The sequence below is a fragment of the Neoarius graeffei genome, chromosome 25 (genome assembly GCF_027579695.1).
Source record: "Neoarius graeffei isolate fNeoGra1 chromosome 25, fNeoGra1.pri, whole genome shotgun sequence".
Taxonomy (NCBI): domain Eukaryota; kingdom Metazoa; phylum Chordata; class Actinopteri; order Siluriformes; family Ariidae; genus Neoarius; species Neoarius graeffei.
The window spans coordinates 39,744,590-39,816,678 of NC_083593.1; the positions used below are offsets into that span (position 1 = coordinate 39,744,590).

General features: G+C 44.3%; 1 protein-coding gene across 1 annotated transcript; it reads right to left on the reverse strand.

Annotated features, from left to right (window-relative positions):
* Window positions 1–645: 645 nt before the first annotated feature.
* Window positions 646–43,340, reverse strand: ankrd55 (ankyrin repeat domain 55). Its single transcript, XM_060909550.1, has 11 exons — window positions 43,301–43,340; window positions 41,047–41,166; window positions 40,646–40,776; window positions 30,550–30,659; window positions 28,284–28,344; window positions 22,048–22,176; window positions 18,678–18,862; window positions 16,665–16,832; window positions 2,925–3,559; window positions 2,754–2,846; window positions 646–1,043 (listed from the first exon to the last, which is right to left on the reverse strand). Exons 1-11 carry the CDS (start codon window positions 43,338–43,340, stop codon window positions 757–759), a joined length of 1,959 nt encoding a protein of 652 aa, XP_060765533.1. The 3' UTR covers window positions 646–756.
* Between the last annotated feature and the right edge of the window lie 28,749 nt (window positions 43,341–72,089).

The window sequence follows — 72,089 nt, forward strand, 5'->3', positions numbered from 1 at the left end:
ACTACAGAAATATCCCACAGCCAATTCTTATCAGATGTTGTTGATTAGTTTTCTATAAAATATAAGAATTCAGATGAGAAGGTAGGAGAACGTTAAATAAACAATACCATCATGACAATGGCATATAACAACCACAAATATTTGATGGCTGCCACCTTCTAAACCACATTCTCCGTCATTTGAATATTTAGAAAAGCACTATCCAAAATATCTGCACCTGTCCGATCCTTTGCTGTTTTGGTTCAGAGTGGCTCTTCTTCATTGTAAAGCAAAGCAAATCCTGCAAACATGATTCTTAGTAAAAGATGGTTCATTGATTTTAAAAGATAAGCATCACTTATTTTATTTTTAAAAAAAGAAAGAATTGTGATATCCAAAAAAGTACATGCCCATTTATTAATATTAATTATTTAAAACATTTAAGTTAAATAAATAAATTGCAGGTATATTTGTATAATATATAGGCAAACCAGAAATCAGATTGTACACAGTGCATGCCATAGACAAGAGTCTATTATTTTGTAAAAATGTGTGAAAAAATAGGCTGATAACTTCATAAACATTATCAAACATTTTAACAATGCATTACAGTGAACCTCTTCCTTCTCAAGTCATGAAAATATATGCTGACAGTCCAAACAATCCAATAAACCCTGAAGATCATAGTATTTTCAAGTTTACAGACAGAAACCAATTTTAATGTGGCTGAGAAAAGGTCAGCCCTTTTGTTTTTGTCACTAGTATACTGAAAGTGCATCAGGTTCTTTTGTTGGTGTTATTCTCGGTCATCTTCGGGAGCTTCGGAGGTGAGGGGCTTCGTTTTCTTTGGGGTGGGATAGCAGGAAGAACTTGCATGTTTCGTAGTGGCTCAGTGCTCAGAGGAGCAGGAAAGGAACACAAAGACTGGCTCTGATGGATGTCTGGTCTATGACTCTTAGAAGTTACAGGAGGTGGGAGTCCTGCTGGACTGCGTCCCAGAGAGCTGAGGGGCAGAGATTTGGACTTCCTTACTCCTTGAGAGACTTGGTCAGGAGGCAAAGAGACTGAACAAGAAGAAAAGCAATTGGTAAATTCCATACAATAATGTAACTTTGATTATTATATTTAAAGCAAATTCCTAAAGGCACATTTCTTAAACCTTCACAACTGAGTTGCAAACAAAGAAACATCCATCACTTCCATTAATACATATTTTTTAAATATTCCTCAATATCAATACTGATACAGAAATGAGTAACCTACTTAATATTAAGTAATCAAGGACATCATGGAACGTGATTTAACTCTGTTTATGTTGGTTGCTGTCATGTGCTGGTAGCAATGAACTCTGCAGTTTAATCTTTAAGATGTTATGGCATTTAAACAGTATGTTTAACACAGAATGTGAGGGCAGCCAACCTGAGCGAGCAGAGCATTTCAGTGAGTACAGACATTACACTGTCTAATCTAACGTCTGTCTAACCTTCATCCCACATTCATCTAATGTCTGTCTAATGTTCATCCAACATTCGTCTAACATCTTTCATCCAACACTCATCTAACGTCTGTCTAACGTTCATCCAACATTCATCTAACGTCTGTCTAACATTCATCTAATATCTGTCTAACATTCATCCAATATTCATCTAACATCTGTCTAACATTCATCCAACATTCATCTAATGTCTGTCTAACGTTCATCCAACATTCATCTAACGTCTGTCTAACATTCATCCAATATTCATCTAACGTCTGTCTAACATTCAGCCAACATTTATCTAACGTCTGTCTAACGTTCATCCGACATTCATCTAACGTCTGTCTAATGTTCATCCACTGTTCATCTAACGTCTGTCAATGTTCATCCAACATTCATCTAACGTCTGTCTATCGTTCATTTAATGCTCATGTAACATCCAATATTCATCTAACACCCATCTAATGTTTATCTAACATTCCTCTACTGCTTATCTAACACTGATCTAATGCAGATCTTGCATTCATCTAACTTTCATCTAACACACATCTAGCATTTACCTGATGCCCAGAAAACACCTTTTTCATTGAACTATGAATGACTGAGAGAAAGAAAGACAAATGGCTCAGTAGACACAACATCCAAATATTCAAACTAACTTATCCAAGAAAAATTTCAATATGCAAATATACAAGTTCAATCTGCCCAGGTAATGCAAATTCAGGAGACAGACACAGATTGTGGAAGAAAGAAAAATGACCAGTTTGTCTTTATAGCTTTATTTTCTCTGTTTTATTTTTGTCATTTGTGTGTTCAGTATAACCCGTCTTTTGTGTTTGTACAGTACATTAAATATGAGTACAAGGTGCCATGAGTTGCACATTGACACTTGGTGTCTCGGTGTTCACAGAACTGAAGTGCACTCTCGTACATGCAACAGTTTCTTTAGCACACTGACTTCCCTGCTCCACACTTTCTCTGTGACATGAGGTCAAACTCCCTCATTCTTTCAATTAAAGAAACTGTTTAGACGCAATCAAAATGTTTTAGCAGGTTACTTGTATAGTAGGAAGATTCTGTAGTACTGCCTCGTGATATTGAGCTCAGTTTGCAGACTGCTTTGCTTAGATTGTTATGATCACTATAATTTTGTGTCATCTGTTTGGCAACATACACTTGGCTGCGTCACACAGTGCCACTGGATATAAGTATTAGGGCATTTTTAAAAGTTTGAGTAAATGAGTATGGTATTGGACCAATCAGTATCGATGCATCCCAACCTTGATAAATAGCTTACATCTGTGAGTGCAGTGGTCACGAATAGGAGCCAAGCTGTTTCGCATCAAGGCCGAGTCTCTCATTCGCAATGGTACCAGATGAGTATTTGCAACTGTTCAAATGGAAAAACAGGCATCACATGCATGCTGTTGAAATAGGTTTAGCAATAGATGTGAGTTTTGTAGCTCACCTTGGTCATTTCTCTGGATATAGGGTGTGTGGTTGGAGCAAAGCATATCTATAGGACTCTGTGTTTCGTGCAACAGTTTATCCAGCATTCTGTCAGATGGAGGTGAGACCCAAGCTTTATGGTTTAGCAACTGATTGGATTCTGTTTTCCACGGAGGACCTGTGGCTTTCTGAGCCTTCGTTCTGCTGTCAAACAGGTCATGTTCACTCTTGCTCTTCTGCGACCTGTGGGCCAAATGACTAACCATCTGCCCTGACACAGTTCTATGTGGTGCATTGTGCAAGTTGGTTAACAAAGAGTTTCCCAGAGTGATAGGTGGAAGACTCTGTGTGCGTATAGGAGGTAGGCTCCTGTGGTCCTTAAGAGTGGGGTCCTCAAGCCTTTCGGGTCCATTAAGTTGCTTTTTGCTGTCCTCCTTGGCTGGGAGATCAACAGTGCAGTCGAACATGGTGATGATGTCATCCACTTCAGAGGTCTCTTCTTGCAGGTGGCGCTCTCGGCTCAGCTCCCTTTGCTGTGTGGCATGCAGTTCTTTCTTCTTTTTACATGAGAAGATGTGGTTCAGTACACGAAATTTGCCCTCTTTTCTGATAGGGTCACTGTTCTGGGAAAGTAGCTGCCGGGTTGATTCAGGCCTGCAGACAAGTAAGATCACAAAATGATAATAACGTGTGATAGTCTGGGAAAACCCCTCAGATGTTGCAGTTTAAACAGACAGGCAAAGACTAAAAATCATGGGGTTTTCATATCTACACCATACTTATGACATGCTATGACACCTCAACTATAATTATATTAAACTAAAAATAGTGTGGAAGCATTTTTACTATCTATTATCTATTTTAGCCATCTTTCTGCTATGATTATTTGAGGGAAGGAGACAGGTAAGTGTGAAAGTCCTCACACAATGAATGCCACAGTTACATGCCTTAGTGAAATGGACATCAAATCAAGTCAGTTTGTAAATCATATACCAGCTGTCAAAGTGTCAGTGTTGCTTCTGCACTGCAGTCAAACTGGGAAGTTTTCTGATTTTAACACATGCAAAAGAGCAACATATTTCAGTTCAGGAAATCCTGTAGTTGCCAGAACTATACATAGATGAAAATGTCAGAATTTCCCTTTGTGAAGAGTTTTCAGGCTGCCACATACATACAATATTAAGTAACTGAAGGTTTGATAAGGAAAGTTTTAAACTATTTTAAATGCTCGGAAAGGTTTTATTGCTTCTATGGAGAGTCAGAACAGTCCTGAGATTAAAATAGGTTAGATCACTGTGTTGCAGGTTAAAGCTAAACCTTGGCTTGACTTGAAAATGAAAAAAAAAAAAAAAAAAAACAGTATCAGTCAAAAGTTTAGACACACTTTCTAATGCAATGCTTTTTCTTTATTTTTATTAATTAATAGACAGTTTGTATCTTAAAGTAATGATGGATGTCGTTTCTTTTTACTTAGTTGAGCGGTTCTTGACCTAATGTGGATTACTGCAGCTGTGGAATAGGGCTATTTACTGTATTTTGATTATTTACTATTTACTGTTTGATCTCAGGGTGACACAGTGGTGTAGTGGTTAGCACTGTCGCCTCACAGCAAGAAGGTTCTGGGTTCGAGTCCAGTGGCCGACAGCAACCTTTCTGTGTGGAGTTTACATGTTCTGCCCGTGTTTGTGTGAGTTTCCTCTGGGTGCTCTGGTTTTCCCCACAGTCCAAAGACATGCAGATTAGGTTAATTGGTGGCTCTAAATTGACCGTAGGTGTGAAATGGTTGCGTGTCTCGACAGCCCCTTTTCCACCAAAGCAGTTCCAGGGCTGGTTCGGGGCCAGTGCTTAGTTTGGAACCGGGTTTTCTGTTTCCACTGACAAATAACTGGCTCTGGGGCCAGAAAAACCGGTTCCAGGCTAGCACCAACTCTCTGCTGGGCCAGAGGAAAGAACCGCTTATGTCAGCGGGGGGGGGCAGAGTTGTTAAGACCAACAACAATAACAAGACTGTGAAAGATCGCCATTTTTAAGCGACGAGAAGCAGCAGCTGTACAAACGCGAAGTCATCCATTATTATTGTTGTTGTTGTTGTTGCTGCTTCTTCCGTGTTGTTTTTGCTTCAATATTCGCGCCAAGGTTTATGCAAACGCAGCGACATAACTGACGTATACAACGACGTAACTGACGTATACAGCGACGTAATGACGTGGCTTCCCTTAGCACCGCGAGCTATGGAAAAGCAAACTGGTTCTCAGCTGGCTCACAAGTTGAACGAGTTGTGAACCAGCACCAGCACTGGCCCCGAACCAGCCCTGGAACTGATTTGGTGGAAAAGGGGTATATGTGTCAGCCCTGCGACGATCTGGCGACTTGTCCAGGGTGTACCCTGCCTCTCACCATAGTTAGCTGGGATAGGCTCCAGCCTGTCCGTGACCCTGTACAGGATAAGTGGTTACGGATAATGGATGGATGTTTAATCTCAAACGCATTAAGAAGGCAAGAAATTGCACTAATTAATTTTTGACAAGGCTCACATATTAATCGAAAAGCATTCCAGGTGACTGCCTCATGAAGCTGGTTAAGATAATGTCAATAGTGTGCAAAGCATCATCAAGGTAAATGGTGACTACTTTGAAGAATCAAAAATATGAAACATATTTTGTTTTTTAAAATGCTTTTTCATTTACCACATAATTCCATATATGTTTCATATGTTATGTAAAAAAGATTTTACATCGCAAAGTCTCATGTCTGATATGGTTTCCGTCAGTAACCCACTGCCACAGCTGAATAAGCACACTTTGCATTTTGTCTGTGGAAACGCAGTCTAGTTCCAGCTTCTGCTTCCTTTTTAGCATCATTGTGGCATTTATATACTACACAATAAGGCATACTTATTTAAAAACTGATAAATTTGGTAAAAATACTTGTGAAACTAGCAAAGCTATAATGTAAACAGAGAATATAAACAGCTGAGTTGCTCCAAGCAACCACTACCTGACGTCATCACATACGCCACTGCCATAGGAAGCCCATCCGGTATTTTCTCATCTCATCTCATTATCTCTAGCCGCTTTATCCTGTTCTGCAGGGTCGCAGGCAAGCTGGAGCCTATCCCAGCTGACTACGGGCGAAAGGCGGGGTACACCCTGGACAAGTCGCCAGGTCATCACAGGGCTGACACATAGACACAGACAACCAGTCACACTCACATTCACACCTACGGTCAATTTAGAGTCACCAGTTAACCTAACCTGCATGTCTTTGGACTGTGGGGGAAACCGGAGCACCCGGAGGAAACCCACGCGGGGAATGCGTGGAGAACACGCGGAGAACATGCAAACTCCGCACAGAAAGGCCCTCGCCGGCCACGGGGCTCGAACCTGGACCTTCTTGCTGTGAGGCGACAGCACTAACCACTACACCACCGTGCCGCCCGGTCTGATGAATCGAAATTTGAAATTATTTTTGGAAATCATGGACACCATGTCCTCTGCACTGAACAGGAGAGGGACCATCTGGCTTGTTCTCAGTGCACAGTTCAAAACCCAGCATCTGTGATGGTGTGAGGGTGCATTAGTGCACATGACATGGGTAGCTTGTACATCTGGGAAGCCATCATTAATATTGAATGATATATACAGGTTTTGGAGCAACATGCTGCCATCCAGATGACATCTTTTTTTCAGGGAAGGCATTGTCTATTTCAGCAAGGCAATGCCAAACCGCTTTCTGCACAAATTACAACTCCAGTGTTCTGTAGTAAAAGAGTGCTGGTGCTAAACTGATCTGACTGCAGTCCAGACCTGTCTCCCATGGAAAACATTTGGTGCATTTTATGAAGGGCAAAATACAAAAAAGGAGACCCTGAACTGCTGAGCAACTGAAATTGTATATCAGGCAAGAATGGATCAACATTCACTTCAAAACTACATTAGTTGGTCTCCTCAGTTCCCAAACATTTACAGAGTGTTGTTAAAAGTGGAGGTGATGAAACACAGTGGTAAACATGCCCCTGTCCCAACTTTTTTGAAACATGTTGCTGGCATCAAATTCAAAATGAGCATATTTTTTTCCCCTACAACAATAACATTTCTCAGTTTGAACATCTGATATGTTGTCTTTGTGCTATTTTCAATTAAATATAGGGTTTCCATTATTTGCAAATCACCACATTATGTTTTTATTTACATTTTAAATATAATTGTAGCAAGTGTTCTAGGTGGGTGGAGCACAGAAGCACGGCAGGCCAGAACTGAGTTCTCAAAACTCGTTTATTGTACAACCCCAATTCCAAAAAAGTTGGGACAAAGTACAAATTATGAATAAAAACGGAATGCAATAATTTGCAAATCTCAAAAACTGATATTGTATTCACAATAGAACATAGACAACATATCAAATGTCAAAAGTGAGACATTTTGAAATTTCATGCCAAATATTGGCTCATTTGAAATTTCATGACAGCAACACATCTCAAAAAAGTTGGGACAGGGGCAATAAGAGGCTGGAAAAGTTAAAGGGACAAAAAAGGAACAGCTGGAGGACCAAATTGCAACTCATTAGGTCAACTGGCAATAGGTCATTAACATGACTGGGTATAAAAAGAGCATCTTGGAGTGGCAGCGGCTCTCAGAAGTAAAGATGGGAATAGGATCACCAATCCCCCTAATTCTGCGCTGACAAATAGTGGAGCAATATCAGAAAGGAGTTCGACGGTGTAAAATTGCAAAGAGTTTGAACATATCATCATCTCCAGTGCATAATATCATCAAAAGATTCAGAGAATCTGGAAGAATCTCTGTGCGTAAGGGTCAAGGCCGGAAAACCATACTGGGTGCCCGTGATCTTCGGGCCCTTAGACGGCACTGCATCACATACAGGCATGTTTCTGTATTGGAAATCACAAAATGGGCTCAGGAATATTTCCAGAGAACATTATCTGTGAACACAATTCACCGTGCCATCCGCCGTTGCCAACTAAAACTCTGTAATTCAAAGAAGAAGCCATATCTAAACATGATCCAGAAGCGCAGACGTCTTCTCTGGGCCAAGGCTCATTTAAAATGGACTGTGGCAAAGTGGAAAACTGTTCTGTGGTCAGACGAATCAAAATTTGAAGTTCTTTATGGAAATCAGGGACGCCGTGTCATTAGGACTAAAGAGGAGAAGGACGACCCAAGTTGTTATCAGCACTCAGTTCAAAAGCCTGCATCTCTGATGGTATGGGGTTGCATTAGTGCGTGTGACATGGGCAGCTTACACATCTGGAAAGACACCATCAATGCTGAAAGGTATATCCAGGTTCTAGAGCAACATATGCTCCCATCCAGACGACGTCTCTTTCAGGGAAGACCTTGCATTTTCCAACATGACAAGGCCAAACCACATACTGCATCAATTACAGCATCATGGCTGCGTAGAAGAAGGGTCTGGGTACTGAACTGGCCAGCCTGCAGTCCAGATCTTTCACCCATAGAAAACATTTGGCGCATCATAAAACGGAAGATATGACAAAAAAGACCTAAGACAGATGAGCAACTAGAATCCTACATTAGACAAGAATGGATTAACATTCCTATCCCTAAACTTGAGCAACTTGTCTCCTCAGTCCCCAGATGTTTACAGACTGTTGTAAAGAGAAAAGGGGATGTCTCACAGTGGTAAACATGGCCTTGTCCCAACTTTTTTGAGATGTGTTGTTGTCATCTCATCTCATCTCATCTCATTATCTCTAGCCGCTTTATCCTTCTACAGGGTCGCAGGCAAGCTGGAGCCTATCCCAGCTGACTTCGGGCGAAAGGCGGGGTACACCCTGGACAAGTCGCCAGGTCATCACAGGGCTACTTCCACATCATTGCATTCCATTTTTATTTACAATTTGTACTTTGTCCCAACTTTTTTGGAATCGGGTTTGTAGCTTTTCAGCTTTTAACTATACATGCATGCGCACGCACACACACACACACACACACACACACACACACACACACACACACAGGTATCCAGGTCAGGAGTAGCCCCCTCCCTCCGCACTCCCTCTCCTCTTATAGGGCACGGTCACTGGGGAAGACCGTGATTCCCGTCAGGTGCAGTGATTCCGCCACTTACCTTCCCTGACTCCGCCCTCCTGTCACAGACCGACGCTTGACCACGCCCCCACTGCCACATACCCCCACCGCCCGACTCAGGCCGGGCAGCTGTCCGGCCTGCAGCCAACCCCCCCCCCCCAACGGGAGAGGAAGTCCGCCACAACCATCTGCGCCCCTGGCCTGTGGACCACCTTGAACTTAAACGGCTGGAGTGCCAGATACCAACGGGTGATCTGCACGTTGGCATCCTTCATGCGGTGGAGCCACTGCAGGGGTGTGTGGTCCGACCAGAGGATGAAAGGGCGCCCCAGCAGATAGTAGCGGAGGGCGAGAACCACCCACTTGATGGCGAGGCATTCCTTCTCTATGGTGCTGTACCTGCCCTCGCGCACCGACAGCTTGCGGCTGATGTACAGCACTGGAAGGTCCTCCCCCTCCACCTCCTGGGACAGAACAGCCCCCAGCCCTCTGTCTGATGCGTCAGTCTGTAAAACAAAGGGGAGAGAAAAGTCAGGGGAGTGTAACAGTGGCCCCCCACACAGTGCAGCCTTTACCTTAGAGAAAGCCTTCTGGCATTGCTCCGTCCACTGGACCGGATCTGGTGCCCCCTTTTTAGTGAGATCAGTCAGCGGGCTGGTGACGTCCGAATAATTAGGTATAAACCTACGATAATAGCCAGCCAGCCCCAGGAACTGCCTCACCCCCTTTTTGGTCTTGGGCCTCGGGCACGCCGCAATCACTGCTGTCTTATTGATTTGGGGATGCACCTGCCCATTGCCCAAGTGGAAGCCCAGATACCGTACTTCCACCTGCCCAATCGCACACTTCTTCGGGCTGGCTGTGAGCCCCGCTCGTCTCAGCGACCCCAGGACGGCCCTCAGGTGTTTTAGGTGCCGCGGCCAGTCATTACTATAAATAATAATGTCATCCAAGTATGCGGCCACATAGGTGGTGTGGGGGCGGAGGACCCTATCCATAAGCCGCTGGAACGTAGCGGGCGCCCCAAACGGAAGTGTGACGAACTGGTGTAAGCCAAACGGTGTGGAAAAGGCCGTTTTCTCTCGGGATAGTGGAGTCAAGGGGATCTGCCAATATCCCTTTGTCAAATCCAGTGTCGGACCACGCGCCCCTGCAGTGGCTCCACTGCATGAAGGATGCCAACGTGCGGATCACCCGTTGGTATCTGGCACTCCAGCCGTTTAAGTTCGAGGTGGTCCACAGGCCAGGGGTGCAGATGGTTGTGGCGGACTTCCTCTCTCGTCAAGGGGGGGGAGTCGGCTGCTGGCCGGACGGCTGCCCGGCCTGAGTTGGGTGGTGGGGGTATGTGGCAGCGGGGGCGTGGTCAAGCGTCGGTCTGTGAATGGAGGGTGGAGTCAGGGAAGGTAAGTGGCAGAATCACTGCACCTGATGGGAATTAACCTGTGGTTGTGTGTCTTCCCCAGTGACCGTGCCCTATAAGAGGAGAGGGAGCGCGTAGGGAGGGGGCTACTCCCGACCTGGATACCTGTGTGTGTGTGTGTGCGTGCGTGTATAGTTAAAAGCTGAAAAGCTACAATAAACGAGCCATTTATCCCAGTTACGTGCGTCCTCGCTTACAAATTTTTTAATTATGTTTTTGAGCTTGCGATTAAACCGTTCGACTAAGCCGTCCATTTGTGGGTGATAGATGCTGGTGCGGATCAGCTTGATTCCCAATAACCCATACAGTTCGCGCAGTGTGCGTGACATGAACGTAGTGCCTTGATCAGTCAGAATCTCTTTGGGGATTCCGACTTGGGAGATAACGTGGAAGAGCACTTCCGCAATACTACGTGCGGAGATATTGCGGAGCGGCACCGCTTCCGGATATCGCGTTGCATAGTCCACCAGAACTAAAATAAAGCAATACCCTCGTGTTGACCGATCTAATGGCCCGACGAGATCCATCCCAATTCTTTCGAACGGGGTCTCGATTAATGGTAGAGGGCGCAAAGGCGCTTTTGGGATGGCCGCTGGATTTACTAACTGGCATTCGCGGCATGCCGTACACCACCTATGGACATCGCCGCGAATCCCTGGCCAATAGAACCAGGCCATTATTCGGGCTAGTGTCTTATCCTGCCCTAAGTGTCCAGCCATGGGATTAAAGTGAGCCGCCTGGAATACCAATTCCCGGCGGCTCTTTGGGATCAAAAGTTGGGTTATTTGTTCCTGAGTTTGAGTGTCCTGCGTCACTTGGTATAACCTATCCTTAATAATGGAAAAATAGGGGAAGGACGGGGTGGCGTTTGGCTGGAGCGTTTGACCATCAATTACTCTCACTTAGTCAAACGCATGCCGTAGAGACTCGTCACGCGATTACTCTAACGGAAAATCCGCGAGGGATTCCCCGAGAGAGGGAGGAGGAGCCTGCTGCTCCTCACTCTGACGTGGTGATGATGTAGATGGCTCTGTGACAGCTGCTCCCACCAACGCCACTCCGGGACCTCCCCCCGCTAAACTACGGCAGGACCCACTCTTCACTAAGTGCGTCAGTAAATCCCAAAATCCCGGCCAATCAGTTCCCAAAATTATAGAGTGGGTGAGGTGAGGATTAACCGCCAACTGAACTCTAAATTTCTCCCCTCGAAACAGAATGTGGACCGACACTAAAGGATAGTTGTGAACATCTCCGTGCACACACAACACCTTCACCAATTGTGCTCTCCCCAATACCTCGTTTTGCTAGCCTGGGCCCGCCCATCCTAAGTATGACGCAACACGAGGGCCTGTTACGAGCTTAGTCTGGCAAGGCAAGCTATCTACAGCTCTTCCAAGCTCCCGAAAAATCGGGAGCCAATCAACTTTGAGCATCTCCAACGGCCCTGGGTAGAGGCGTGTTCAAGGCACTGACGTAGTAGAACTGCGACTGGAAGCCATAGATTGTTTACAGAATCTATGCCGGAAGTGCTTCATTCACTAGAAACATTACGAACATGGAGCAGCGGCAAGCCTTTGACACAGTGGTAGATGCTGTATTGAAAGCATTGAACGGGAAGTTCTCATTGAAAATGGAGCAAAGAGCAGCCCTGGAGGTATTTATTGAAAGGAAGGACGTTTTCGCCTTGCTCCCGACCGGCTTCAGTAAGAGTTTAATCTACCAGTTAGCCCCGTCGCATCACATACGTCAGAGGAAAGAGTGATATGATTGGTTTAAGCTTCGTCACAGCCTTTTCTGGCTTCGACCAGTAGCAAACTGAGGCATTTCAGGGAGGCGGGTCAACCACGCACTTTGGGAAACGGTTGGGCTTAATATCTTTACCAGACCAAATGCTCGCAGAGCTTTGAAGTCGCGTTAGCCAGACTATCGTTTTGCATCAGGCTTTGGTGGATTGAGGTCTGATTACAGGCGGAATCCATCAAAGCCTGATATGTATCCCCTTGGATACTCACCGGTATGCGATACGCTCCGGCCTGATCAAGGGTGGTTCCTGGTGCGTCGGAGATCCGGACCACCATGCCCACCTCCATCGCCGAGCACTGATGCTGGAGGTGCCCCGGCTCCCTGCAGCGCCAGCACACCGGCCTGGGCTCTCTCTCTACACCGGTGTTCCGGATATCACTCACCTTAGGGGGGGAATACACAGACACAGAAGTAGGAAACGGTAGGACACCGCGGGTGCGGCAGGCCGGCTGGGGTGGAGCCGGCCCCCGCCTCTGCAGTGGGGGAATGGGGCGAGGGAGAGGAACAGAAGAGGAGAGAGAGGGAGAGGGGAGCGGAGAAGGGGAGACACGCTGTCCTGCCCTTGGAACGGCCGCCATATGGTCCTCCGCCAGCTCAATGGCCTGATCCAGCGATGCCGGGCGATGGCACTGGACCCACTCCGCGGTTCCTTCTGGAAGTCGAGCGACGAATTGCTCCAGCGCCACCAGATCGATGATCTCCTCAGTGTCGCAGTTGTCGGCCCTCAGCCACCGGCGGCAGGCGTCCCGGTGTTGCTGGCCAAACGCGAACGGCCGGCCGACCTCCTCCAGGCGCAGCACGTGGAAGTGCTGCCGCTGCTGCTCCGGAGTGCAACCCACGCGCTGGAGGACGGCCCTGCGGAGGTCCGCGTAGACCAGCCGGCTGTCAGCGGGGAGCTGTAGCGCGGCCAGCTGTGCCTCGCCCGTGAGCAGGGGGAGGAGGCGTGCCGCGCGTTGTTCCACTGGCCAACCCCACGCCTTTGCTGCCTGCTCAAAGAGAGCAAGGAAGGCCTCGGGGTCATCATGCGGGCCCATCTTCGTCAGGGTGAGGTGGGAAGGGCCCGTGGAGGTGGTGGACCCCGCCGACGCGAGTAGGTGCCAGAACGCCTGGCGATCTTCCCGCTGCACCAGCACCAGGGCCTCGAACCTTTGCTCCTGTTCTTCCTGGAGGGTGACCAGCGCCTGGTGCTGGCTCTGTTGGGCCGTGGCGAGGGCATGGATCAGGTCCCTGAAGGGGGAGGACTCCATGGGGCTGTTCTCTCCTGCGCTCCGTCCCGGGTTTCGGCACCACTGTAGCAAGTGTTCTAGGTGGGTGGAGCACAGAAGCACGGCAGGCCAGAACTGAGTTCTCAAAACTCGTTTATTGTAGCTTTTCAGCTTTTAACTATACACACACACACACACACACACACAGGTATCCAGGTCGGGAGTAGGGCTGCACAATATATCGAAAAAGTATCGATATCGCGATATCATAGTTTGCGATACACATACCGCATAAATTACTTAAATTTCGATAAAAGGCACATTTTTCTGTGCCGTCCAATCACATTTGAATGTCAACAAGTGCCGCGGGATAACTCCGCCCCCTATTGCAAAACAAGTAAAAGCCTCGTGGTGATGGCGGAAGCAAGTGTGGTGAGACAAACTTGTGTGAGGAGGAACTGGTTTCCAAAAAAAAAAAAAAAATGCACGTCTGCTATTTGGAAGTACTTTGGATTCAGGAGGGGTGATGTACTGCAAACTCAGGTACTTTGCACTTTGCAAGACATGTACCTGTAAAACAGTGGTGGGGCGGCTCACTGGGACAAACACTGCTGTACAGAAGCATAAAAACATAAAACCGCACTCTCTCTCACTCTCTCACACACACACTACCTCTCACTCTCTCACACACACTACCGCTCGCTCACTCGCACACACTACCACTCTCACTCTCTCTCACACACACACACACACACACACACTACCGCTCGCTCACTCTCACACACTACCGCTCTCTCTCTCTCTCTCTCTCTCTCACACACACACACACCACTGCTCTCTCACCTGCATGTGTTATTAACAGATTGTGTTTGAGTTTATGGTGAATCTGTGTCGCTCACCTTCATCTCCCGGGAGCCGCTGAAATTGCCATTTTGAATGCTTTATGTTAATGTAATGTAGTTTTCAGTTTTTTGTTTACTTCAACTTAAGACATTTTCTGCTGCGCTCACAAAAATTAAGAGATTTAAAGATGATTGATGGACACCATTGCAGGTGTAGCCATGTTTTTCCAATAAAAAAATAATGTTGGAATGGAAGCGATGCATTGGGTGTTTTTTTTTTAAATGCTAGATACAGGGCAGAACGGCGAGTAGAGGTAAGAAAAACATTAATTATCGTGATACATATCGATATCAAGATATTCAGTCATGTTATCGAATATCGCATATTTTTCTGATATCGTGCAGCCCTAGTCGGGAGTAGCCCCCTCCCTCCGCGCTCCCTCTCCTCTTATAGGGCATGGTCACTGGGGAAGACACACAAACAAACACAGGTTAATTCCCGTCAGGTGCAGTGATTCCGCCACTTACCTTCCCTGACTCCGCCCTCCATCCACAGACCGACGCTTGACCACGCCCTCGCTGCCACAATAATGTACCAACTTTTTTGGAAATGGGGTTGTACTTAGTTTTATCCAAACTGGCTTAAAATTGAAACTGGATACAACTAAGCAATTAAAGGTTAAATGTCTTGCTCAAGGGTCCAACGGTGAGCAGCCCAGTAACCCAAAGCTTTAATTACTGCCACTGCAAGCACAGTTGAGGCTTACGAACATTGCAGGTTATAAAACTTTTACAAGCAATGTATCACCAAGACACCATCACTGTCAGTTAACTCAAAACTGTTTAAGTTTCTTTTTCTGGATGTAAAACATATATGAATGTAATACAAAAAGAGCCACCCTCATCATTTCAGTTTATCATAGCTATCTGTCTCACTGCTATGCAGCCCAGTGGTACTTTCCACATCATGTGCATTTTATTTTCACTTCACCACTTTTTGGGTGGTGTGCCTTTGTTCCACTTTGTGAGTGGAGCAGCTGTGTTTCCCTTTTTGAACAGGGCAAATGTAATTCTGCCTGGCCATCACTAGCTCTTAAACCACTCAACATGCTGCAAAATACTAAACAAATTTACTCGAACTGGCATGATTGAAGTTATAGATAATTATAGAAATTATACAATTAATGCATTTATAGTGAACACATGAACTACTGATCATGCATTAAAGGTGACATTATAACCCCTTTCCACAAGTTCACACAGTTCCCTGAGGTCTTAATGAAATGTCTGTGACATGTTTTGGTCAAATTACCACAAGCATAAAGCACCACAGCTCCCTTCTCCCCCTGTCTAAACAGCCCTGTTCAAAATGGCTGATTTGAGCGCCTGTTCCTTTAAATGATAATGAACCACTGCTCACCCCACCCCCTTTTCTGCTAGCCAAAAAGGTAGCACTTTCTATATGAATATTCATTCACAAAGGCAGTTCTCAAGCTATGAGTGGAGATACACAGATGAGGGGCGGCGTAATGCTAATGACAGAGTTTGTGGGTTGGTAGACACTCCAGATACCCAAATGTATGTGCACAAGCACTGAAAAAGTGAGTTTTCCATAATATGTCCCCTTTAAAGGAACAGTCCACCGTATTTCCATAATGAAATATGCTCTTATCTGAATTGAGACGAGCTGCTCCGTACCTATCCGAGCTTTGCGCGACCTCCCAGTCAGTCAGACGCAGTCAGATGCGCTGTCACTCCTGTTAGCAATGTAGCTAGGCTCAGTATGGCCAACGGTATTTTTTGGGGCTGTAGTTAGATGCGACCAAACTCTTCCACGTTTTTCCTGTTTACATAGGTTTATATGACCAGTGATATGAAACAAGTTCAGTTACACAAATTGAAACGTAGCGATTTTCTATGCTATGGAAAGTCCGCACTATAATGACAGGCGTACTAACACCTTCTGCGCGCTTCGGCAGCGCACTGATATCTGAGCTCCGTATCAATGCGCTGCCGAAGCGCGCAGAAGGTGTTAGTACGCCTGTCATTATAGTGCGGACTTTCCATAGCATAGAAAATTGCTACGTTTCAATTTGTGTAACTGAACTTGTTTCATATCACTGGTCATATAAACCTATGTAAACAGGAAAAACGCGGAAGAGTTTGGTCGCATCTAACTACAGCCCCAAAAAATACCGTTGGCCATACTGAGCCTAGCTACATTGCTAACAGGAGTGACAGCGCGTCTGACTGCGTCTGACTGACTGGGAGGTCGCGCAAAGCTCGGATAGGTACGGAGCAGCTCGTCTCAATTCAGATAAGAGCATATTTCATTATGGAAATACGGTGGACTGTTCCTTTAAGGTACTTATTTTTGGAAGGTCATTTGACGTGTACCTTTTAAATAGATACTCTAACCTGCTGTCAGCTGAAAGCAGTTTGATGCAGGCAGTGTGGCCGCAGTACATGGCGTAGGTCAGTGGCGTGTTTTCATTGATGTCTCTTGGCCCAGGCTCTACACCCAGCTGTAACAAAGCTTGCACACACTCCTCCTTTCCTGCTGCAGCTGCCCAGTGCAGAGGCGTCCTAATACAGGTTTTGCAGAAAGAGCAATAAATAAAATAAACATTTATGTGAGCCACTAATTATGTTATATTCACACATTACCTTGTAATAAATTACCAATTTTACTTGCTTGAATCTATTTTGGGAATCCACTCTTTTTAGGACATAATTCGCCAATCCTTTTTCAAGACATTTTCCATGACTTGGAAACATAAGAGCTGTTGATCATGGACTGACTCACATCTGCTGACATTCTATATACAGGATACAGTCTTAACTGACTATGAAAGACCAGTGGCTGGCTGGGTTGAAATGAATGGTTGTTAGGTTTATATAAGTATTGTTCTTGACCCAGAAGGCAGTAATTTATTAAAATGGTGACAAAATTAAGGATTAACTTAAGGTTCAGTTAAACTTAAGGTTCAGTTAAAAATGACCTTCTGTCTCGGCTGGACATTGTTTGGGAACATTTTGTTTATTTTTTTATATGAATGTGTGTTCATTCATGTCAAAAAATAAACAAAATGTTTATTTTTTCATTCAGAGAGGTGTCTGAAAGATTCACCAAGGTCTGTTTTGGTGTCAGATCGACCCACACACACTCTGAAATGGTAGAATTAAGGTTCATGTTTATGTTAATTCATGTTTAATTGAAACTTAGGTTTATAGCTTCTTAAAAGCTTGAAATATACTATGGTAGTGATTTGGATCCCGTAATTAATGAATGCATTCCGTGATTAATGTTAGTTTTATAGTTTTAGATTAGGTTCATAATGACATTATAATTATAGTTAAGATCTTATGATTCTAAGGATTTTTAGTTTAAAAGCATTAACCTAATTTAGTTATGAGTTTAATCCTGTTAGTTGTTTAATTGTTCTCTCTCTTTCAGACATATTCTCATTGTTCTTATGTTTAAGTTGTTCTTATTTTTTATGTTTATTTTCTTATAACATTCTTTGTTTTAGCATTATTAAAGACATATTATTTGTTATTTTGCTTATGTTGATGAAATCAAGATGTAATTTACTGACTTAACACACATTCATGTGTTAAGAAATTATGTAAAATTATTAGATCCTTTCTGTGCAAACTAATGTCTTTGACCTTCTCTGAATAGACTCCGTAGACTAGACATTCTGTGTTTAGACATTCCATGCTCTAACCATAATATTGACCATAAGCCGAGACTCTGATGTCTATCTGTACCTTACTGTCATCAGAAATATGTTTTTATATTATGATTGATTCAAGATAATTACCCACTTCTACACCCATTACACACACACACACACATGAAGACAAAACATAAACACAGAGATACTATAAGATGTTTCCAAGAATGTTTCCATTTTGACGAAGTGACTGTGCGAATAAACTGGCATGTGAACTCTCTGGTGTTCCCTTGTCTGTTTCTCTCGACCTGATCATTCGTCCTCAGATCCGAGGGGGGCCCACGAAGGAATCGGGGTCTCTTGCTGGGTTGAACCCCAACAATGGTTATGTTTAAATTAAGCCAAATGAAATCAGAAAAAAACCTAATAAATTGCAAGAAAACAATCCAAGAATAGTTGTTGTGTTTTTGTTAAAAATAATTATTTCTTAATGAGGGATTTGTTTTTCTCTGAATAAATTTATTTCAATTAAAGGTTATATTTTTCTAATTTTTTCAGTGTGAGATGAAGCTGCTTCACCAGAAGGTGGATTTTTTTCTATCCCTTTTTACTAATCTTTACAGGTGCCAATAATCATGGAGGGCACTGTATATTATGGATTTTGGAGGAAGTTGAGAAAGACAAAGGAAGTCATAAGACATATTGAGCAGTTGAGGTAAAGTGAACACATGAAAATGTACCACTGTCTTACCGCTCATCCACATCTAGAGCCTGTAGATTGGTTTCAGGGACACGTGCAAGCTCGTAGATGATGTCACTGTAACCTGCTGCAGCGGCAATGTGAACGCAGGTTTTACCATTCTCGTCATCGTAGTTTATGACGGTGGAACCAAGGTGATGGTCAAGAATAAGTGAGCACATAAATCTGCTACCACTCTGCCAAAAGGGTAAACAAAAAAAAAAAACCTCATTTTACTTTTTGTAGCCAAATGAAGTTGGTTTTTTTTAACCCTCTGGAGTCTAAGGCCTTTCAGAGACTTTGAGGCTGTTTGCAACACCCTGACATTTTCAAGTATTTCAACTAACTGTAAACATCTATGCAAAAGTGGCACATATGGTTGTATTCTGAAAAGCCTAACAAAAAATAATATGAAAGTAAAGTGAATGTAATACAAACACGTTTTATTTAAACTGAGTGTAAACACAACTGTACAAAAAACAGGTTTTAGAGGTCTTCAAACAGTGCAAGAAAACACACAATAAATATATCTAGCCAAGACTTTTGAAGTTTGAACCTTGTAAACAAAAGTGTTGGCTGCATAAAAGTAAAAAGAGCATTTAGAAATGTTTTGTTGTTTCCATACAAAATGTAAAAAAGTAATTGTATGTCAAGCCAGTGTCTCTGTTAGTTGAATACTAATTAGATGGGCGTGAAACACCTCTGATGGCCCCCACCCCCCTGTCACTTTCCATGTGCTCTGGCAGGACATTGCCTTTGCCTTCTGGCTGAATGGGGCGTGCTCTCACCTCTGAATAGCCACTCAAGCACCGGGTACTTTACATGTGAATAGCGATAGGCGTGGCCTCGGGGGCTGCTGCAGTCAGACAGTACAGAAAATCCAAAGATTTCTTTTCACTCTCTTTAAAAAGGGCCAGCTATATAATTTATTTCATATATATATATATATATATATATATATATATATATATATATTTGAAAACTAGAAGTTTCAAGGTTTTTAATGGTGTCACTTATATGTTTGAATGACAAAAACTCACAGGGTTACAGATGTGTTTTTGGAGAAGTGTTAAATTGCCCACCGGCGGGCACTAATGGCCCTTTTCCACTACCCTTTTTCAGCTCACTTCAGCCCGACACGGCTCGCGTTTCGACTATCTCAAAACAGCACGACTCAGCTCGCTTCAGCCCTGCTTAGCACCCAAAACTCGCACGGTTTTGGAGTGGGGCTGAAGCGAGCCAAACCGAGCTGAGTGAGGCTGGGGGCGTGAGCAGACACTCCCCTGTGCACTGATTGGTGAGGAGGAGTATCCTCACATGCCCACACACGCCCCGCGAGCACGCTGGGATCTGTAAACACCGTAAACCCGGAAGAAGAATAATTACGAATTACGAGAATTTCTGAAGCCTTATGCGCCTCGCCTCATCTATACGCTCTTGCCAGTATCTGTTGGCGTTGTCGGTGACAACAAGCCACAGCACCAAGACCAGCAACACTAACGACTCCATGTCCTCCATGTTTATTGTTTACTATCCGGGTCGTGAGACTACCGCTTAAAAGATCACTGATCTCACTGTTTGCACCGCTTAACGACATCACGTGACGTCCACCCACTTTCGCTAACTCCACCCAATGTGTCCACCCACTTCCAGCCAGCACGGTTCAGCGCGGTGGTAGTCGAAATGCAACTCCAATAGCCCCGCTCAGCTCGACTCAGCCCAACTCAGCACGGCACGGCTCAGCCCGACTCAGCCCCGTTGGTAGTGGAAAAGCGGCATTAGACTCCAGAGGGTTAATATGACACCAGCTTTATTAGCTGATATTGGAATCTCAGGTTATTGGTTGAGTGGGAGGGGGGTTTTGTGTTAAATTAATGATGGTCTGTTGGAGATTAACACGAAGTCTGTGTGCCTCATAAATCCACAGTGCAGCCCTGACATGGGCCCCAGTAGGGTAGCACACGCGCGCGCACACACACACACACACACACACACACACACACACACACAGATTTTTAAATGAATACAATTTACAACATGGAAAGCCCTGAGATTCAAATAATTCTAAAATAATGGCATATTTTAGGCATAAAGGGCCTTTAAATGATTTAACTAGTGATGGGCAATATTTAACAATTATTCCATGAAATTGAGTCGTACAAGCTGATAGCCAATGAGGCGCATAGTACCGAGTTGGATATAAGCCATGTACAATGAGACTGAGTGGAATAATTGTTTTATTCTATCCACATTCACTGGATTTTGAGAAACAGAGCATTTTTATTTTTATTTTTTGCAAATTTGATAAATAAAAACTTTATGCAAAACATCCAGCAAAATAATTTCTGCTTAAAATGGAATCAAACCAGCAAAATGACAGGAGCAATTTGTGAAAAATGCTATAATAATAATAATTATTATTATTATTAGTATTATTAGTATTATTATTGAAAAGTAAAAAAAGATACGTTCTTACCATGAAATACTTTTGTTCCATATTTTATTGCTTTTTTTTTATTTTTGGGGGTTTTGTTTTCAAGTAGCATTTTTATTTCATCCTTGGTTGGTTCAGCAACATGCTCCGCCATTTTGTTTTTCTCTACCCAAAGTATATGAGCTGATATTCTAGTAGTAGAGTCGCCAATCAGAGGCGCAATTGCTCATATCAAGTGAATGTGGACAGAATAAACTCTGATATTACTCACGTTAACTAAGTAGCTGACTGGATAGTTATAGCAATTGTTTTATTTTTCTAACTTTTCTTGTTCATGTAACTGCTTACAGGTTCTTTCCTGAAAGTCCTTATTTGTAACATAGCTGAGTACAAAAGACTCAAGTCAGAAAATTGTACGGACAGTTGATGTGAAAATGAAACTGAACATGACTGGGTGTGATTCACAGTACGTGATCATTCATGATGTTTTCTGTTGAAGTGCTTTGTCTTGTGCAAGGGAAAAGAGGGAATGTCACTAAATTTTCTCTGTAATACCTTTTTTTGGATTCATGCCTTGCTTTGTCTACACTGTAAAACATTTTAAATTGGTTTAACTTGGAAATGCAAGTTCACCTGCTGCCTTGAAAATGCAGGTTAACTAAATTTGACGATTATCTTTGCTTCAACTCAGAAAAAGTCTTAATTAGTCAAGACAGCTAAGTAATTCAAGTCTAACCTTTGAAAACTTGCACAGATTAGTTCAAATTAAAACACTTTTCAGAGCTCATTGAGTTAAAGAGAAAAAGTAAGTGGACATAACTAAACAAAGCTGAAATGTTTTACAGTGGTTAGTAGAAGAGCAAGTTTGGCTATGTTTTAGGTACACACTGGCGCATGAGTCAACAGTTCATACAGTTATCTGACAGGAAATCAGTGTAACTTTCCTACCTGCACAGCCCAGTGAAGTGCAGTTTTAAAGTCTTTATCAACCAGTGTCGGATCTGCCCCTTTTTGAAGCAGGGCCTGTACATGCTCCGGGCGGTTATGGAAGGATGCCCAGTGAAGCGCTGTCATGCCCTATCAGGACAAAAGCAGTAATGTATTTTTTAATACGCTCATGATAAACTGTAAAGCAACTCAGGTACTCAATATAAGACAGTGCATGGAAACAGTTAGAAAATCTGCCAGATTGTTAAAGACACAACACAAGTGTAATGCATTCAATGTGTTTCCATTTGAGTTTTATCAAGTTAATGTCTTGATGCTCTGTAGATATTGTTTTTTAAGACATGATCTGTTAATGCATAAAAATCTCTTTATTGTCCTACTCCAAGAGAGATTTAGTACTTGGCGTATCCTCTCTGGTGTTCTCTGTGTGTAAAACTATGCCCTTGGCGCTCAGCGAACATAAAATACACACTACAGTTACATGGAACTGAGAGACTGAGAGCGTGCCACTCTATTTTTTTCAGTGGCATCTAAACGTCTCTGTGTGTGAAACCAGAACCAACGGTGAGTCATGTCTGGGATTTTAGCAGAGGACTTAAATGTTGTTAAGTTGTGAGCATGAATCACACTCACATTCAGTCTTTGTCGTGTGAATGAGTAAGAGTAATGAGATGAATGCTAACAGAAGACAAGGTCTTTTTTTTAGCTTGACTCTATCTATATATAGTGCCACTCAAAAGTTTGTGAGCCCTTTACGATTTTCTGGATTTCTGCATAAATTTGACCTGAAAGGTGATAAGATCTTCATCTCAAACTAGGTAAAAAGAACCAAATGAAGCAAATGATCAAAACATTATAGTTTTTACATTTGATTATTGAGCAAAAGTGATTCAATGTTAAATATCTTTGTTAGAAAAAATATGTGAAACTTTGCTTTCAGTAACTGGTGTGACTCCCTTTAGCAGCCATAATGTCCACCAAATGTTTCTGGTAAATGATCAGTCCTACACAACATGTTGGAGGAATTTTCTCTTTAATGGCCCTTTTCCACTACCCTTTTTCAGCTCACTTCAGCTCACTTCAGCCCGACACGGCTCGCGTTTCGACTACCTCAGAGCAGCACGACTCAGCTCGCTTCAGCCCTGCTTAGCACCCAAAACTTGCACGGTTTTGGAGTGGGGCTGAAGCGAGCCAAACCGAGCTGAGTGAGGCTGGGGGCGTGAGCAGACACTCCCCTGTGCACTGATTGGTGAGGAGGAGTGTCCTCACATGCCCACACACGCCCCGCGAGCACGCTGGGATCTGTAAACACCGTAAACCCGGAAGAAGAATAATTACGAATTACGAGAATTTCTGAAGCCTTATGCGCCTCGCCTCATCTATATGCTCTTGCCAGTATCTGTTGGCGTTGTCGGTGACAACAAGCCACAGCACCAAGACCAGCAACACTAACGACTCCATGTCCTCCATGTTTATTGTTTACTATCCGGGTCGTGAGATTACCGCTTAAAAGATCACTGATGTCACTGTTTGCGCCGCTTAACGACATCACGTGACGTCCACCCACTTTCGCTAACTCCACCCAATGCGTCCACCCACTTCCAGCCAGCACGGTTCAGTGCGGTTGTAGTCGAAATGCAACTCCAATAGCCCCGCTCAGCTCGACTCAGCCCAAATCAGCACGGCACAGCTCAGCCTGACTCAGCCGCGCTTGTAGTGGAAAAGCGGCATAAGTGATTTTCATTGTCTGGCCATTCCTCGGGAGAGTAACAGTGGTAATGAATTTCCTCCCTTTGTATATCACCTGCCTCATGATGGACTGGTGGAGGCCAAATGTAAGCATCAATAACTTTTTCTGAGGTCCTCAAGAATCTCTGTTGATTGAGGCATGGCACACTTCTATAAACCTGCGTGGTGAAGACCAGACTTTGATAATGAAGTGCCAGGAAAGCATAGTGTGTCATGTCTGCACCTGCTTGCACTCAGGACTACATTTCCCAGAATTCAAAGCAGCCTTCAAATATGACTGCCACAGACTACAACACCCATCATGCACCACTCTGTTCACAATCCCCTGAGTTGTGTTCACACACCTGTTATTGATCACAGCTACAATCACAGCTCAACTATTTAAGTTCACACATTCATTGTGAAGTAAATGCTCCGTTCTGTGTGTCTGACTTTGCCAAGCCTTTTGATTATTGTGCTGTGTTTCTGGTTTGACTTTGTTTTGTACTTTTATTCCCTGTCCTGACAAGTTCTTAGGTAACATATTGGTGTGCAAGGGATATCTGCTGCAATGCTTCCTTTTCTTGGCATTTTCCCAACATAATGACATATCAACTGTTTAATTTCCTCATGTTGAGTGTGTGAACAGGCTAAAGTGCCCCAGGTGCTGACATACCTGACACACTGAAGGTGGATGCAAATGCAATTTTGAGTTCATTGCACGCAGGCAAGCAAAATCCAAAATGTGAAGCAAAAATGTAATCCAAAAAAAAAAAAAAAACAAGCAAGGGTCAGGTGATTAGCAAACAATATAAACTCGGCAAAATTCAAGAATTCAGAAAACAGCAACTAAGCAATGTCAAAAACCAGAATAGCATTACGGGAAACTAAGGCTTGTTAATCATAATGATGTCACAGCCATCTATGGCCAGGAGCTCAAGAGAGCAAAATTGACCTGTGTGCTCAGGGAGGGAGAGGTGGCATACTCGCTCTCCCCTGTCAACACTAGCTAATCAGGGGCATCTGTCAGCTCATGTATTTGGACGTGGGTGGACAGGACTTTCCTTTGAGTGTGTTATGCTGCCCCTGGCATTGCATGAGCAGCAGATCGAAAAGATGCAATCAGCCAGCTTCATTTGTCTTGGAGGAAGTACGTCATCACTACCAACCAGGGAGGGTGAAAACAGTCGTGTGATGGGGAGACCTATCTATTGGGTGGCCATGACAAAAAAAGGGAGAAAATCAGGGAAAGATTCTTGAAGATGTTTCACCTCTCATCCGAAAGGCTTCTGCAGTTCTGTCTACTCCCTATTAGTCAGACAGAACTGAAGAAGCCTTTCGGATGAAAGGTGAAACGTCTTCAAGAATCTTCAAGCAAGTCCAGTTGCTCTCTTTTACCACCCACAGTTTGCTATGACCTGGAGAATCTTCACAGACAAGGTTCACAAACTTTTTCTAACGGCACTGTATATACTGTATCTTTATATCACAGCGCTGGTAAATTCTTGAATAGGATTGCCCAGAAGGTGCCGAATTATTTTTTGTAACAGCAGCTCTGATATTAATGCTGGCTGCAAGACTAAGCACAGTTTATTATATTAATAACCTGATTCTAATACAGGATTGTTTTTATAGGAACAGCTTCTATAGGGTCTTGCATGGTGGAGGCTCCACATAAAAACTGTATTCTTGGGTTTCAGTCATGTGACTTTTCTTAGCGATTTCACTTCCGGTAAAACAGCTGGTGGTCTAGCAAACCAAAACAGCCACCGTAGTGCAAACAACTAGCGATAATTTATCAGCGTATGCTCATAATCTAGAAGCCACTGCTCGCTTTAGATATATTCAGAAGATTGCTATGTGCAATGGAATCGACCCCTACAGTCTGGGAAAGAAGGATTTGTCATACGATCTCAAAAACTACCCTTCAGTCGAGTTCCCCGACATCTTGAACTATCTGGTGTTGCAGACGTCCTTCTACACCGCAAAACGGATGAAAGCGTGGAAGAGTATGGAGGCTTACAACTTTTTTGTATGTGGCTGGGTAAAGGACCTCGGTATCAAGTTGCTGCCGAATGAATCCTTTATAGACTGGTACCAAAATTCAAAAAAGTGCTTATTTAAGGAGTTAAAGGCATTTTTGAGACAAAGTCAGCAAACAGTCTTATTTTGTCAATTTGGGTGTGCCGAATTCAAATCTGCAATATGCCGAGCTCTATCTGACCTCTGTTGACCTCTAGAGGTCATTGAACTTTGGGCCTGTAAACGTTTCAGCTGAACCCAGTTTCTCAGCTTTCTAAGGAATGAAATGTACTAAAATGATTAATGAAGTTAGCAAATGGCCTTGTTTGTTAAATGTTTGGGTGCTGAATTCATTTTTCATTTGTAAAACGACATATGACCTCTGATGACCTCAAGGTCATTAAGCTTGGCCTATAGGCCTATGCATTTAACGGCATTTTTAAACTGACTTTACTCCCCCAAAAAGAATATGAACAGACAAAAAACAAATAGAAAGGAACAAATACAACATTAAATGCCAGTCCATGTACATGTGACTTACTTTTCACAATGAGAATGCCTAGGCGATCACCTTACATAACATTGCATTAGATTTAGCGGTTATTGTTTATACAAAGCTACTGAAAAAAGGACAGATTCAGCAGCATACAAAATATGGGGGCATACAGGGTATACAGGTTAATCAGGGTTAGTATATATGAGAGGTTTTTTTCTTTGTTGTTTGTTTTTTGTAAAGGCTTTACCCCGTTTAAAACAAAACAAACAACAAACAACAAAGAAAAAAACTCTCATATATACTAACCCTGATTAACCTGTATACCCTGTATGCCCCCACATTTTGTATGCTGCTGAATCTGTCCTTTTTTCAGTAGCTTTGTATAAACAATAACCGTTAAATGTAATGCAATGTTATGTAAGGTGATCGCCTAGGCATTCTCATTATGAAAAGTAAGTCACATGTACATGGACTGGCATTTAATGTTGTATTTGTTCCTTTCTATTTGTTTTTTGTCTGTTCATATTCTTTTTGGGGGAGTAAAGTCAGTTTAAAAATGCCGTTAAATGCATAGGTCTATAGGCCAAGCTTAATGACCTTGAGGTTATCAGAGGTCATATGTCGTTTTACAAATGAAAAATGAATTCAGCACCCAAACATTTAACAAACAAGGCCATTTGCTAACTTCATTAATCATTTTAGTACATTTCATTCCTTAGAAAGCTGAGAAACTGGGTTCAGCTGAGACGTTTACAGGCCCAAAGTTCAATGACCTCTAGAGGTCAACAGAGGTCAGATAGAGCTCGGCATATTGCAGATTTGAATTCGGCACACCCAAATTGACAAAATAAGACTGTTTGCCGACTTTGTCTCAAAAATGCCTTTGGGTGTCACAATTCTGGATTTTGGTACCAGTCTATTATTGTTTTTGCCCATGTAAGTATGTTGTTTTTTTAAGCTTTTCATTCGCGTCTTTACAATGAAGCGCTGCAAGTTGAAGTGTAAACAAACAACAGTTTGCTTGATTCGCACTTGTGTTGGCTCTTATCTCTCAGGTAAATCATTCACAAAGATCATCAGAAACCTCTTTAAAGACCTGGATCTTAGTTAAACAAGATGGAGAAGTGATCATGGCGCATTGTAACTGTATGGCTGGGTAAGAATTTTGTTGTGATCTTCATGCATATGGACTTTGTGAGGAGTAAACAAAGAAACAGCTGGGGACTTTAGCGCTTCGTGACTTAAAAAAAGTCCTGTAAAACAACAACACATAGCAAGAAAAGTACTTGGGAAACACTAAGGACGTAGCTGAGAGGGACACATAAACCTTTCACCAAGTGATCACTGCAAACTCGAGCATGCTTCGACTTGGCTCCCTTCAATTTCAGTGAGAGGTTCAAAAGCCACCTTTTTCGATGTCTTTTTGTGAAATCCTGTGTTCGTTTGCCCTTTTTTATTAGTTCACGGGGAACCCTGAAGAAACTTTTATCAGTTTCATGGTTTGATCGGTTCGAACAACCTAAAACAATGCAAGCATAAAGCATTTTTCATGCGAGCAATGCACCTTCTCTGTACAAATGCTTTGTCAACTGAGCTTTGGTAGACCACCAGCTAAAGTTCTGAATAACTAATGAGGCGGATGTGGCGTCACATGAAATCCAGCAATGTAATAGTTGATATGGTGAAGTTTTTTTCTCAGAGGACATTCACACAAACCTGTCATTTTATTATTTTCTTAGAACAGCATGCCCGATAATGTTTTATTCTTTACTTAAAACTATAGATTCTTCCACAAATGTAGATGGTGCATCCTTTAGACTAGAGGTTCAGGCAGAATATAGTCATGCAACACACTGAGTATTAAAGGAAAAAATAATTCTGTCTAATAAATACATAAATATAGCTGATGGGTGCAATTTTTCATTTATAATGACACTTTCACATATACCATACATGTGGGTAAATTAATCAATGTTTGAACTTTTCTCACCTCATTGTCTTGATGATTTATTTCACACAGTGTTGATTGTTGCAATAACACAGCCATGAGTCTATGAATGACAAAATTGCATAATACTATTAGGAACGTACAGTAGTCATACGCAATATGCACTATGTTGGCAAAAATTTGTGGAAACTTGATCATCACACCCATACATGGTTCTTCCCCATTCTTCACAATGCTGGAAGCACACAATTGTACAGAATGTCTTTGTATGCTGTAACATTTCCTTTCACTGGAACTAGGGGGCCTAAACATGCTCTAGCATGACAATGCCCCTGTGCACAAAGCAAGCTCCATAAAGACATGGTTTGCCAAGGTTGTTGTGGAAGAACTTGTGTTCTGCACAGAGCCTCAACATCAACCCCACTGAACACCTAACCTTACGAATTGACCACAGACCTCTCCACCTGACATCAGTGTCTGACCTTAATAATGTAGCTGAATGAACACAAATCCCCACAGCCATGCTCCAAAATCTACTGGAAAGCCTTCCCAGAAGAATGGATGATGATATAACAGCAAATAGGGGACTAAATTGGGAATAGATGTGATTGTCAAGTGTCCACAAACTTTTGGCCATATAGTGTATATTTACACAGTGAAAATCATATTCTTGCTGAAATTTTAAATCTATACAGCTTTTTGATTTCATAAAATCGGTGAAATTTTGTTCCCTCTGAAATTTGGTCATTGTGCTATATGTTTATTTCTGCAATATCTAAAAAAAATCCTAGGCCATTCTGTGGCTGGGAAGTTATTTTATTTGAAGGGATTCCCTAGCAAATAATGTGCATGAAATTGCTCGCTTCGCACAGTCAAGCAGACAGAGGAAGTCCATGTGTGCATGCGCAGGTTTACCTGCTTCTTCTTCTTTTGGGTTTTATGGCAGCTGGCATCCACAGTGTTGCATTACTGCCATCTACAGGTTTACCTTGACCGTGCACTGACAGTTACATAATTCTGTCGCTAAACGAACAGTTGATCACACCAAGGTGCTCGCTGACCGCCGATATTTATTCGTTTGGTCCTGCGTTTTCTTTCCTTTGCAACATAATGTCTTTTCTTCTTGCTTTCTGTTAATTTAGTCGGTCTTTCACGTTTCATTCGCACACTCGCGTCCTCCATTTTTCTCTCCTGTTTCAAATTTGTATCACACAATGCCTTGTGCGAATGGGGAAAGCCCACCACATGATGCATGATGTAGTATCTTGAATTGGGTCATGTTGAAGCAAGAAAAAAATAGCAGAGAATTTAGGGTCATGTGGCCCTAAATTCATTAATTGTTCTATTAAAAAAACTAATAAAATTGGAAATCTGTGATTCGAATTCAATAGCTTTCAGTCCATTAAACAAAAATAACTGGGTGTTGGGAAAATTATTTTTATGACCTACACTTAAAAAATCTGAAAGGTAGTCTAGCTTTAACTCTGTGTTCATATCAGGCTCACACTGAAATACGGCTAATTAGTCATATTTTTCACAGCGTTCCCAAGTTGAGAGATCTAATTGAAAATACTTCTGTTTACTCGAAATGTCTAGAGACTGCAATAAATCTGCACACACTGCTCATTATCATAATTGCTAGTACAGTGGAAACTAGCTGCCAGATGGACAGAGAGAAACAGGAAGTCTCGCTGAAGGGTTTTTTTTTTCCATTGTTGTTCTCTCACACCAACACACAAAATCAGTGCTGCAGTTTTTAAACAGAGCTCTAAAAGGCCTGTCTTTTCAATTCCTGCCATCATGGAAAAGGAAAAGTGCTTCTGGAAATGCTGCCGTGCAGAGCAAAGGTCTCAGGTTGCTATAGGGACTGTATATATGTCCTGGTGAAAGCGTTCCCATTTGAGGAAGGGAACATTCATTAAGATACACAATGAATCTTGGCCTGGTGCCGGTGATGTGCTGACCTAGCAGCTCTGACTACTGCAGCGTACTTTCTCTTCCTCTTGTGGGCTTTGTTTTCTAAATTAATCCAAGGCAGTTCCTGAAATCAATCCACACCAGTTCCTTTAAATACTTGTAATATTAAACCATATCAATATTACTCCATATTAATGTTCATGATCATGTTTGATAAACCTTTCAGTGTGCTCTTTTAGAGCTTTCCATCTCTATGTAAACCGTGTCAACAGTACAATAGCCAAAGATTATTATCAGGGCTTCCAAGAAACTTCTGAGTCAACCATATGAGTAGAACATCAATTATGAAGCTATGCTTTACTATGGAAAATCACAGCTGGAGATTGTGTACCTGAGGTCGACCTCAGCTGTAGCAGCATGAAGTGGTAAGCGACCGTTCTTATCAGGGATGTTCTGTTTTGCTCCATTTCGCAGTAAGCACACACAGCCATCTAACCAGCCCTTTTGAAAGATAATATACAAAGACGTATCAGTAAACCAGATGGAAATGTCACGCAGATGGTGTGAGCTAGCTTTTGTGTTAATTATCTTATCAGGGGAGCCAGCTGGTGTAAAATTTCAGAGCCTGTGTTAATAAGTACAAAACATACATCAACCATAATGTCGCGAATAAACTACTCAACATTTTTAAAAAATCAAATATACAAATTGAATTGCTGCTGATATTCTGTCAGTTTATGTTTCATTTATAACTAAATGGCTTAAAGGTTGAGCTTTTTATGTCCAAAACTCTTTCGAGACATGTAATAATCATATAACTGCAAAGGTACGTTAGATGTCTACTGTGATTACTAAATACTTTTTTTCGAAATACATTTCTTCATTTTGGGCTTTGTTATGACCCAGACCTTGAGAACAGCTGCTCGGTTCCACATATTTCTTTGAAAACAATTCACAAGCTTTGCATGGTTTTGACGGAGGCATAGAAACAGATGGCAGGTATTTGCAGTTCTCCTTGCAGACAGCAAAGGGCTCAAAAATTGCACACTGCTCCTTTAACTCTTTATAGCGAGTATTTTGCAACGTAAACTTCATTTTTAGCTCTAATACTATAGTTCTGTTGAATTCTCAAATCTGGTTGGTTAGATATTGATTGATTTTACTAGTAGTACTGGCTGTAATTCAAAGCACATTAATGCTGTCGTAATAGGCTATCATTTCTATAGCAACAAGTTACACAGGGACTTATCTGGCTTCAAATGTGCTTAGAAAAATGGTTCATTGTTGATCTCATGAAGCTTCATTTAAAAAGATCCTGCATACTTAAATGTGCGTTTTGAGCTGGAAACTAAATGGTATGACTGTATAGCGATGTAACATATCAATGCTGGGGTTAATCATCATCTCCTGGTTGTTCCTGTTAGGGGTCACCACAGCAAATCTGTTCTACATATTTTGATTTTGCATAGGTTTTACACCGGATGCCCTGCCTAACCAACCCTCCCCAGTCTGTCCGGGTTACAGACCGGCACTAAGTATGCACTGCCTTGTACAACCCCAGTGGCTGGGTATTTTACCTAATGTGCATGTCTAATGTTAACACCCTCCAATCAACCAACCATCTCCCCCAGCCCCCACCCTTGAGTGGGAATCTGTGAAACCACGTTCATTTGCTGATATCCAGATATTTATTAGCTGATATGCTGAGACTCATCATTCACAGGCGTTTATGCCACCTCACCCCCACCCCTTGCCCACGTTTTAGCATTTTTCAAAATAATGAAGTGGTTGGAGTTAGGCTCAGAGCTGGAGGCAACATTTTAACATTTTTAGAAAGAATCTTCAGTATTAGTGCGCTGTAACTTTTAAGCTTTCAGCAGTGGAAGAGGTTTCAGGTTTATGGAATTTATAGTTTCCAGGTCCTTGATAACCTGACAACCTGCATTTTTTTCATCTTACTAACTTGGACAGAGAGAAAAAGAGAGAGGCTTGGGGAAGAACTGTTTATCTGTTATAATGTAAATGATTGTTATATGATCTGTTATAATGTTTTGCAGATGTTCCATAACAATATGTAACTTATATATATATATATATATATATATATATATATATATATATATATATATAATCTCTAGCCGCTTTATCCTGTTCTACAGGGTCGCAGGCATGCTGGAGCCTATCCCAGCTGACTACGGGTGAAAGGCGGGGTATATATATATAATCTCCCTGTGATGACCTGGCGACTTGTTCAGGGTGTACCCCGCCTTTCGCCCATAGTCAGCTGGGATAGGCTCCAGCTTGCCTGCGACCCTAGAGAACAGGATAAAGCGGCTAGAGATAATGAGATGAGAATTTTATTTATATATATATATATATATATACACTGAGTGCAGAATTATTAGGCAAGTGAGTATTTTGACCACAACATCCTTTTAATGCATGTTGTCCCACTCCAAGCTGTTTAGGCTTGAAAGCCTACTACCAATTAAGTATATCAGGTGCTGTGCATCTGTGTAATGAGAGGGGGTGTGGTCTAATGACATCAACACCCTATATCAGGTGTGCATAATTATTAGGCAACCTCTTTTCCTCTGGCAAAATGGGTCAGAAGAGAGATCTGACAGACTTTGAAAAGTATAAAATTGTGAGATGTCTTGCAGACGGATGCAGCACTCTTGAAATTGCGAAGATGTTGAAACGTGATCACCGAACAATCAAGCGTTTCATTGCAAATAGTCAACAGGGTCGAAAGAAGCGTGTGGGGAAAAAAAGGCGCAAAATAACTGCACATGATCTGCGGAAAATCAAGCGTGAAGCTAACAAACAGCCATTAGCATCCAGTTCTGCCATATTCCAGAGTTGCAACATTCCTGGAGTGTCAAAGAGTACAAGGTGTGCAATACTGAGGGACATGGCCAAGGTAAGGAAGGCTGAAAAACAACCACCACTGAGTAAGGCACACAAGATAAAACGTCAAGACTGGGCCAAGAAATATCTTAAGACTGATTTTTCTAAGGTGCTGTGGTCTGATGAGATGAGAGTGACTCTTGATGGGCCAGATGAATGGGCCTGTGGCTGGATCAGTAATGGGCACAGAGCTCCACTCCGACTCGGACGCCAGCAAGGTGGAGGTGGAGTACTGCTATGGGCTGGTATCATCAAAGACGAGCTTGTTGGACCTTTTCGAGTTGAGGATGGACTCAAACTCAACTCCCAGACCTACTGCCAGTTCCTGGAAGAAACCTTCAAGCAGTGGTATAGGAAAAAGTCAGCATCTTTCAAGAAGAACATGATTTTCATGCAGGATAATGCTCCATCTCATGCGTCCAAATACTCCACTGCGTGGCTAGCCAGTAAAGGTCTGAAAGGTGAAAAAAATAATGACATGGCCCCCTTGTTCACCTAACCTAAACCCCATAGAGAACCTGTGGTCCATTATAAAACGTGAGGTCTACAAAGAGGGAAAACAGTACACCTCTCTGAACAGCGTCTGGGAGGCCGTGGTTGCTGCTGCACACAATGTTGGTCGTGAACAGATAAAGAAATTGACGGAATCTATGGATGGAAGGCTTTTGAGCGTCCTCATGAAGAAGGGTGGCTATACTGGTCACTGATTTTGTTTTTGTTTTGTGTTTGAATGTCAGATATGTTTATTTGCAAATCTGGAGTTGTCATATCAGTGTACCTGGTGAAAATAAATAAGTGAAATGGCTACACATTTGGTTTTTATTAAGTTGCCTAATAATTCTGCACAGTGAAAGTTACCTGAACACATACATATTCTCCTAAAATGGCCAAAACTAAAAACACCCCACTCTAACTTCCATACATATTCAGCTTTGATATTTATGAGTCTTTTTGTTTGATTGAGAACATAGTTGTTGTTCAATAATAAAACTAATCCTCAAAAATACAACTTACCTAATAATTCTGCACTCCGTGTATATATATATATATATATATATATATATATATATATATATATATATATATATATATATATATATATGTGTGTGTGTATGAGAGAGAGAGTCCACACCAGATGCTCAGATTATGGATTTTGAGTTCTACCTGCTGCATTACACTACCAAGCCTCCATATGCAGGAAATACAAACCAAAGTGAAAGTAGACCAAGTGAAGTTACTGTAAATCTGACATGAAATCATGTATGTGCAACCGAAAATGGTCCCTTTTCTTGGCAGAAAGCCTTCAAAATATATATGATGTTTCAGCTAGGTCGAAAGTGTATTTTTGGACAAGAATGACACTACTTTTACTATAGATTTGCAAAACAGCTATAGGTAATTTAATTTGATGCCTCATGGATTTGTTGGCACCATGCCAAATTCATGTTTGGCACTGTGCGACTTATATTAGAGTATTAGTCACTAATACTCTCTTTCTAACATAGGTGTCAGTAATAGTGTCAAGAGCGCCAGCTCTAAACAAACTTCTAACATGGCTTATCAGAACTACAACACCCAAGAACCACAGCGCCCTCTATCACCTGTCTATTAATTACACCTATCACTTGTTTCTTGGTTCATCAGCCCTTAAGCACCTCTCCCATTCTCACTCAACGCGAAGTATTGTTCAGTGTTCATTCCTGTTGTACCAAGCTTTTACCATCTGTCTCTTTTCTTTTGTATTTCACCCTTGTTCTTCTATTATTCTCGTCATTCTCTAGTCCTGCCTGCATTGCCCAGTTTACCGATTGACTGACCCTTGCCTGTCCTTTGACCACGATTCTCGTCTAGCATTTTGGCTTTGTTTCCAGTTTGCTTCTCCCGCTCTCCCCTGCACATACATCCGTAAGTGCCTTCACCCTGACAGTGGGACCAACTTTAACCTGTACAAAATGTTACCAACAAAGCTAGAGTTGTTGTTGATACAAGATAATCAGTCATAAAATGTGCATTTATTCTTTCTAACCTCTGAACATGCGGTGTTGAAAACATGGAGACCAGGACTCAGAATCAGTCAGTGCATGTACAATGAATGGATGCTGTCAAGTGCTGACTCACTTCCGGTTCTGGACAGTAACTACACAGTTGTCATTTAAAACAAGTCCCTGAATCAAGTCCGCTAGAACCACCCTCGGTCTAACACAGTTGTGGATGATGATAAAAGTGGTAAATGTATCCTGTAGGGGTGCTATTGAGGTGATTATTCGTTGATAGTTACTGGATCTGTCACGCTCCGCCCCGGACATCCACTCCTGAGCTTGCGGATCTTCCATGCCAGCTCCGATCCAGATCCGGGACGGGAATTCCTTCCTGCCTGCTTCCCCGTTCAGTGAGTGCTCACCTGCATTCACTTCCTGATCATCACTGCTGCCTTTTTAAATGCTGCTCTCAGCCACAGACAGTGCCAGAATATCTCGTATGTAGACTCTAGCCATTTTTTGCCTTGAGAGTTTTTTCCATGTTTTTTCCCTCAAGTGTTTTTCATGTCTTTGCCTGCCTCGTTTTTCAAGTTAAGTTTCACATTTTCTTTTTATACCTGGACTATTTTCGTTATTGTTTCTTAAGTTTTGTTTACATTTTTGCCATGCCTTTTTCTGGATTAAACCCACTATGCTTCTTGGATTACTGTCTGTGTGCGTGTTCTGCTTTTGGGTCCTAATTCACCACACCTCCAGCAACCCTAACAGTATGTTCTGGCTAGCATGGATCCAGCAGAATTCGCCCATCTGAGAACGGCCATCCAACAACAAGGGACTCTCCTCGGGACCCATCAACAAGACCTACGACAAGTCAATCAGAACCTTGCCACCTTGTCCGACTCACTCAACCTCCTCATCATGCAGATGCAGCATTATCAAGCCATGCCTACTCTTGCCCAGCTGTCTCCAACTCCAGCTCCTGCCACCGCCTTTCTCCACGAGCTGAGACTCCCAGCGCCTCAACCCTATGCTTGAGAACCAGGTACTTGCAGATCTTTCTTGTCTTAATGCTCATTAATCCTAGAGCTGCAACCTCTGGCCTTCCCCACAGAATGCTCCCGGGCATCATATACCACCACGCTCCTCACCGGCAAGGCCAGGGAGTGGGGAACAGCAGTCTGGGACACCGATGCACATTTCTGCTCCAACTTCAAAGATTTCTCCGAGGAGATGAGGTGAACTTTTGACCACTCTTTGTCCAGCCGGGAGGCAGCTAGAGAACTCATGGAGCTGTGGCAAGGGTCCCAGTCTACCTCAGACTACATCATTGAGTTCCGGACATTGGCGGCATTGTGCGGTTGGAATGAGACTGCCCAGATCGACACGTCCCTGCCCGGCTTGTCCGACGCCATTAAGGACGAGCTGGTATCATGGGAACTGCTGTCGGACCTCTCCAGCCTCATGGACCTCGCCAACTGTGTCAACGCCAGTATCCAGCAATTGAGGAGAGAGAAAACTCGCCCCAGCTTCACCTCCTCTCCATCTCCCGCCTCGTCCGTCGAACCCATGCAGGTAGACCAGGTTTGAGTGTCAGCTGAAGAACGACAGCGCCGACAGAGCACAGGGGCCTGCTTCTACTGTGGTCAGCTGGGACACATCTGCTGAGCCTGCCTGTTAAAAGGTTAAGCCCACCAGTGAATCGAGGGGCCCTGGTGGGCAACACTCAAAACCAGCCCCCCGCTGATCGACCATTACTCCCTGTCATCATCATCCTTGACAACCAGCATCACCACCTCCAGGCCCTTGTCGACTCAGGGGTGGACAGGAACCTGATCTGCTCTGCCACCACCAAACGTCTGGGAATCCCGCTACTCGCTTTCGATGTTCCTCTCACTGTCCTGACACTCAATGGCACTGGCTTGACCACCATCACCCACCTCACCACCCCGCTCACCCTGAGGATTTCTGGTAATCATTCTGAAACCATCAAACTTCACGTCATGAACAACCCCCATGTACCCATCATTCTAGGATTACCTTGGTTAATGCAGCACAACCCCCACCTAAACTGGGCTGACAACTCCATCTTAGGCTGGAGCCAGTCCTGCCTAGCTTCCTGCCTGAACTCCGTTCTGCCTTCCACCAAGCCACCGCAGCCTTCAGCCAGTGAGTTTCCCGACCTCTCTCACATGCCTCCGGAATACCTGGACCTAAAGTTTGTCTTCAGTAAGACCCGAGCAGTGTCCCTCCCTCCTCACAGACCCTATGACTGTGGAATCGACCTCCTGCCTGGGATGGTGCCACCCAAAGGACGACTCTACTCACTCCCATCGAAAGGCAAGCCATGGAGAAGTACATTTCCGAGTCCTTGGCAGCTGGTATCATCCGCCCTTCCACCTCCCCAGCAGGGGTGGGATTTTTCTTTGTGGAGAAAAAAAGACAAGTTGCTCTGCCCCTGCATTGATTATCGAGGTCTCAGTGCTATCACGGTCAAGAACCGCTACCCACTACTGCTCATGACCACGGCCTTTGAACTACTCCAGGGAGCCAAGGTATTTACCAAGCTGGATCTATGTAATGCTTACTATCTCTTCAGGATTAGGGAGGGAGATGAGTGGAAGATGGCCTTTAACACCGCCACGGGTCACTACGAGTACCTCGTAGTCCCCTTCGGCCTGACCAATGCTCCCACAGTCTTCCAGGCACTCGTGAACGACGTCTTAAGGAACTATCTCAACATCTTCGTTTTTGTGTACCTGGATGAGATCCTGATCGTCTCCCGCTCCCTGGAAGAACATCGGGGTCAGGTCTGGCAGGTCCTCCAGCGCCTGTTAGAGAATAAGCTGTTTGTCAAGGTGGAAAAAAGTGAGTTCCACCAGAACGCCATCTCGTTTCTGGGGTTCATCATCTCCCCAGCGAGGATCCAGATGGACCCCCTTAAGCTTGAGGCAGTCTCTGACTGGCCCACCCCATCCTCGCGGCGAGAGCGCCAGCATTTCCTGGGATTCGCTAATTTCTACAGGAACTTCATCCGTGACTTCAGCACGGTGGCCGGACCTCTCACGGTGTTGACCTCGATCAAGAGCCCGTTCAAGTGGGGGGAGGAATCAGAGAAAGCCTTCTCCATGCTCAAACGCAAGTTCACCACAGCACCCATCCTCACCATACCCAACCCGGCCAAGCAGTTCATTGTGGAGGTCGATGCTTCCGAGTCCAGGGTCGGAGCTGTTCTCTCCCAGAGGGCCAATGACAACAAGGTCCACCCCTGCTCCTTCTCTTGCCGGCTGTCCCCTGCTGAGCGGAACTACGACATCGGCAACAGAGAGCTGTTGGCTGTTAAGCTGGCCTCGGAAGAGTGGAGACACTGGATCGAGGGGTCAGATCTCCCCTTCATTGTCTTGTCAAAAATCTAGAATACCTCAAGTCCGCCAAACATCTCAACTCACGTCAAGCCCGATGGTCTCTCTTCTTCTCCCGGTTCACGCTCTCCTACCGCCCAGGCTCCAAGAATGGCAAACCTGATGCCCTGTCCAGGTTATTCTCTTCCCACCAGGAGGAGTCTAGAATGCCCGAAACCATCCTCCCTCCACGCTGTCTGGAGTGGGTTGTCCTACTTGAGGTAGAGACATTAGTGCAGAAGGCCCTGGAGCAGGACCCTGGGGCTGGTAACTCTAGCAATATACCACGTGACCATCTGTTTGGTCCCTGTTCTGTGTGGACCCAGGCGCTGCAGTGGGGTCATGGCTCTAAGTTGGCTTGTCACCCGGGAGCTGTTCAAATCCTGGCACTCATTCAACAATGCTTCTGGTGGCCATCGATCAAGGAAGATGTCCAGAAGTTTGTGGCAGCCTGAGACACGTGTGCCCAGAACAAGACAGCCAATCGACTCCCTGCTGGCTTGCTGAGACCCTTTCCGACTCCTCATCGACCCTGGTCACACATCGCCCTGGACTTCATCACAGGACTCCCCAACTTGGGTGGCAACACATGCATTCTCACAGTCATTGACTATTTCTCTAAGGCAGTCCACTTCATCCCTCTGCCCAAGCTTCCCACAGCGAAAGAAACCATCAAACTACTCATCTTCCGCATACACGGACTCCCCTCTGACATCTTCTCCGAGTTCTGGAGGGCCTTCTGCAAACTCATTTGGGCCACCTGTAGTCTCTCATTAGGGTTCCACCCTCAAACCAACGGCCAGGTGAAATGGGCAAATCAAGACTTGGAAGTGGCACTCGGGTGTATGGCATCCAGGGATGCTGATTCTTGGAGTAAGTACCTACCTTGGGTTGAATATGCTCACAACACTCTGACTTCATCTGCCACAGGTCTCTTGCCCTTCCAGTGCTCCCTAGACTACCAACCACCACTCTTCCCCAAACCTCAGCCCAGACCTTCATACGCCACTGCAGGAGGACGTGGGTGTTGGCCTGGAGAAGACTCCTACACTCCATCCTAGCATCCAAGAGGCAGGCTGACAAACGTCGCTCTAAGGCACCCACCTACCGGGTGGGGCAGTGAGTCATGCTCTCCACACGCCATCTGGCTCTCAGAACTGTCTCCCGTAAGCTGGCTCCCAGATATCTAGGACCCTTCCTCGTCAGTAAGGTAATCAATCCATGTTCCATTAAACTGGCATTACCACTCATCATGCGATGCATTCACCCCACGTTCCACGTATCACAGTTGAAACCTCTGGTCTCCAGTTCTTTGTTCTGACTTCCACCGGCAACACCCTGATGCTCTTCCTAAAGCGCCTGGAGGCGCTCGCTGAAGGGGGGGGGTTCTATCACGCTCCGCCCCGGACATCTGCTCCTGAGCTTGCAGATCTTCCACGCCAGCTCCGATCTGGATCCGGGACGGGAATTACCATCTTGCCTGCTTCCCTGTTCAGTGAGCGCTCACCTGCATTCACTTCCTGATCATCACCACTGCCTTTTTAAACGCCGTTCTCAGCCACAGACAGTGCCAGAACGTCTCATATGTAGACTCTAGCCGTTTTTTTGCCTCGAGAGTTTTTTTTCATGTTTTTTCCCTCAAGTGTTTTTCATGTCTTTGCCTGCCTCATTTTTCAAGTCAAGTTTCACATTTTCTTTTTATACCTGGACTATTTTTGTTATTGTTTCTTAATCAAGTTTTGTTTACATTTTTGCCACGCCTTTTTCTGGATTAAACCCACTACACTTCTTGGATTACTGTCTGTGTGCGTGTTCTGCTTTTGGGTCCTAATTCACCACACCTCCGGCAACCCTAACAGGATCAGCCAGTGAAAACGGTGCAAAACATCACATGCTTTGCAATGGTGTATCTACGCATTCTGTAAGCACAGCATCTAGTACAAAAATCCCGAATCCTGCGGCGTCTCACACACACACACATATATATATATATATATATATATTTTCCTTTAATTAATTTACAAATTTTTGGTCAAATTTCTGTATGTACTGTTATTAGAAAATAATCAAATTTCGGTGACTCCAGTTCTAACACCACACTGTTGTTGATTATTTTCCAATAGCAGCACACCCTCTCACATTTTACTCCTTACATGGAAAGTCCAATCCCACAGTGCATCCCCCAAGCTCTGGCTAGTACCAGGTATGTTGCGAGGGAAAGTGAAGTCCTGCCACAGGCGTCCTGAGTGTTAATCGATGCACCCATTTTCAGCAGCAGCTTAACTGTATCCACCTGTCTTCCAGAGACGGCATGCATCAGTGGCGTTGAACCTGGGCCAAGAACATAAGCAGAAGGCATTTGAGGACTTTCAGGCCATGTCTACATTTGCAGATGAGCTCTGTCATGCTCTGTACTACCTCATGTCCTCAAATTACTTAAACTCATCTAAATGTACTCTATAACATCTATCCAACCAAACAATCTGGTGCAAAGTATTTTATGTCACTTTAAATAATTAAATCATATCTTAATTAAATAACAGGAGGGTTGTCAGGTAGAGTATCAGAAAAACGGCCATAATTGGGTTGTCTTGTACATGCCTTCACTATCACAGCACTCCAGAATGGAGGGATCCTCACGTATCGTGGCTGTCAGACTGTTGACGTCCCCTGTAGCCGCTGCTTGGAACACCACATTCAAGTCCACCTCCTCAGTACAGTCTGCCAGGAACAACATTTGCATTTATATTAAATAATTTCGCAGATACTTTTTAAATCCAAACTGACTTATAAGCAGAGGCAAAAGACTGTCCAAGAATTGAGCTGTTCAAGGAGTCAGCAGTGATAAAAGACAAGAAAAAGGCATTTGTAATAAGGAGAGAGCTAAACCAACCATCCATCCATTCATTATCTGCAACTGCTTATCCTGTGCAGGATTGCAGGCAAGCTGGAGCCTATCCCAGCTGACTATGGGTGAAAGGCAGGGTACACCCTGGACAAGTCGCCAGATCATCACAGGGCTGACACATACAGAAACACACAACCATTCACACTCACACCTATGGTCAATTTAGAGCCACCAATTAACCTAACTTGCATGTCTTTGGACTGTGGGGGAAACCGGAGCACCCGGAGGAAACCCACACAGAAACAGGGAGAACATGCAAACTCCACACAGAAAGGCCCTCATCAGCCACTGGGCTCAAACCCAGAACCTTCTTGCTGTGAGGCGACAGTGCTAACCACTACACCACTGTGCCGCCAAGAGCTAAACCATTTACTTTTAATATATTTAATTCAGATTTCTCACATTTTCAGTGAGATTATGCAAAATAAGGGGCGGCACGGTGGTGTAGTGGTTAGCGCTGTTGCCTCACAGCAAGAAGGTCCGGGTTTGAGCCCCATGGCCGACGAGGGCCTTTCTGTGCGGAGTTTGCATGTTCTCCCCGTGTCCGCGTGGGTTTCCTCCGGGTGCTTCGGTTTCCCCCACAGTCCAAAGACATGCAGGTTAGGTTAACTGGTGACTCTAAATTGACCATAGGTGTGAATGTGAGTGTGAATGGTTGTCTGTGTCTATGTGTCAGCCCTGTGATGACCTGGCGACTTGTCCAGGGTGTACCCTGCCTTTCGCCCGTAGTCAGCTGGGATAGGCTCCAGCTTGCCTGCGACCCTGTAGAACAGGATAAAGCGGCTAGAGATAATGAGATGAGATTAGCTGTCACAGAATTGGAAATAATGCAGACCTATTATTGGTTTATGGGTCTGAATTTGTGACCAATGAGCAGTCAGTTAAACGCTAACTGTGTGTGATAGCATTTGTTTTCCCAAATAGGCCAGAGGATTGAGAACAAACTTCAAACTAAATTGGGCCAAAGAAGACTAAATATGCTGTCAGTGCTGGCCATTGAGTCAGAGCTTGTGAAAGAAATAGACATTGGTGATTCAGTGAATGAGCTTCTGAGGAAAAAAGCAAGAAAAAGGCAGTTTTTAAAGGTAGGTCTGCCTTCTGCATGTAGCACAGTGGCTACTCTAATACAAATGCTCATAATGGACATGTCATGTAGTAATGTAAGTCATGCCTATTTATTTATTTATTTATTTATTTATTTTTTTGCATGTGTTGGATTGCATGGCTAGGTGGTCAAAGTTCCTTGCACTAGTTAATGCATTGCATTGTGGGGAGAGGGGTCCTGCATAGGTTCCTGCCCAGAGGCCCCAGATTTACTGATCTATCCCTGGCTGAGGTGGATCTGGAGCCTATCTTTGGAACACGAGGCAGGAATACACTCTGAATGGGATGCCAGTTTATCTCAGGATACCATGCATATTCACACCTAAGGGCAATTTAGAGTAGTCAACACTTTTTTTTTTCCTTTACAGAGAAAAGTGCTGAAGTTATTGCTACAGTGATTATACGTAGTCTACACTACATATGGTGCACATAGAAGTTATGTTGTAAGTTAAGCATTTCATTTTAGTGCAAAATGTACAGGATTGAAATAACACCTAGTAATAAGACTCTGAAGTCCAACTGGATATGAATGATGACTGGAAGAGTTACTGTAATGTTGTAGCCTACTGAATGTCTTGACACAGTTAGTCAGAGGTGCACTAAAGTCTCCTCAGGTGCAAACTTCAGGTACACAAAATCAAACGATCAGCGCCTGTTAGTAGGTTTTAGCGCTGTTAGCCCAGTGCAGTGTGGGTTTCATATTCCCCAGTCCCACTTTGCTCTTCTCAGTAAGCCATCAATCCAAACAACCACTGATGCGAGCTGGATGTCACCATGGCAACAGCAGCAGCGGTTTTGCCCCCACCCCACCCCACCCCCACCCCTCCCCCTTTTCTGCTTTACCTTTAGGCTGGTCAAAAACGGTGGCAGATGGAAACTCCATGACCGAGGATTACCACCATACAAGAAAAACACAGCTTCCAGAGAGAAGGGAGAAGAGTGTATCCTCTGTGTAGATTATGTCATGGTGCTGGTTAGTGCTCCTGTTCTCCCCTGAATTACCCTGAGATACAGAGAAAGAGACAAGAAAAGAGAGAGCTAGAGTAGAAAGAGAGAGGAAGCTTGGCAGGAGAAGACGGTGCTCCCAAGGGAGAAGTTTTACGCGCGCATTCCTGATGGAGCCGAGGAGAGGAGAGGACGTGCTGCTTCTCTGTGATGGATGTGCATGAATGGGGGATTGCAAAGCGTGCTGTGCGCATGCGCAGAACCACAAGCAGCAGCATCAGCAGCATCCAAAAGCAACCTGATGGCGACACGACCTCATGGATTGTTTTTGCTAGATTTGGCACAGTTTCCAGTCTAATTTAGGGCTATTTTTAACATATGGTGCTCTAATTAAGGGATATAATTAGGCAAGACTTTGAGCTGATTTTAAGTGAATTTTGCGTATTTTAAATAGCAATAAGGTGGGATAGGTGACGAAGAATTGTCTGAATGCTGTGATGCTATGAATATTTTGTCAACTAGCCTACACAATACATTAGTCCTTTCTATCCCTCTATAAAATGAGTTGAGGGTCAGAACAGTTCTCTCACATGGTTGTCAGTCTTATTTCTGGTAAGAGATTCAGTGGCCCTAATGAAATTCATGAATGCATGCATAGCCTATAAATATATATTTTTTTAAAAAACAATCGAACGTGTCTGAATGATCAAGTAAGATATCACAAAGCATGCTTGAAATATTCATTGAAATATAAAGTGTGCCTGATTTTGTTTTTTTTTAATAGCAGAAAGCTTTTTTTTTCACTCCATTCATAATTTTATCAGACAGCCTGTCACCATGGGAACCCCGGAGGATCTTGACTGATGCTGAAAAACAGTCACTTAGGACTTGGCGTGTAAAATGCTTTCTTTTACAAGGCTGAAGCAATGTCCATCCACAGCAAGGCAATACATTTTAAAATTCTAATTGTAGTGATCACAGATGAAAAACCTCATACTTGTGTGTGTCATTCTGGAAAGCAAAATTGCACAATGCAATTTCCCATCTAATATCAGCCACAACTGCAAACTGGATAAAATTTCCTTGGGTTTTTCTTTTGGTTTGTAGTTTCGAATTTTTAAGCTACAGGTAAACATATCATTACCTGTCTGTTAAAAACACGTTTATTTAGGTTTTCAGTGATCTCTCCTGGGCAGCACGGTGGTGTAGTGGTTAGCACTGTCACCTCACAGCAAGAAGGTCCTCAGTTCGAGCCCAGCGACCGGCAGGGGCCATTCTGTGTGGCGTTTGCATGTTCTCCCCGTGTCTGTGTGGGTTTCCTCCGGGTGCTCCGGTTTCCCCCACAATTCAAAGACATGCAGGTTAGGCTAATTGGTGGCTCTAAATTGACCGTAGGTGTGAATGGTTGTTTGTCTCTGCCCTGCGACTTGTCCAGGGTGTACCCCGCCTCTCACCCATAGTCAGCTGGGATAGGCTCCAGCTGGCCTACGACCCTGTAGAACAGGATAAGTGGCTATGGATAATGGATGGATGGATGGATGGATGGTGATCTCTCCCTAGTGCATGGGTGTCAAACTCATTTCAAGTGATGGGCCAAAATCAGTTTAGCTGTCCAATCACACATTAATAACTCCTCTTTAATGTGTTCATTTAACCACATTTATCTAAAAGGTATAGACTACATTTTGAATGCACAAATGGATTGAACATACATACACCAGCCACTTTATTAGGAACACCCATCCACCTGCTGTTTTATGCAGTTCTCCAATCAGCCAATCCCTTGACAGCATCACAATGCATCAAATCATGCAGATACAAATCAAGAGCTACAGTTAATGTTTACTTCAGACATCAGAATGGGAAAAATTATTGTGATCTCAAAATGTGGGCGGCACGGTGGTGTAGTGGTTAGCGCTGTCGCCTCACAGCAAGAAGGTCCTGGGTTCGAGCCCCGGGGCCGGCGAGGGCCTTTCTGTGTGGAGTTTGCATGTTCTCTCCGTGTCCGCGTGGGTTTCCTCCGGGTGCTCCGGTTTCCCCCACAGTCCAAAGACATGCAGGTTAGGTTAACTGGCGACTCTAAATTGACCGTAGGTGTGAATGGTTGTCTGTGTCTATGTGTCAGCCCTGTGATGACCTGGCGACTTGTCCAGGGTGTACCCCACCTTTTGCCCGTAGTCAGCTGGGATAGGCTCCAGCTTGCCTGCGACCCTGTAGAAGGATCAAGCGGCTAGAGATAATGAGATGAGATCTCAAAATGTGACTTTCACTGTGGTATGGGTGTTGGTGCTAGATGGACTGGTTTGAGTATTTTAGAAACTGCTGATCTCCTGGGGTTTTCATACACAAGAGTCTTTAGAGTTTACACAGAATGGTGCAAAACACAAAAAACACTGAGTGAGCAACAGTTCTGTGGGTGGAAATAAATGCCTTGTTGGTAAGAGAGGTCAGAGGAAAATGGCCAGGGGTGGGTTTCCCAAAAGCCTCTTAATGCTAACAGCATCTTAACTAGGAGAGAGAGGATTCATTGTGCTGCTCGCTCTACCATTTAACAATGATCTTTGTGCTGCGATGCTTTTGGGAAACCCACCCCAGATTGGCTCAAGCTGCCAGGAAGGATAGAGCAACTCATAGCAACTTTTTACAACCATGATGAGCAGAAAAGCATCTCAGCATGCAACGGCAGAAGACCATGTTGAGTTCCACTCCTACTAGCCAAGAACAGGAATCTTAGAATCAAGAACAAGTTCCTATTAAAGTGGCCGGTGAGTGTATATCACCAACCAAAAAACTGACTGAATACACTGCAATTCATTACCAGTAACAAAATTTCAAAATTATGGTTCTGCCAAAAGTAGGCGACAGTGCAAAAATATTTATGCCCCTTGAGCTTTTCAATAGTTTGAACCTGGAGGTTCAAACTTAGATAGGATTATATGTCATGAATCTACACATAATATTGAAGTGGTGGAAAATCAATGTTATTTGCAAAATTATTTACAAATAAAAACATTTGATAATGACCTACAACTGAGTTTATAGACTTCAGTGTTTATGTTCTATTGCTGTCTCACAGATCAACAGTCTGCATTCAGTCCAGAGTTTGACTGAGTGACTGCCTGTATGAAGTTTCACATCTTCTCCCAGTGTCTGCGTCATGGATTTTCACAAGGTTCTCTGGTTTCCTCTCACCTCCCAAAAACATGGCAGTAGTTGGATTGGCACTTGTCCAGGGTGTACCCTGCCTCTCGCCCATAGTCAGCTGGGAAAGGCTCCAGCTTGCCTGCGACCCTGTACAGGATAAGCAGCTACAGATAATGGATGGATGGATAGTTGGATTGGCTAAGCTCATCATCCCGAGGAATGTGTGTGAACATGTGTGGTGCCTTGCACTGGCATCACATGGCACCCCAACCAAGGTGTATTCCCACCTCATGCCCAGTGTTCCAGGGATAGGCTAGGTGAATAGACTAGGATAGGTGATCCTGATTAGAATAAAGTGGTTACTGAAAGTGAGTCAGTCAGTATGAGAATTGCTCTATTTTGCCTCCTAGTGGAATAATAGAGACTAGCTCTTTTTGCAAGAAGGTCCGGGGCTCGAACCCGGACCTTCTTGCTGTGAGGCGACAGCGCTAACCACTACACCACCGTGCCGCCCACAGAACAGTTCTATGAACAAAAAAATTAATATAGAGAAAGTGACATTTTGGACACAATATCAAGTCAAGTCAACTTTATTGTCAAATATGCTATACATGCTCGACATACAGCACAGATGAAATTTCAGTCCTCTCTGACACACGGTGCAAACAGGCAATGCAATAAATAAAAATAGAATAGAATAATTGAAAAAACCAAACAACAATATAAACAGTATAAACACTCTAGATAGGAACTAGACATAGACTAAACACTCAGACAAACAATATAAACAGTATAAATAAACCGTATAAACACTAGATAAGAACAAGACATAGACTAAACACTCAGACATATGGACAAATGTTCTGTTTATTTTTGCTCTGTGAGTGGATATAGATATCAAAGAAGCCACACTCATTTGATAGCACATCAGCTACCTGGCTAGCTAGTTCACACTGATTTGAGCATTCCACTTGAACGTGCTTCCATTAAAATTGGCGTCCCTTCTTCCTTTTCATCTTCATCTGACACGCTTTCATACATTAAGGCAAATGTTAGATTCCTGAAAAGTATTATTTGCCATATCCACTGATGTTGCTAGCACTACCATAGTAAATGTTTCTAACTAGGAAGTGGAATTTTATATCCAGGACACAGACAAGCGGGCGGCACGGTGGTGTAGTGGTTAGCGCTGTCGCCTCACAGCAAGAAGGTCCTGGGTTCGAGCCCCGGGGCCGGCGAGGGCCTTTCTGTGTGGAGTTTGCATGTTCTCCCCGTGTCCGCGTGGGTTTCCTCCGGGTGCTCCGGTTTCCCCCACAGTCCAAAGACATGCAGGTTAGGTTAACTGGTGACTCTAAATTGACCGTAGGTGTGAATGGTTGTCTGTGTCTATGTGTCAGCCCTGTGATGACCTGGCGACTTGTCCAGGGTGTACCCCGCCTTTCGCCCGTGGTCAGCTGGGATGGGCTCCAGCTTGCCTGCGACCCTGTAGAGGGATGGAGCGGCTAGAGATAATGAGATGAGATGAGACACAGACAAGCGAAGTGATACACACCAAGAAATGTCCCAGTGCCATTATGTGAAATATCCCAGTGCCATTATGTGAAATATCAGCACTCTTGGAACACCACTTGACCAATCAAATTAGTGGACCTGAACCAACTGTTGTATAATATGAATTATAGATTAAAGGTAGACTGACTGTCAGATTTTTCAGGTTTAGGTCATAAAAATAATTTTCCCTGACACCCAATTATTTTTGTTTAGTGGACCAAAAGCTCCTGAATTTGAATCACAGACTTACAATTTTATTAGGTTTTATTTATTTATTTATTTATTTATTAAAAAACAGAACAATTAATGAATTTAGGGCCATGTGGCCCTATATTCTCCGCTATTATTTCTTGCTTCACCATGATGCAATCCAAGAGACTACATCATGCATCATGTAGTATCTTGGACTGTGTCATGTGGGATACAAATTTGAAACAGGAAAGGAAAATGGAGGCCGCGAATGAAACATGGAAGACCAACTACAGTAACAAAAAGTGAGAAGAAAAGACATTATGTTGTGAAGGAAAGGAAACGCAGGACCAAACTAATAGCAGAGCTCCGATCGGAGCCTCATAGGCATAGAGTGTGGATACATAAAGAAACCCATCGAGTTGTTTTCTGATGGTTTTGGTCCTGTGCGTGCCTGCCACCATACCAGTGTTAGTAATTACCAGTCATACACACCGCCTAGGGCGGCACGGTGGTGTAGTGGTTAGCGCTGTCGCCTCACAGCAAGAAGGTCTGGGTTCGAGCCCCATGGCCGGCGAGGGCCTTTCTGTGTGGAGTTTGCATGTTCTTCCCGTGTCCGCGTGGGTTTCCTCCGGGTGCTCCGTTTTCCCCCACAGTCCAAAGACATGCAGGTTAGGTTAACTGGTGACTCTAAATTGACCGTAGGTGTGAATGTGAGTGTGAATGGTTGTCTGTGTCTGTGTGTCAGCCCTGTGATGACCTGGCGACTTGTCCAGGGTGTACCCCGCCTTTCGCCCGTAGTCAGCTGGGATAGTCTCCAGCTTGCCTGCGACCCTGTAGAACAGGATAAAGCGGCGAGAGATAATGAGATGAGATGAGACATACCGCCTAGTGGCCAGTGTTAGTAATTACCAGTCCTAAACACCGCCTAGTGGCCAGTGTTAGTAATTACCAGTCCTAAACACCACCTAGTGGCCAGTGTTAGTAATTGCCAGTCATACACACCGCCTAGTGGCCAGTGTTAGTAATTGCCAGTCATACACACCGCCTAGTGGCCAGTGTTAGTAATTACCAGTCCTAAACACCGCCTAGTGGCCAGTGTTAGTAATTACCAGTCCTACACACCGCCTAGTGGCCAGTGTTAGTAATTACCAGTCCTAAACACCGCCTAGTGGCCAGTGTTAGTAATTACCAGTCCTAAACACCACCTAGTGGCCAGTGTTAGTAATTGCCAGTCATACACACCGCCTAGTGGCCAGTGTTAGTAATTGCCAGTCATACACACCGCCTAGTGGCCAGTGTTAGTAATTACCAGTCCTAAACACCACCTAGTGGCCAGTGTTAGTAATTACCAGTCATACACACCACCTAGTGGCCAGTGTTAGTAATTGCCAGTCATACACACCGCCTAGTGGCCAGTGTTAGTAATTGTCATTCATACACACCGCCTAGTGGCCAGTGTTAGTAATTACAGTCATACACACCACCTAGTGGCCAGTGTTAGTAATTACCAGTCATACACACCACCTAGTGGCCAGTGTTAGTAATTGCCAGTCATACACACCGCCTAGTGGCCAGTGTTAGTAATTGTCATTCATACACACCGCCTAGTGGCCAGTGTTAGTAATTACAGTCATACACACCACCTAGTGGCCAGTGTTAGTAATTACCAGTCATACACACCACCTAGTGGCCAGTGTTAGCCAGTAAAGAAATAAAACAAAAGAGGCTGGCTATGATATAAGAAAATTCTACAACCCAGAAACAGATGGGAGCTCCGCTTTTAGGCAGTGTCTAAATCTATATATTAAATATCAGCGGGCAGCCAGCACCTCTGTGTGATCAGCTGTTTGTTTAGCAACAGAATGATGTAACTGTTAGTGCACAGTCAAGGTAAACCTGTAGATGGCAGTAATACAACGCTGGATGCCAGCTGCCGTAAAGCCCAAGAGAAGATGATGCTGAAAGGTAAACTTGCACATGCACACACACACGGACTTCCTCTGCTTAACCGTGCAAAGCGAACGATTTCATGTATTTGCCAAGGAATCCCCTCAAATTAAATAACTTCCCAGCCACAGAATGGCCTGGGTTTTTTTTTAAAGATATTACAGAAATAAACATACAACCCCGCTTCCAAAAAAGTTGGGACAAAGTACAAATTGTAAATAAAAATGGAATGCAGTGATGTGGACTTTTCAAAATTCCATATTTTATTCAGAATAGAACATAGATGACATATCAAATGTTTAAACTGAGAAAATGTATCATTTAAAGAGAAAAAATAGATGATTTTAAATTTCATGACAACACCACATCTCAAAAAAGTTGGGACAAGGCCATGTTTACCACTGTGAGACATCCCCTTTTCTCTTTACAACAGTCTGTAAACGTCTGGGGACTGAGGAGACAAGTTCCTCAAGTTTAGGGATAGGAATGTTAACCCATTCTTGTCTAACGTAGGATTCTAGTTGCTCAACTATCTTAGGTCTTTTTTGTCGTATCTTCTGTTTTATGATGCGCCAAATGTTTTCTATGGGTGAAAGATCTGGACTGCAGGCTGGCCAGTTCAGTACCCGGACCCTTCTTCTACGCAGCCATGATGCTGTAATTGATGCAGTATGTGGTTTGGCATTGTCATGTTGGAAAATGCAAGGTCTTCCCTGAAAGAGACGTTGTCTGGATGGGAGTGTATGTTGCTCTAGAACCTGGATATACCTTTCAGCATTGATAGTGTCTTTCAAGATGTGTAAGCTACCCATGCCACACGCACTAATGCAACCCCATACCATCAGAGATGCAGGCTTCTGAACTGAGCGCTGATAACAACTTGGGTCGTCCTTCTCCTCTTTAGTCCGAATGACACGGCGTCCCTGATTTCCATAAAGAACTTCAAATTTTGGTTCATCTGACCACAGAACAGTTTTCCACTTTGCCACAGTCTATTTTAAATGAGCCTTGGCCCAGAGAAGACGTCTGCGCTTCTGGATCATGTTTAGATACAGCTTCTTCTTTGAACTATAGAGTTTTAGCTGGCAACGGCAGATGACACGGTGAATTGTGTTCAGAGATAATGTTCTCTGGAAATATTTCTGAGCCCATTTTGTGATTTCCAATACAGAAGCATGCCTGTATGTGATGCAGTGCCGTCTAAGGGCCCGAAGATCACGGGCACCCAGTATGGTTTTCCGGCCTTGACCCTTACGCACAGAGATTCTTCCAGATTCTCTGAATCTTTTGATGATATTATGCACTGTAGAATAGATTATATGTTCAAACTCTTTGCAATTTTACACTGTCGAACTCCTTTCTGATATTGCTCCACTATCTGTCGGCGCAGAATTAGGGGGATTGGTGATCCTCTTCCCATCTTTACTTCTGAGAGCCGCTGCCACTTCAAGATGCTCTTTTTATACCCAGTCATGTTAATGACCTATTGCCAATTGACCTAATGAGTTGCAATTTGGTCCTTCAGCTGTTCCTTTTTTGTACCTTTAACTTTTCCAGCCTCTTATTGCCCCTGTCCCAACTTTTTTGAGATGTGTTGCTGTCATGAAATTTCAAATGAGCCAATATTTGGCATGAAATTTCAAAATGTCTCACTTTCGACATTTGATATGTTGTCCATGTTCTATTGTGAATACAATATCAGTTTTTGAGATTTGTAAATTATTGCATTCCGTTTTTATTTACAATTTGTACTTTGTCCCAACTTTTTTGGAATCGGGGTTGTATATCATAATGACCAAATTTCAGAGGGAACTAAATTTCACCGATTTTATGAAATCAAAAGGTCGTCTACTTTTCATGTTATTTAAGTGTGAGAACTCTATTGCAATGCCAGTGTTTTTCCAGCAGGTGTCGCCACACTTTCAGTGATTATACGAGCTGTGGGCTAAAGGGAGTCTGAGAAGTCACTAGTCTAGTTTTGAGTAATTTGTGGTTAGATATTATGCAAACATGGTAAATGTTTACTATAACCCTATGTACTCCATATGTAATAACTAATTAACATCTATTGAAAATAAGCAATTCCTTTTTTGTGTATTTTACATTCACAGAAAAAAAAAACAAGCTGGAAAATTGAGGTGTTTGTTAGGTACTTGTTCAGCCTATCCTATGACACAATCACTTCACACGTCCTTTTGGCTTTGTCCAATTTCTACAGTTTCAGGGTAGAAAAAAATGTATTTGAGTCACGGCCTTGCCTTCTCACTGAAGCAGACTGGCTATTCTAGACATACAGGGGATTTGGGGCAATTACAAGAGATAAACATGCTTTAGGCAAACAGACAAGAAAAGCAGCAATGTCCATAAACAAAGGAAATCCTTGGGCAACAGACAGCCGTGAAATATGCTGACCTATTCAAAACTGAGTAGGAGAACCTTCTTAGATTTATGATAAATAATGATTTAGTCCATTTGAATGTACTTAGAGCTATGATAAAGTTTCAGTCCATTTTACTTGAACATTATAGAAAAGAGCAGTCCCATTTATTAGTACTGTAAAGCCTGAAAAACAAAAGTTACTCAAGTCAATTAAACTGCATTCAGGTTCATGTTTTGCCTAATTATGCTTGTTCCTTAACTTATGTTTCAACCAACACAATATAATGTTAATCCTTTCCGGCCCATAAAAATATTTTTGGCATGTCTGGACAAGCAGGGGGGTTAGAAAAAGAAACCCTTGAGTGGAACTGACATGTTCATTTTGTTCCATGTTATAGTCGTAATGGCAACAAACCAATGAGAACAATGCTATCCTGATAGAACTATACCTGCCTGAACCAGTAACTATTCATTAAGGCAGCCAACAAAAGGAATACAGGCAGTATGTAGGAGGCACTGCATTATGATCATGGTAACCAAAAGTAAACACAAAAGCTGGAGAAAAAAAAAGCTTGTGGATTACTTATGAGTGTATAACGCTTAGTGAATGTAACATTAGGTTCTCACATCTGACAAGTCACATGCTTGTTGTCACATGCCTTTCAGTCACTGACCTTAGCAAACTCTCAGACATAGCCTGCAATGTCCAAGCGGCTTTTCTGAACCCACACAACCACTTTGAGGTTAATGTAGGCTGGCTAGCTGCCTCCACTTATGTTAAACAGGCAACTACAATGTTGTGAAGGGGTTTTTTTAATACTCAAAGACCTTTTATGGTCAATGATATGAATTATTAATACATTTCCTTGAAGAGGTGGACCGTTATTGTTCTTTTCTTCATTCTTTCTGGTTGACAAAAGCAAACACAGAATTTTTTCTTACTTCATATATATATATATATATATATATATATATATATATATATATATATATATATATATATACACCGTATATATACACCGTATATATATATATACACCCCGTATATATATATATATATATATATATATATATATATATATATATATATATAATAGTAATTGGCTTTCTGCTGAGGAGCCCATGTCCACTGAAGCACTGTAAGCCGACTTTGTCTGTAAGAGCCCGTGGGTAGACTCGCTCTTTTGTTCCTTGGAATTTGAAGCGAGAAAGTCAGTTGTGTGGGAGACGCCTGGTTTCATCCAGATTGCATATGGAATGAGGGAACCTGTGGAACCACTGTATGCAGATATAAACACCTATCTTTGTAATGAACTTAGATAAGTAGCACAGCACAATACTGTACGATGTTATAGGTCTGTGTAGCGTGAATAACGTGTGGGTGAAGCAAGCACAGAGGACGGCAGGACAGAGATCAAGGTTAACAGAAGGCTTTATTGCTGTACTTTTCAGTCGGACAAAGTAACCCAACAGTCAGAGACACGCACGCACACACACTGTAGTCTCCTCTGGGGAAGCTCCCCTCCGATCTCCCTCTCCCTCCTTAAGTAGGGCGCGGTTTACTGGGGAAAACACACACAAAACACAGGTTAATTACCCTCAGGTGTAGCGATTCTGCCACTTACCTTCCCCGACTCCGCCCTCCTGTCACAGACCGGCGCTTGACCACGCCCCCGCTGCCACATACCCCCACCGCCCGACTCAGGCCAGGCGCCCGTCCGGCCCGCAGCCGACTCCCCCCCACCCCCACCCTTGACGGGAGAGGAAGTCCGCCACGACCATCTGCGCCCCCGGCCTGTGGACCACCTTGAAGTTGAAGGGTTGGAGTGCCAGATACCAACGGGTGATCCGCGCGTTGGCATCCTTCATGCGGTGGAGCCACTGGAGGGGCGCATGGTCCGAACAGAGGGTGAAAGAGCGCCCCAGCAGATAGTAACGGAGGGCGAGGACCGCCCACTTGATCGCCAGGCACTCTCTCGATTGTGCTGTAGCGCCCCTCACGCACTGACAGCTTTCGGCTGATGTATAGGATGGGGCGATCCTCTCCCTCCACCCGCTGGGACAAAACGGCTCCCAGCCCTCTGTCCGACGCATCCGTCTGCAACAAAAAAGGGAGAGAGAAGTCAGGGGAGTGCAAAAGTGGCCCCCCACACAGTGCAGCCTTTACCTCAGAGAAAGCCCGCTGGCACTGCTCCGTCCACTGGACCGGATCTGGCGCCCCCTTTTTAGTGAGGTCAGTCAGCGGGCTGGTGACGTCCAAATAATTAGGTATAAACCTACGATAATAGCCAGCCAGCCCCAGGAACTGTCTCACCCCCTTTTTGGTCTTGGGCCTCGGGCAGGCCGCAATCGCTGCTGTCTTATTAATTTGGGGACGCACCTGCCCGTTACCCAAGTGGAAGCCCAGATACCATACTTCCACCCGCCCAATCGCACACTTCTTCGGGTTGGCAATGAGCCCCGCCCACTTCAGCGACCTAAGGACGGCCCTCAGGTGTTGCAGGTGCCGCTGCCAGTCATTACTATAAATAATGATGTCGTCTAGGTAAGCGGCCGCATAGGTGGCGTGGGGCCGGAGGACCCGGTCCATCAGCCGCTGAAATGTAGCGGGCGCCCCAAACAGCCCAAACGGAAGTGTGACGAACTGGTGTAAGCCGAACGGTGTGGAAAAGGCCGTTTTTTCCCGGGATAATGGAGTCAAGGGGATCTGCCAATATCCCTTCGTCAAATCCAGTGTCGAGTAAAAGCGAGCCGTGCCTAGTCGATCGAGCAGCTCATCAATATGAGGCATTGGGTACGCGTCGAATTTAGACACCGCGTTGACTTTTCTATAGTCCATGCAGAACTGGACCGAGCCGTCGGCCTTAGGAACCAAGACCACCGGGCTGCTCCAGTCACTGTGGGACTCCTCGACGATGCCCATTTCGAGCATGGCCTGAAGTTCTTCCCGAACCACCTTTTTTTTGTGTTCAGGTAATCTATAAGGACGGCTACGCACTACCACCCCCGGGGCGTCTCTATGTGGTGTTCTATGAGGTTAGTGCGACCGGGCAGGGGCGAGAACACATCCGAAAACTCGGCCTGCAACTGGGCGACCTCTGTGAGTTGGGTCGGGGAGAGGTGGTCTCCACAGGGGACCGGAGAGGTACGAGATGCCAGTGTCCCTTTTTGGACCTCCGGCCCCAGCTCCGCCTTCTCCGGAACTACCGACACCAACGCCACGGGGACCTCCTCATTTCAGAGTTTTAGCAGATTGAGGTGGTAGATCTGTAGCGCCCCCTCCCTGTCCGTTCGCCTAACCTCATAGTCGACGTCCCCGACTCGCCGTGTGACCTCAAAGGGTCCTTGCCACTTGGCGATTAATTTGGAGCTCGACGTGGGCAACAGGACGAGTACCTTACCTCCCGGAGTGAACTCTCTAAGGCGCGTGCCCTTGTTGTACAGGCGGGCTTGCCGTTCCTGGGCCTGCCGCAAATTCTCCTGAGTTAGGTGGGTGAGCATGTGGAGTTTTGCGCGCAGATCCATAACATACTGAATTTCGTTTTTGCTCTGTGAAGGTCCCTCCTCCCAATTTTCCCGCAGTACATCTAAGATGCCGCGCGGCTTACGCCCATATAATAATTCAAATGGGGAGAACCCCGTGGAGGCTTGGGGGACCTCTCGCACTGCAAACAGCAAGGGTTCGAGCCACTTATCCCAGTTACGTGCATCCTCACTTACGAATTTTTTGATAATATTCTTGAGGGTGTGATTGAACCGTTCAACTAAACCGTCCGTCTGTGGGTGATAAACGCTGGTGCGGATCGGCTTAATACCCAGTAGCCCATACAGTTCGCTCAGTGTTCGTGACATAAACGAGGTGCCTTGGTCAGTCAGAATCTCTTTCGGGATTCCAACCCGGGAGATGACGTGGAAGAGGGCCTCCGCAATACTGCGTGCTGAGATATTGCGAAGAGGCACCGCTTCCGGGTATCGCGTTGCATAGTCCACCAGAACCAATATAAAGCTGTACCCTCGTGTTGACCGATCTAATGGCCCGACGAGATCCATCCCAATTCTTTCGAACGGGGTCTCGATTAATGGTAGGGGGCGCAAGGGCGCTTTTGGAATGGCCGCTGGATTTACTAACTGGCATTCGCGGCACGCCATACATCACTTACGGACGTCGCCGCGAATCCCCGGCCAATAGAATCGGGCCATTATCCGGGCGAGTGTCTTATCCTGCCCGAGGTGTCCAGCCATGGGATTAAAGTGAGCCGCCTGGAATACCAATTCCCGGCGGCTCTTTGGAATTAACAACTGGGTGACTCGCTCTTTCGTCTGAGTGTCCTGCGTCACTCGGTATAACCTATCCTTCAAAATGGAAAAATAGGGGAAGGACGGGGTGGCGTTCGGCTGGAGCGTTTGACCATTGATTACTCTCACTTGGTCAAACGCGTGTCGCAGAGTCTCGTCTCGCGATTGTTCCAGTGGGAAATCCGCGAGGGATTCCCCAATAGAAAGAGGAGGGGCCGGGGGCTCCTCACTCTGTCGCGGAGATGACGTAGACGGCTCTGCGACCACAGCTCCAGCCAAAGCAACACCGGGACCCTCCCCTGTCAACCGGCAGGACCCACTCTTTACTAGGCGTGCCATCAAACCCCGAAATCCTGGCCAATCAGTCCCCAAGATCAAAGAGTGGGTAAGGCGAGGATTAACCGCCGCCTTCACTATCGATTTTTCCCCTCTGAAATGTATGTGGACCGACACCAACGGGTAGCTGTGAATATCCCTGTGCACACACAACACCTTCACCCCTTGTGCTCCCCCCAATGCCTCGTCTTGCACCAGGCTTTGGCGGATCGAGGTCTGATTGCAGCCTGAATCCACCAACGCCTGATATGTAGCCCCTTGTACACTTACCGGTATGCGATACGCTCCGGCCCGATCGAGGGCAGCTTCTGGCGCGTCGGGGATCCGCATCACCGCCCCCACCTCCATCGCTGTACACTGTTGCTGCAGGTGGCCCGGTTCCCCGCAGCGCCAGCAAACCGGCCCGGGCCTTCCCTCTGCAGCTGTGTTCTGAGGCTCACTCACCTGAGGGAGGGGAGAGACAGACACGGGAGGGAGAAACGGGAGGGCACCACGGGTGCGGCGGGCCGGCTGGGGTGGAGCCGGCCCCCGCCTCCGTGGTGGGGGAATGGGGCGAGGATGGGACACGGGAGGAGGGGGGGGAGAAAGAGAGAGAGAAGAGGAGAGAGAAGACGATGTCATTGGTTGTCCTGCCGCCGGAACAGCCGCCAGATGATCCTCCGCCAGTCCTACGGCCTGATCCAGCGACGCCGGGCGGTGGCACTGGACCCACTCCGCGGTTCCGGCTGGTAAGCGGGCGATGAACTGTTCCAGCGCCACCTGGTCGATGATTCCCTCGGCGTCGCGATCTCCGGCCCTCAGCCACCGCCAGCAGGCGTCCCGGAGCTGCTGGCCGAACGCGAACGGGCTGCCGACTTCCTCCATCCGCAGCGCGCGGAAGCGCTGGCGCTGCTGCTCCGGCGTGCGCCCCACGCGCTGGAGGACAGCCCGGCGAAGGTCGGTGTAGGGCAGCCGGCGGTCGGCGGGGAGCTGTAGTGCGGCCAGCTGCGCCTCTCCCGTCAGGAGGGGGAGGAGGCGCGCCGCGCGCTGCTCCATCGGCCACCCCGAGGCTTCGGCGACCTGCTCGAACAACGTGATGAAAGCCTCGGGGTCGTCCTGCGGGCCCATCTTGGTTAAGGTGAGGGGAGACGGGCCCGCGGCCGGGGCGCTGGTGGACCCCGCCGACGCGAGGAGACGCCGGAACGCCTCTCGATCTTCCTGCTGAGCCAGCACCAGGGCTTCGAAGTGGCGCTCCTGCTCCTTCCGGAGCGTGACAAGTGCCTGGTGCTGGCTCTGCTGAGCCGTGGCGAGGGCGTGGACCAAGTCCGCGAACGGGGAGGATTCCATGGGGCTGCAGGACTGATGCTCCACCTTCCCGGGTTTCAGCACCACTGTAGCGTGAATAACGTGTGGGTGGAGCACAGAGGACGGCAGGACAGAGATCAAGGTTAACAGAAGGCTTTATTGCCGTACTTTTCAGTCGGTCAAAGTAACCCAACAGTCAGAGACACGCAGGCACACACACTGTAGTCTCCTCTGGGGAAGCTCCCCTCCGCTCTCCCTCTCCCTCCTTAAGTAGGGCGCGGTTTACTGGGGAAAACACACACAAAACACAGGTTAATTACCCTCAGGTGTAGCGATTCTGCCACTTACCTTCCCCGACTCCGCCCTCCTGTCACAGACCGGCGCTTGACCACGCCCCCGCTGCCACAGTCTGATTCTAAATACTCTTGGTCACACAGTGCAGCTATTTGTACCCTTACTCACAAAAAAGTCAGAAGTCAGCCTTTGTAACAGACTTTGTCCATTCTGATTTTGCAACATTAACTAAGCTACCTAAACACTGCACTCCACTAAAGTAAGGCAGCTAAGCGCTTTGGTTTAATGTAGCTAATATTACCTTACAATTAGGAGCAAATTCTCAAAAACGTTAAACTGAATATATGTATGGTAACATTCAGCCAACAGTCATATTTTTTGCTATTAAAATAATTCTCAAGTAAGTTAGCTAACAAAAGTTAGCTAGCAGTGTTTTTAGCCTAACCCATGTTTTTATTATGCAAGTTCTCTAGGAAGCTAGCTATCATAAGAGCGAACCAAATAAAAAAGGAAATAGTGGCAATATAACACAACCCTGTTCAACTTGTATTTTTGTGAACAATAACAAACACTTTATGTATCTGCTATATTCCACAAAAAGTACTGGCTGAAGAGCCCTGTTTTTGTTTTTTGTTTGTTTGTTTGTTTACAAAACTTTGCAGTCCAAATCTCGGCTATGCTAAAACAATATCTGAGTCTGCCAGCACCACTGGGGTGTTTTTTAATGACCCATCATAAGAAATGGTTCCAAAATGACTGCCAAGTGGAATGGGGCAAACTCCTGAGCAGGAAGTGCTTAGAGAGGAAGTCCTGCTGTTGTACAGAATCTGGCTGATTTGGGCAGCACGCATCCTCCTCTCTGACCCCCTGGATGGATGTTAATCTGACTTTCCACACCTTTCACTTATCTGCACATGGACACATGAGAGCAGAGGGCAAGATCAAGGACATGTTTTGACTTTGTTTGAAGCTTGATGGATGTGTTATAACACCATGTACAAAACATGATGATCACCATAAATCTTTACAAGCTGGTGTGCTTTTCAAAACATTATGCTTTGGCCTTAGATTATTACACAAGATGTTCTGATTTGTTATGATCAGCTGGAGTAAAATCAGTATACTGCAGAAAGCAAAGCAATCAACTTTAGGGACTAAGTAACATTTGGGGAAAAGTGGTGTTATAATGCTTATGTGCAAGCACATAGCTTGTTATTCTGTAGCTTGTAATCAGAATATGACCTTATACCCGATCCATATATGATAGCTGACAGGAGGGTTATATTAGCTCGAATCACCACTCTTTACAACCATGGTGAGCAGAAAAGCATGTCAACCCTTGAGGCAAATAAGCAAAAAAAGCAGGAGACCATATCAGGTTCCATTTCTGTCAGCCAAGAACAAGTTTCTGAGGCTACAGTGAGGACAAACTCGCTAAAACTGGGCAGCTGCTGATGTAACCTATCCACCTCAAGATTCGACATGTACATTCTGAGATGCATTTCTGTTCATGATACTTGGAAAGAGTGGTTACTTGAGTTGCTGTTGGCTTCCTGTCAGCTCAAACTAGTCTGGCCATGTCCTCTGACTGTTCTCATTAATATGGTGTTTCCACCCACAGAACTTCTGCTCGCTGGATTTTTTTTGGATAACCAAACGGTAAGTGAACCTTTATTAATTGCTGAGGCATTCAGTCATCACTTTGCTACAATAGGCCGCTCTATGTCAGTTAACCCCAATCGTGGGTCAACCCTGACACAAGGTAGGAGTAGCAGTTCCTTCTGCTTTAATTCTCATCTCATTATCTCTAGCCGCTTTATCCTGTTCTACAGGGTCGCAGGCAAGCTGGAGCCTATCCCAGCTGACTACGGGCGAAAGGCGGGGTACACCCTGGACAAGTCGCCAGGTCATGTGAGTGCTTTAATTCTATATCTCCAATTGATGTCCAGCGGGTCATTGATAGCTTAAGATCTGGATGTAGTGCTGGCCCAGATGGCCTGGATATAAGGTTCTTTAAAATGGCCTCTCATGTTTTGTCATTCCCTTTAGCTGATTTATTTAATTTATCCTTAACAACATGTGAAATACCTTCCTCATGGAAAAGCATTAGAGTAATCCCTCTTCATAAGGGCGGCACCACTTCTGACATGAATAATTACAGACCAATTTCAATAATTAATAGTATATCAAAAATATTTGAAAAGCTAATATTCAGTCAGCTATCCACATATCTCACAGACCACAACATACTATCGCAACATCAATCAGGCTTCCGACCTGGCTACTCAACCACCACTGCTCTCCTAAAATTATCTAATGATATAATGTCAGCGGCAGACAGCAACATGACTACTGGGGCCATATTTATTGACCTTTCTAAGGCGTTTGACATGGTTGACCACTACCTTTTATTAGATAAGTTATATGCTATTGGCCTCTCCAACAAGTCTTTATTATTTTTTAATTCATTTTTTCATAATAGAACTCAGTGTGTTTCCTTTCAGGGTAGTGAATCCAAATTTAAATTAATTGACAAGGGTGTTCCTCAAGGTTCATCGTTGGGCCGCTTTTGTTTTCAATTTTTATTAATGATCTGCGTCAAATATGCTCAGATAGTCAAATTCATTTATATGCCGATGACACTGTATTGTACTCTTCCGGTGCCAGTATTTCTCAAATTCAGAATTCTCTCCAATCAGACTTCAACAAAGTGCAACAGTGGTTTCTTTCAAATAAGCTTCTCCTGAATAAGGAAAAATCGTACAGTATGCTTTTTTGTACTCGACTTGGCTCTCTGTCATTGACTAATTGGTCAATCACTCTTCTTGATGGAACATTACTTGAAAGAGTGGAGGAGTTTAAATACTTAGGTGTCTGGCTTGACTCTCAGCTATCCTTCAAACCCCATATTAATGCAATCTCCAAAAAAATAACCGGTTGTTTAAAATCTCTTTATCGTTCAGTAGACTGCTTTTCACAAGAAGTCCGGAAAAGAATTGTAACCCAGTTAATTCTTCCAATATTTGATTATGCGGATGTTGTCTATGGCAACACCTTTGAAACACATCTTCGCCCTCTCAATGTACTATATAACAGTCTTTGTAGATTTGTACTTAGATGTCCGTATAGGACACATCACTCACTACGTTTACATGCACGTCCAAATCGAGCTGCTGTTGGTAATCGAGCAAAGGGTCCCAGCAGGGGTGCCAGAGAAATCCAATCCTACATGCACAAGTGAAATCGGGCTATTGTGCAAGGTGCATTGTGCACCCGAGCCACACGTGGCGCTACACGCCCCATCGTGTTGGTACACTTCCGGTTGTCGTCATGAAGAAGAGCTATAGTGTTGCCAGATACTGCTGACGTTTTCCAGCCCAAAACATGTTCAAATCCGCTAAAACTCACTTAAAACCCCCAATCTGGCAACACTAGCAGTTCCGTGTTCAAGCTGTTAGGCTTGCTCTAACAGACTATGGCTACAAACTGTCCGGCGCAGACCACTGTTTTGTAAGACAACTTATTTTGCACAATAATATTTTTCTAAAGTCCATTTTTTGCTTACAATTTAACTTATGTCTTAATAAACAAACAAAAAGTTCAATTGTTTTGTTTTTATTGACATTCTTCAGATGTTGGACATTATATATATATATATATATATATATACACACACACACAAATACAATGACTTGTTTATGTACACAATTCACAGCTATGCAACAGCTGTACAGATGTATTTGGTGATACAGTAAGTGAGCTAAATTTTAACAGTGCAAACAATGCCACAAAAAGAAAAGATTCATGCTGTTGTCATGATTCGTTGTCATGCCAACCGAGGCTGTTGTTTCTCCCGCTTGTGGTCTCGTCACTCGTCACTTCCGGAAGTAGCTCGACAAGTAGCTCGATAGGGTATACATGCACAAAGTAGCTCGGCAGAAATCGCATAAACTAGGTCGTGTAGCTCGATTCCGAGAAATCAAGTTCGGTTCAATTTCAGCCGAGTTAAGGTGTATACATGGCATTTTGAACTTCGATTTCAGTCGAGCAACGGCAGAAATTCGATTCTCTCTATGTGCATGTAAACGTAGTGACTGTGTGATGTATGAAACTTTGGACTGGCCAGCTCCCAAGACCAGAAGGCAGCTCCATTGGTCAACCCTAATTTTCAAATGTATTCACTTAAAGGCTCCTCCTTACTTGAAACAGTTATTAACTCCTCTAAGCTCTCATTACAGTTTACGGCACATTGACCATTTGTTTTTAGTTACACCTAGAATTCGCAAAGAAATTGGTCGTCGTGCATTTAAGTTTAAAGCACCATCAGACTGGAACAGCCTTCCTTCAACACTCAGGTCCATTTCTTCCTTTCATATTTTCAGATCATCTTTAATCACTCATTTTCAAACATCCTGCTCCTGTTTCTGAATGTTTTTTGTTTGTTTGTTTTTGTTTTTCCTCTCTTTCTTGGATTAGTTGTGCTGATACTGTATGATACCGTATATAAATGACATTATTGTAGTATGCTGGGTGGGGGTAGTGGGGTAGTTTGGAGAGCAACGTTGGTAAGTGTGTGAGTGTGTTTATGTGTATATGTCTATTGTGTATATGTTTAGTGTGTGTATTCAAGTCCTGTTTTTCTTTTTTGGTATTGTCATTAGGACCCCCTTGAAAATGAGATGCCACATCTCAAGGGGTTATCCTCAAAATAAATAAAAAAATAAATTAAAAAAATATTTTTATTTTTTATCATTCTGTGTAAACTCCAGAGACTGTTGTGTTGAAGTTGATGTTTGGGGTAGCTAATCATCCTTTCTTGGAGTTGAATAGTTGAATTACGAACGACTCATGTCTGACCATGGAACATAGCTCAGATGTTCATACCTATAGCCAATTTAGAGTAGCAAATAGCCAATTAGCCTAACTGCATGTCTTTGGACTGTACGGGAAACCAGAGCACCCAGAGGAAACCCACGCAGACATGGGGAGAACATGCAAACTCCACACAGAAAGGCCCCTGTTGGCCACTGGGCTCGAACCCAGAACCTTATTGCTGTGCTAACCACTGCACCACTGTGCCACCTTGTGTGACAATCTCTGAAATACTCAAACCAGCCCTTCTGGCACCAACAACCATGTTGTGGTAAAAGTCACTGAGATCATATTTTTCCGTATTCTGAAGTTTTATGTGAACATTAATTGACGCTATTGACCTGTTTGTAAGGCTTTATGATTAGATAAATGCATGAATGTGTAGTTGTACAAGTGGTCCTAATAGAGTGGGTGTGATATAATTGATCACAGATTATATGTGATATTCATTGGTTATGTCATTAAAATATCTCAGATATTTAACAACAACAACAACAAATTTGTTCGGCAAAGATCAATGTAAATTATACAGTCTAATGATTCCCATAATGAACATCCCCACAAATCTGCTCACACACTTAATTTCTTAAGTAAACCTTTCTACTTTTAAAAGTATCATGACATAGGGTCCATATAACTAGACAACTGATGCATGCATTTTCAATTTAGGGAACATTATTGCTAATCTTTGATAGCTTATTGCTCATTAAGAGTAGATTTTTTGCCTGAATGAGCAAAGAAACTCATGCTTTTCAGCACTATTTCAAGTGTCTGTGTTTCTGCCAGCCTTTCCCTTTCTTCCACGTTATTAATTCACTTGGAGACATGGTGGGGTTCAAGTTAATGGAATTACTGAGGATTTGGCTGAACCCAACTGCTCCACTTGGCGAACGAATCAAGGGACAGATTCTTATTTTCTTTTGTGTGCCTCGCTCCCACCAGAGCCCCCGTTTCCCCCTCATTCGACCTGCTCACCTGGGCCCTTGTTGCCTTTTCAAGGGCTTGACTGATTGAGTCAAGCCTTTAATTGATGAGCCGTGGTTCCTTTGTGTGTTATTGTAAGATGCTAACTCTGCTTGTTTGCATGCTTGTTAAAATTAGTTAGTTTAAATAATAGATGACAATGTCTGTTTTATAAAATTCAACAGTCAGCTATGTCATTTTCTATGATTAGGTGTCTAGTAAAAAAAAAACTAGCAACTAGAACTGGGGTTGTCTTTATGGAAAACTTACGTAAACTGTACATGTGCATACAATTTTACAGGAATTTCCTAAATTTCTTTAGGATGACCTTTAACAACACTTAAATGGAAAACACTACAGAGCCATAGCAAAGAGCTTACACCATCCTGTTAGTACAGTTGATTCAATAATATACTGGTGAAAAGTTAATGGAAGCACCACTAATTTACCCTGGATAAATGTGGCATGTGTCTTGGGTTTGAGCCCAGAGGCCGGCGAGGGCCTTTCTGTGTGGAGTTTGCATGTTCTCCCTGTGTCTGCGTGGGTTTCCTCCGGGTGCTCCGGTTTCCCCTACAGTCCAAAGACATAACTGGTGGCTCTAAATTGACCGTAGGTGTGAATGTGAGTGTGAATGGTTGTTTGTCTCTGTGTCAGCTCTGCGATACCCTGGCGACTTGTCCAGGGTGTACCCTGCCTCTCACCCATAGTCAGCTGGGATAGGCTCCAGCTTGCCTGCGACCCTGTAGAACAGAACAGGATAAGCGGCTACAGATAATGGATGGATGGATGGATGGAAGTGTGGCATGTGAGATTTTACAATACCCATCAGAATAATGATGAAGAAGGTAAGAGAGAAGACATCAAAAAGAGTTGCAGGATGATCTGAAAGCAGCAGGAACACCAGTTACACAGAGAACAATAGGTGATGAATTGCATCACAATTTCCATTCCTGTACCTCATGCAAAACCCCTCTGCTCAAAACAGAAGCACAAAGATGCATGTTAAAAAGCATTTAGACAAATCAGGACTCTTTTGGAACAAAAACAAAAATAGAACTAGGGGACTAAAACAAATAGGAAAATTTCTAATGAGCACCCCTTGTGACATAGAAAGGGGAGCAAGATCTGAAAAGCTTATTGAAGCACATGTTTTCTGAAATAGGCACACTGCAAAAAATGATCTCTTGTTGAGAGAAAATATCTTTAATATGGGTGAATTTATCTATTATTTCTTATTAGAAGTTTACTAGAACTCAAATATAAGATTATTTAGCTTACTTTGAGACACTTTTACTAATTTCAAGCCTTAAATTTTCTTATTCTATTGGCAGATAATTTTGCTTCTTTCTAGAATTGAATGCTTAAAATGAGCAAAATTATCTGCCAATAGAATAAGAAAATTTAAGGCTTGAAATTAGTAAAAGTGTCTCAAAGTAAGCTAAATAATCTTATATTTGAGTTCTAGTAAACTTCTAATAAGAAATAATAGATAAATTCACCCATATTAAAGATATTTTCTCTCAACAAGAGATCATTTTTTGCAGTGCAGCCCAAACAAAACTGACTGAGTTGTCTTATTTTAGAGTTGGTGGGTTGGTAGGCTCCAGATACCCAAATGGATGTGCACAAGGACCAACAAAGTGAATTTTTCATAATATGTACCCTATAAAAAGAACTATTTGGGAATAATTCAGCTTGTGATTGGAGAAAGAAAGGTTGGATGTATGATCTTAAGAACACCATACCCATAGTGAAGTATAGATGTGGACGCATGATGATCTGGGGCTGCTACTCTGCAAATGGTACTGGGGCATTACAAGTTATCGAAGGAAGCATAAATTGACAAATGTACTGGAACGTACTAGAGAAAATTTTCATCTCACTGGCCAAGAAACTGAATCTGGGGAGCTGATGGACTTTTCAACAAGACAACAAAACCAAGCATCCAGCCAAAATAAGTCAAAAAGGCCTTGCACAACCTCACATATTTCCTGACTTAAATCCCGTTGAATATTTATGGAAGATTTTGAAATAGTGAGTCTATAAGAGGAACCATTGTAACCTTGTTAGGGAATTGAAGATTTAGCAAGAGGAATAGGCCAAAACCGAACCATGATAGGTGCTTTCAGACCAAACAGTTCTCGGGATTTATTGAAAGGAACTACCCACTGGGGAGCTGCCCCAAGAACCACATACCTTCAAGGGCTTTTTTCTGTTTGCATTCACACTGCCGGTAGGAACACTAAAGTGATGCAAGCCAGCTTGTTAGCATGATGTTAGCAGGAAATGCTAGCGAAGATGTTTATATTTCACTTAGACACTGTAAAATCATACTGTATTTCTTCCATTGCATATAAGATCAATAAAGCCTGGACTTTTCTGTCAGTCCATGTCTGTTTTGTTTTGTTTTTCATTTTTAAATGCTAACAGTAGGAGCTGCTGTTTACGCAGCTAATGTTTTACACTGATTTTTTAAAATGGTGCTTGGTAGTGCTGCATTGGCTCATGTTTGACAAATCACCATACACTTACATCACTCACAGATCCTCTTGTGCTTAGAGAGTACTTATCCTGTAGTAGGAGCTTAAAAAGTCCCTCAAACCCTCCCTGGGTTTCTAAGAACTATGATTGTTCTCAGTTCCTGCAATGTGGACACACAATAAAGGGGGTACATCTTCCAACAGTTCTAGGAAATATGAAAATGTTCCTCTGGTTCGAAAGTGTCTAGAACCACTAAAAGCAAATTACTTCTTGCTGTAGACATCTCAAAGCTGCAGTTGCCAACAACAGCTTTGGAACAAAGTACTAACGTTGGTACTTGTGGTGACAGAATACTTATTTCCCTATCAATTTTGTTTTTAAACATATGTTTTTATGCTTATGAATACATACTTTTTTGTTCATACAACCCCAAACCAGACAAAGTTGGAATGGTATGGAAAATGCAATTTAAAAAAAGAATGAAGTGATTTTTAATTTTACTTTAACTTGTATTTCATTGCAGACAGGATGAACCTAAGATATTTCATGTTTTGTCTGGTCAACTTCTTTTTATGTGTTAATATACATCCATTCCTGCATTTCAGGCCAAAAAGAGTTGGATATGGGCAGGTTAGGGCAAGTAATGAAGTAAAACAATTAAGTAATGATGCAATTTGAAACAGGTGATGTCAAAAGGTGATGGTAATCATAATTTAGTACAAAATCAGTATCCAGGGAAGACCTAGTCTTTGAGGAGCAAAGATGGGCCGAGGCTCTCCAGTTTATCAACAAATGCATGAGAAAATTATTGAAATGTTTAAAAACAATGTTCGTCAAAGAAAGATATGAAGGAATTTGGATATTTCACCCTCTACGGTGCATAAAATCTTTTTCTTTTCTTTTTTTTAATTCAAGGAATTTGGAGGAACTTTAGTGTGTAAAGGGCAAGGGCGCAAGCCTAAGCTGAACACCTGTGATCTTCAATCCCTCAGACAACATCAAGTACCATCATTCATCTACAGCTGATATAATCACATGGGCTTGGGATTACTTTGGCAAACCTTTGTCAAGCTCTAAAATACAGTTACATCCACAAATGACAGTTAAAACTTTACTGTGCAAAAAGGAAGCCTTATGTTAACTGTGTCCAGAAGTACCGTTGACATCTCTGGGCTTGGAGGCATTAGGGATGGACCATTACACAGTGGAAACATGTAATGTGGTCAGGCCTGAGTTTCCCAAAAGCATCGCAGCACAAAGATCATTGTTAAATGGTAGTGTGAACAGCTAGTTAAGACACTCTTATACCCCTTTTCCACCAAATCAGTTCCAGGGCTGGTTCGGGGCCAGTGCTGGTGCTGGTTCACAATTCGTTCAACTTGAGAGCCAGCTGAGAACCAGTTTGCTTTTCCATAGCTTGGGGTGCTAAGTGGAGCCACGTTATTACGTCGCTGTATACATCAGTTACGTCGCTGTATATGTCAGTTATGTCGCTGCGTTTGTATAAACCTTGGTGCGAACATCATAGCAACAACAACATGGAGAAGAAGCAGCAGCAGCAACAACAACAATAATAATGGATGACTTCGCGTTTGTACAGCTGCTGCTTCTCGCCGCTTAAAAATGGTGATCTTTCGCGATCTTGCTATTGTTGTTGGTCTTAACAACTCCGCCCCCCCGCTGATGTAAGCGGTTCTTTCGTCTGGCCCAGCAAAGAGTTGGTGCTGGCCTGGAACCGTTTTTCTGGCCCCAGAGCCAGTTCTTTGTCAGTGGAAACAGAAAACCCGGTTCCAAACTAAGCACTGGCCCCGAACCAGCCCTGGAACTGCTTTGATGGAAAAGGGGCATTAGTGTTAAGAGGCTGTAGCGAGACCCTGATGTGGGTGGAGCACAGAAGCATGGCAGGCGGTTGTTTGCGTCTTAATTAGTATCTTTATTGTTGCTTTTCAGCACACAACTCAAACTCTCTCTCTCTCATGCACACACACACATAGGCTACTATCAAGCCCTCAACACCGACCTCCCCTTCTCACTCTCCTTTTATAGGGCACGGTCACTGGAGGAGACACACAAACACACGTTAATTGACAACAGGTGTAGCGATACAACCACTCACCTTCCCTGACTCTGCCCTTCATTCACAGACTGACACTCGGCCATGCCCCTGCTGCCAAATACCCCCACAGCCTGACTCAGGCTGGGGAGCCATCCAGCCTGCAGTGGACTCCCCCACCCCACCCCACCCAACCCCCCGATGGGACAGGAAGTCCGCCACCACCATCTGTGCCCCCGGCCTGTGGACCACCTTGAATTTAAATGGCTGGAGGGCAAGATACCAACGGGTGATCCGCACGTTGGCATCCTTCATGCGGTGGAGCCACTGGAGGGGCGCGTGGTCCGAACAGAGGGTGAAAGGGTGTCCCAGTAGGTAGTACCGGAGGGCGAGGACCACCCACTTGATGGCTAGGCAATCTTTCTCTATCGTGCTGTACCTGCCTTCCTGCACTGACAGCTTCCAGCTAAGGTACAGCACAGGACGCTCCTCCCCCTCCACCTTCTGGGACAGAATGGCCCCCAGCCCTCTGTCCGATGCATCTGTCTGTAAAATAAAGGGGAGAGAAAAGTCAGGGGAGTGTAACAGTGGCCACCCACACAGTGCAGCCTTTACTCTAGAGAAAGCCTGTTGGCATTGCTCCGTCCACTGAACCGGATCTGGTGCTCCCTTTTTAGTGAGATCAGTCAGCGGGCTGGTGACGTTCGAATAATTAGGTATGAACCTACGAGAGCAGCCAGCTAGCCCCAGGAACTGTCTCACCCCCTTTTTGGTCTTGGGCCTCGGGCAGGCTGCAATCGCTGCTGTCTTTTTAATTTGGGGATGCACCTGCCCATGGCCTAAGTGGAAACCCAGATACTGTACTTCCACCTGCCCAATTGCACACTTCTTTGGGTTAGCTGTGAGAGCTGCCTGCCTCAGCGACTTTAGGACGGCCCTAAGGTGTTCGAGGTGCCGCAGCCAGTCATTACTGTAGATGATAATCTCATCGAGATACGCAGCTGCGTAGGTGGTGTGGGGGTGGAGGACCCTGTCCATAAGCCGCTGGAACATAGTGGGCGCCCCAAACAACCCAAAAGGAAGTGTGATGAATTGGTGTAAGCCAAACGGTGTGGAAAAGGCCATTTTCTCTCAGGATAGAGGAGTCAAGGGGATCTGCCAATATCCCTTCGTTAAATCCAGTGTCGAATAAAACCGAGCAGTGCCTAACTGATCGAGCAGCTCATCAATGCAAGGCATTGGGTATGCATCAAGCTTAGACACCGTGTTGACTTTCCTATAGTCCACACAGAACCGGACCGACCCATCGGTCTTGGGGACCAGGTCCACTGGGCTGCTCCAGTCACTATGGGACTCCTCGATTATGCCCATTTCGAGCATGGCCTCGAGTTCATCCCGGACCACCTTTTTTTTTGTGTTCGGGCAGGCGGTAAGGGCGGCTGCGCACTACCACCCCCGGGAAGGGTCTCAATGTGGTGTTCTATGAGGTGGGTGCGGCCGGGCAGGGGTGAAAACACGTTGGAAAATTCTTTCTGCAACTGGGGTTGATAGAGAGCAACTGGACATGCTTGAAAAGTCTTGAAGACGTTTCGCCTCTCATCCGAAAGGCATCCTCAGTTCTGTCTGTCTAATAGGGAGTATCAAGTATTTATCCTCTCATGGATCACCATAGAATCCGAATCAGAATGCTGCATTGTAGGTGGCTGATAGATGTCTTAGACACCCACCTCTGTTCAGTGATGGTCGTTCCAGGTTGACAAAAATAAACAATCCTCTCTGGCTAAGATGTCTGCCAGTTTTCTGGAAGTCCTCTCATACTCCCGCACCAGTCGAAGGGATCTCATCCCAAAGTGCATAGAAACATATCTGTGAAGATACTCAGTCATCCAGGTACATAGTAATCTGTGGTTGATATGCTGTCTTCTATCAACCACAGATTACTATGTACCTGGATGACTGAGTATCTTCACAGATATATTCTGCAACTGGGCTATCTCTGTGAGTTGGGCTGGGGAGAGGTGGTCTCTTCAGGGGACCGGAGTGGTGGGCGATGTCAATTTTATGTCAATTTTTTTTTGAACCTCTGACCCCAGCTCCACCTTCTCCGGGATTACTGACACCAATGCCACGGGGACCTCCTCATTCTAATGTTTTAATAGATTGAGGTGGTAAATTTGCAATGCCCCACCCCTGTCCATTCGCCTCACCTCATAGTTGACGTCCCTGACTTGCCGTGTGACCTCGAAGGGCCCTTGCCACTTGGCGATCAATTTGGAGCTCGACGTGGGCAGTAATATGAGTACTTTGTCTCCCGGTGTGAACTCCCTAAGGTGCGTGGCCCTGTCGTACAGTCGGACTTGACGTTCTTACGCCTACCGCAAATTCTCCTGGGTTAAGTGTGTGAGTGTGTGGAGTTTGGCGCGCAGGTTGAGAACGTATTGAATTTTGTTCTTACTAGGTGAAGGTCCCTCCTCCCAATTTTCATGCAGCACGTCCAAAATGCCACGCGGCTTACGCCCATATAATAATTCAAATGGTGAAAAACCTGTGGAGGCTTGCGGGACCTCTCATAGTGCAAATAACAGGGGCTCGAGCCACTTATCCCCATTACATGCATCTTCGCTTACGAACTTCCGAATTATATTTTTGAGAGTTCGATTAAAACGTTCCACTAAGCCATCAGTTTGTGGGTGATAGACGCTGGTGCGGATAGGCTTAATCCCCAGTAACCCATACAGCTCGCGCAGTGTGCGTGACATGAATGCAGTGCCTTGGTCTGTCAGGATTTCTTTCAGAATCCCGGCCCGGGAGATAAAGCGGAAGAGCGCTTCCGCAATACTGCGTGCTGAGATATTGCAGAGAGGCACAGCTTCTGGGTATCACGTTGCATAGTCC

Excerpts from the sequence above, each read along its gene's own strand:
- ankrd55 (XM_060909550.1), bottom strand. The coding sequence starts at position 43,340 with ATGGAGTTTCCATCTGCCACCGTTTTTGACCAGCCTAAAG. Across the intron at positions 41,167-43,300 it reads CGTTTTTGACCAGCCTAAAG|ACTGTACTGAGGAGGTGGAC; the intron begins GTAAAGCAGAAA and ends TGTTCCTGGCAG. Across the intron at positions 2,847-2,924 it reads TATCCAGAGAAATGACCAAG|TTGCAAATACTCATCTGGTA; the intron begins GTGAGCTACAAA and ends CCATTTGAACAG.